This window comes from Chanos chanos, chromosome 7, assembly GCF_902362185.1.
Source record: "Chanos chanos chromosome 7, fChaCha1.1, whole genome shotgun sequence".
Classification (NCBI taxonomy): domain Eukaryota; kingdom Metazoa; phylum Chordata; class Actinopteri; order Gonorynchiformes; family Chanidae; genus Chanos; species Chanos chanos.
The window spans coordinates 10,735,427-10,807,515 of record NC_044501.1 but is presented as its reverse complement, the minus strand read 5'-3'; the positions used below and the strand labels follow the sequence as shown (position 1 = coordinate 10,807,515).

At 41.7% G+C, this 72,089-nt stretch overlaps 3 protein-coding genes across 6 annotated transcripts; all 3 read right to left on the bottom strand.

Moving 5' to 3' along the window:
* Positions 1-13,401: 13,401 nt before the first annotated feature.
* On the bottom strand, positions 13,402-37,117 carry LOC115816558 (glycogen synthase kinase-3 beta-like). 4 transcript variants are annotated; one of them, XM_030779527.1, is made up of 11 exons: positions 36,192-37,117; positions 24,079-24,272; positions 22,038-22,121; positions 18,881-18,991; positions 17,183-17,313; positions 16,583-16,689; positions 15,962-16,059; positions 15,353-15,460; positions 14,589-14,775; positions 13,950-14,048; positions 13,402-13,604 (listed from the first exon to the last, which is right to left on the bottom strand). In XM_030779527.1, exons 1-11 carry the CDS (start codon positions 36,277-36,279, stop codon positions 13,534-13,536), a joined length of 1,278 nt encoding a protein of 425 aa, XP_030635387.1. In that variant the 5' UTR covers positions 36,280-37,117; the 3' UTR covers positions 13,402-13,533. The 4 variants fall into 4 exon arrangements, with proteins under 4 accessions (XP_030635387.1, XP_030635386.1, XP_030635388.1 ...); XM_030779526.1 differs by having other exon boundaries at positions 14,589-14,806; positions 15,357-15,460; XM_030779528.1 differs by having other exon boundaries at positions 15,365-15,460.
* A 3,332-nt stretch (positions 37,118-40,449) lies between these two features.
* On the bottom strand, positions 40,450-44,922 carry lrrc58a (leucine rich repeat containing 58a). The gene is made up of 4 exons (XM_030779525.1): positions 44,123-44,922; positions 42,446-42,574; positions 42,016-42,293; positions 40,450-41,741 (listed from the first exon to the last, which is right to left on the bottom strand). The coding sequence occupies exons 1-4, from the start codon at positions 44,575-44,577 to the stop codon at positions 41,548-41,550; spliced, it is 1,056 nt and encodes a 351-aa protein (XP_030635385.1). The 5' UTR covers positions 44,578-44,922; the 3' UTR covers positions 40,450-41,547.
* A 1,737-nt stretch (positions 44,923-46,659) lies between these two features.
* Positions 46,660-68,255, bottom strand: fstl1a (follistatin-like 1a). The gene is made up of 11 exons (XM_030780646.1): positions 68,169-68,255; positions 67,981-68,049; positions 55,141-55,242; positions 54,727-54,856; positions 53,407-53,439; positions 53,041-53,171; positions 51,550-51,668; positions 48,703-48,815; positions 48,421-48,531; positions 47,851-47,951; positions 46,660-46,791 (listed from the first exon to the last, which is right to left on the bottom strand). Exons 1-11 carry the CDS (start codon positions 68,169-68,171, stop codon positions 46,750-46,752), a joined length of 954 nt encoding a protein of 317 aa, XP_030636506.1. The 5' UTR covers positions 68,172-68,255; the 3' UTR covers positions 46,660-46,749.
* Positions 68,256-72,089: the final 3,834 nt, after the last annotated feature.

Genomic DNA, 72,089 nt, shown 5'->3' with positions numbered 1-72,089 from the left:
GTTTTTATAAGCCAGACATCTCTCCATATTATCACAGTTCCTTAGAAACCAAAAACCTGTGGAAAACACAGAGGAAGATGCGTACATAAACTGTAGAGAATATTTAGCCTCCTTAAAAATATTTTACTTTAATTTTATTTAATTATTTATGTTACGTTGCATGATTTTGGGAGGATGTCCTGAATTTTTTTTTATCGCCCAGGACTACGTTAAAACTATATTAGTTTTAACGTAGTCCTGGGCGATAAAAAAAAATTCAATGGGGAATATCCACTAAAAGTGAAGGCGTCCATTACATGTTTTATTCATAGCACAGAGCTAACGGTTAATTATGTCCTAATCAGTATCAGCAACTAATTTACATACTCTATCTACATATTTCTGATGTATTTTTAAGTCTGTTACACGATCATTAATTTTGATTATATGCTAACAGTATGTTGAACCGTGTAGGCATACAAGTGATAAACTTACCGGTGCTAAACAACATTGCTTGTATACAACCGTCCTCGTCGCCCGAACAAGTCGTTACCGCCGGGTATCGGATACAGTATTCCATGACCTGAAGATTATGAGCCCCGCAGTAGTAGCACATGAGCATATCCCCTGCATGTAACATTTAAATCTTGCGTTCAGTTCTGTCGTTTTAAGTCGTTTAAGCTTCTACTGAATACTGATTATGGAGAAGGTAATGACAAATATTAAGTAGTTGACTGTCAAAAGATTTTTGCAGTTTGATCTATTTTCCGTAGTTAATTTTTTCGCATATGTAAAGTTTAGTTGGAAAAGAAATGATATACTAGCCTACACGTACCTAGCCTGGCAGAAAACAGGACAATAAGGGCACACGCAAAAATCTTCATTTCCTTAGGAGTTCCTAAAGATGACAGAACAAACTCTTTGAACCCACTTACATGAATGCAGCTTTAACAGTTCATTCCCAAGGATTTAAACATTATTAATCAAGTGAAACTGTTGTGATGTATGTGTGAAGGACTGTATATGGTTCACAGGAAGTGTGTGGCCGCTATGGCGCATCCAGTTAGAACGCATGACAAGATGTTTTAGTGGTTTTTATTAAATAGAAAATGGAAGGTACGGAGAATGTAAGTGTGTGTATACAATCACTGTGTATACAGAGCTGTATTTATTGGTGTGTAGTGCTTTGTGTGGTTCTGTAACAGATAACAGCACCAAATTAGATACACAGCCAAGTACATACATACACACAGCTACAGTCAAGACAGAAAACGAAGTATTACACTCAGGACGAATATACACATGCCTAGGGCAAAAACTAGCGTCTGCATAGCGAGTAACTGAACATACATTACTGCGAATACCGACAGACATAATATCCGCATTATTAAGCATGTATTACTCACAATACGCTACATTTACCGACATAAGACATACTACGTACAGAGACGACTGAACACACAGGAGCCATGCAGACAAACCAATACATGCCGCAATTATGAGAACAAAGTACCCTACAAACTTAACTACATAACGGCGGGCATGATCACCGAACGATCGGACACAAAGTAAACTCAAAGCGCGCATATTTTACCAGTGCAGAGTTTACTTACTGGTATCCGAACGCACACAAAGATTCTGATGAACACAGAATACAACAGTACTCCGTGACGAATGCCACAGCAGCAGTCTCTCCAAAAGTGTACAAACAATCGCAGTGTCCCCACAAGTCTTCTCCCTTTGAATTTCGCGCAGACAAACACGGCGGCTTTTGCGGCAGTATTTATGGAGACTCGTGCGGCTGTGATTGGCGCATCTGATGGAGAAGGACAACCAATAGCGAGTGACTGCTTGCGCTATTGGTTTCTGCTGGATTTCTCAGAAAAGTTGCTAAAACAGAGAGAATTAACACTCAACAAATATAGATGAGAAAATGCATGTTCACTGCAGAGCTTTTACAGAGATTTGCTACTTTATAGTGATTCAATTTGTAATTTTCACTGTGACTAACTCACCTTATATGCCATATTTTTGTCTGAGTCCATCATGCATGTGAACCATGCATGAGACCAACATTTTGCACTATCTGTGCACTACAGAAATGATCATAAAAAAACAGACTGAAAACAAATATAACAAACTAACCAATGAAATCTCCTTCAGTAAAGAATTTCAAAATGAGTGGAGGTGATGTATGATTTTGGATCTGTCTAAAAACTTGGCTTTGTTAATCAGTCCTACCAGATAATGAGTATTCACCAACTCTTGCCCTCTGCCAGCAGACAGAAATGAAAGTGACTCTGTAAAGTCGTTTTGCACCAGCCACATCCTGGTGTGGTGCTTTCGTTTTTGTCGCTGTATATACATATGCGCTGGTGAAACAAAAATCTTCTGACAAAACACAACAGTCTTTCATTCTTACTTTCTTTTTTTCTCTTTCTTTCTTTCTTTCTTTCGAACATCTTTCCAATAATTGACTGTTTGACATTGAACAGCTCCTTTGCTCATCAGAAAGAACTAAAAGTCATGTTGAAATGCTTTGTCTTTTTTTTACCCTCTGAAGCCAATGCCCTATAGCCACATCCGGGTGTAGTGTTTTCATTTTGGGCACTTCTTCAATCATGCGTGTGACTGGGAACAAGTGACGGGTTTCAGGTTCACTATAGAAAACTGACAAGCTCTGCCTCAGAAATCCTTAGCAGCTACCTGGTTTGATGTCTGTGATCATGGATGACTCCTTCTCACTTCATGAACTGACATAAGAAACACACAGAAATGTGTTCATAACACTAAAAGCAATAATTATATTAGTATTATGTTTTATTGTGTTCTGAGCTTTGTACAATAGTTTTTATTGGGAGTGTACTGCTCATTTGGACATGACATCAAAAAAGCGGTGACCACTGAAAGTATCTAACACTGAAACAGTATAAATCCAGAATTTCTGTGTTTGTATGATTAGGAAATGCATCTGTGTGTGTGTGTGTGTGTGTGTGTGTGATGATGATGCTGGATCTTCTTGCCTCCATTTACATAGGAAACTGGGAAACACCTTTGCATATGGGGAGTCCCACTGTCCCACTTGTAAGGCTCTGTCAGGAATCCTCAAATTTCAACTAAGCTTGTGGGAGAGATACATAATGCAGTTAAGCTGTCTCTCCATTTCATGGGTCAGCTTCAACTGGTTCCCTGTCTTTATACGTGTACATTAACTTTGAATAGATTCCACTCTGAGAGTCATGTCGTGTTGTGTGTTAAGATGCTTGTTGCCTTGACTTAACTTGTTAAATCACAAAATATTCCAACAAATTCTAGACCAGTTAAAGCAAAGTGTAAGACAATGATTGTCTGAGAACAGTTAAAAAAGGTAGATTTTCTCATTTTGCACCCTTTTGCAGTGACCGTACTTCAGTTTATGTTTTTCATTCACTCATTTAATTCAGGTAAAGAAGGCAACATTGTTATATCCATTTTCACTTGCCCTAGAGAAGAGTATCATTGTAATCATAGGTTTTAAGGCTAGTCATTAGGGTTTAGACACATTTGATTAATTTCACTTTAGCAAATAGAGAATAAAGAATCAGACATCCACAGGTAATAAAGAAAATCACAAATTCCACTGATAATTTGCAGATGAAGAAGTGTAAATTTTTTACGTCTGTATTCAGAACATTGTTACAAAGTATGACGATGATTTTCAAAACAACTTGTGCAAAGTTGCTACTAGATCAACTTTAAAAATGGCAGGATATAAAGATCTTAATTGATCAAGTCTTTCTGATAGTTGACATCATTTTGGGAAGAGCATTCAAGAAATTATCTGATATGGCAACCAATATCTTTGTTGAAACAAACAAAAAAAGACCATTGAAAATGGACTCCTTGTGGTTTCATTGACCATCACTTTAGCTTGAGGAGGGAAAAAAACAATTTATTCCATGTTTTTAACTGATTATTATCATCTAAAATTAGCCAGTTTAAATCAAAAGTACTCATAGTCGCTAGTTGGCTAGTTGGCCACTGCTTGTTGGTTAGCTGAACACTAGTTGCAGAGGTCAGTATTGCAGCAGGTAATATCCTGCCCCGTCCTGTTTTGATAAGCCAGACAGCTCTTCATATTAGTACAACCCCTTTCATACAAAACATCTGTGGAAAACACACAGAGAAATATGCTTACATAAATATCAATTTACAGAACAGAAAATATTAATTTAAAAACAATATCCTATTATTTTATTTAGTTAATTATTTTTGTTAAGCTGCATGATTTTGGGAGGATGTCCTGGATACAGTTTTAACCTAGTCCTAGGCTAAAAAAAATTCAATGGAAAATCTTCATTAGCAGTGAAAATGCATACATTACATGGTTTAATACTACAGAGCAAACAGTTAATTATGTCTTCATCAGCATCTACAAGAGTGCCTTGTTTAGGTAAGTATTTCCATATTTGTGATGTATTTTTAAGTCTGTTACACTGTCAGTACTTTTGATTATGACAGTATGTTGAATACCGTAGGGCCTATAGGTGTACAGGTGATAAACTTACCGCCATAATCTAATACTGCTTCTTCACAACCGTCCTCGTCGCCAGAACAAATCTCTGTCGCCGGGTAGAAGACACAGTACTTGACGGACTCAATGGTACTCCCCGTGCAGAAGTAGCACTTGAGCGTATCCCCTGCATGTACAATTTAAATCTTGCTTTCAGTTCTGTCTTTTTAAATCGTTTAAGCTTCTATTACCGAGCAGTTGATTGTAAAAAGCTTTTTGCAGTTTGATCTATTCTCTGTAGTTCATTTTTCGTGTATGTAAAGTTTGGTCGGAAAAGAAATGGTATTGTACACTTACCGAACTTACTGATACATAACAGGACAATAAGACCACACGCAAAAATCTTCATATCCGTAGGACTTCTTTAAGATGACATAAGAAACTATTTGAACCTAGCTACTTGAATGCAGCTTCATTGACAGTTTATTCCAACGAATTTTAGCATCATCAAACAAGTGAAACCTCTACAAATTACTCAATAAATCTTTTTGAATAATACAACATTGATGATAATAATTAGAGGTCAATCGTCAAAATCCTCAGAATACACATCAGTTGCACTTGTTTAATGCAAACAGATAACCTTACCAGGAAATGTCTGCTTTAAGTGAAGAGGGCTTGATCGTTGATTCTCTCAAGTGGAGTCTAGCTTAAGGAGGAGTGCAGCTAAACTGATCTTGCAGTTACTTATCAATGTGAGCGTTCTCGGTCACGTGCCAATCTTGTAAGGGACGGAGCAAGAACAGTTTACAAAAACTTCACCTAACGTTCTGTGGACAAATTATTCTAAATTATCACAGGTCAGCATTATTTGCTGAGAAATTAATTAATTATTTGAATACTGACAGTAATCATACTGAATGACCCAAAATAACATCATCATACAGGGAGAGAGATGGTGGCAAAGACAACCGTTTAAAAAATACAATGTACACGATATGGGCATTGACTACTGTTCCTCTCTACTCCTAAGTGTTATTGGCTTTTGTCTGTAGGACGACTGTTGTGCTTTGAAGGTGAACGTAGCAACCAAAAATTCTGTCTTCTGTTCTTCATATGGCTACATCGTTGGAAGAACAGATGAAACGGTACAATATATAATAACGGTAAATGTCAAAATGCAAATATTGATGCAGAGATGTAATATAGTCTTTTTGGTGGTTTGTAAATAAACTCAATGGCGTTATGTATAACCATATGAAGGAAGCCCAGCCAACCTTACAGGATAGTCTTAAAAAACAACTTAAATTTGCTGTGTAAGAACATGTTTATCTCACAAAGCCACATCCTCATTTAGTACTGATGACTGGGCACCTCTGTGCCGGTTTTGTCTGATTTATCAAGAGAACAAGAGAATATCTCACTTCAGCTTCAAATATTATTGTAGAAATTTTAGCTGTTTCTGCTCCAAATATGCGCCACAGCAAGTTTCTTTTTTCAATGTGATTCATGTAAGTTACAGTGTTATCTCATGACTAAATGTACGCATAAAGCATGAGAACACACAAGAACTGAAAGATGAATGAGACTATAAATTGTACCATTAGTAAAAGCAAAGTGTTGGGGACCAACACCTCTCCAGGTTTGGATACAAATCCCAGAAGCAAAGAACAAACAGAGAAGCCAGGTGCATATAAAATTAATAGGTGTTTTATTCCACAAAAATGCATTCACAATCACAGTCTGTTTAAATGCTTCTATGTGAAGCTGAGCTGAAGAAAGTCTAAAGGTCTTCGGATACCTACACAATGTACTGTTCAACAGAATAAAGCAGTAATAACCACTGATAACTGAACTGAATTAGACAGAACTGAAAATCACTGGGACAGTGCATTTTTGTTTTCAGGGCACTGTCACAAACTCCGTTGTGAAATCACAGTACATGGCCAAAATGCTAAACAGAAAGAAAGAAAGAGAGGAATACAGAAAGAAAGAAAGAAAGAAAGAAAGAAAGAAAGAAAGAAAGAAAAACTACTTGTTTGATAAATTGGCAAGCTTTTTTATGGTGTTTGTTGATTTTACATGCTTTAGTCTTACAGAATATGGAAATATGTAAATTCATTTCAAGTTATCAACATTGGTTAAGAAATTCAATTGAATTACATCAATGAGATTCTGGTAAACGTATCACGGATTTAATGACACTGATCACATCTGTTGAACCAACACTGTACAACTGAATTCAGCCAATATATATCTGGCAACTTGGCATGAGGATAAGGAGAACATGGTGAAAACACAGTAACAAAGAAAAATCTCAGTCTCGTGCTTCGTTCAAACCGAAAAAAAATTGTTGTGACTGCCCTGACCCCGTGTGGAGGAATTGCACTGTAGTCTCATCAGGAAGAGTTCCTTATCAGATCTTCATCTGCTTTTTCTGACTTGATTTGTGAGACGAAAAAAAGTATTTCTTTAATCCTCGTGTTGATGTCACCACGTTGCGCTACTTATTCAATCAGATCCCGAGGTAAGATCGGCTATCTGTCGCCCTCAATTTGTTTCCCTTGCAAGAATACCTGAAGTTATTTAAAATTTTACATGACCGTTTTTTTTTTTTAAAGTGCTTCAATAAATGTGATGTATATTTACATTTTTTATGCTGGCCTTGACAAAAACAGTGCCGGCTATGAGGCGATCAGTGTTCAATGATTTTATAGAGCCAAGTCTACAAATTACACTCACTCTCTTTTTAAAATTTATGTTCAGCTGGCAAATTTTGTATGGTCTTTTAACTGTTTCAAAGTTTGCAGTTATTTTTCTGACAAAATGAATAGCCTGAATGTGAGTCTGTGCTGATTTATAATCATTGTCACTAATTACCATCATATCTGAAATCTTACATTTATTTATTACATAGGACCTACTATAAAAAAAAGAGACACAACTGAAATGATAAATGACACGTTTAACTCATCTTAGTGGAGCTATTGTAATCCCAGTATTCTACTCTGCTGTCCTTATCCTAAATTTCTTTGGTTATGTATTAGTAATCACAATTGTTGGCGTGTGAGAAAATCTCAATTCCTTATATTCTCATCAGCCTGTGCCTAAAAACGAATTTATTATTATTAAAAAAAACACTTCTGATCAGGCTATAGATTAAAAAAAAAAAATATATATATATATATATGTAACTGATAATTGAAACTGAAAGTATTGGGTAGCTATTGAATTGTGTGGATTAGTTCATGCAATTCATTAATGAATGTTATTAATTTATTTCAGAATGAAAATTTTAAAAATGAACAAAGTGGATAGATTTTTTTTCCCCCAAGTCCTGTTAAGAAAATAATCCACTGAGCAAACATCTATCCAACATCTATTCTCCCAGAAGCCCCTCCCCCTCCGTGTGTCCATTGGTTGGTGATTGTGTGATGTTGGGTTGTTGATGGAGGTCATCTGACGGTTAGTTGCAGAGGTCAGTGCTGCAGCAGTAAGCAATCACACCTGGTGTCTGTATATAACCCTGACACACCGCCGCGTTCATGCATGACCGTATGGAATGCGAAGCTGCAGACAAACACAAACACAAACACACCTGAAACATGTAAAGACCCCAGCACAAAGACTTTCGACCTGACCCAAAACACTACTCAGTCAAGATAACCAAAGTGTACTTTTAGGCATGCTTAAGTTAAGATGGAATCGACTGTACCACTGTATCTTTCCAAAAAAAAAAAAAAAGAGTAGTTGTAGTAAAGATTGACTACCATTGCTACTGGAATTTAAAGAGATTTTGTTCAATTGTTCATTATTGAGATGTTAAAAGGTGAACTCACGCAGCGGCCCAGATGTAAAATAAACATTTGCACAGGTGTCCATCTTGTAAGGACAGCTCTGCACAGTTGGGGTACAGGGGTCATCCGGACCCCGGGAGATACAGTAATTACACTTCAAAGCTTCCCCTACAAAAAAGACAAAAAAAAGAAAGAAAGAAAGAAAGAAAAGTGATGATGGCACTATAGTTGATAAATGTTGGTAATTAATACTGCTGTCTACACAAACACAAATATTTTGATTAAACTTCCGTTTAATCAAAATGAATTAAACATTTTGGTCACATCTGCTCCGTTCAGGATCAGTCTGAGTCAGCAGTTGGTGATGATTATTAATTATTAATGTTACACTGATAGTTCATTATTAATTATGTGACCATTGCTTACATCCAAACAAACTGACGCATTAGCAAACTTACCACGGCCCAGAGCCAACAGGATGAGAAGAGCAAAAAAGAGTGTCTTCATTTCTGAGAGAATTCAGGGTCATAAAACAAGCCATTGTGACCACCCATATATGACAGTCAAACAATCTTTTTTCAACGGTTTGATGAAATGTCTTCCAAAAGATATATAAATGTATAAAACGTTTCTTCTTCTGTCTGATGTTGATAGTGGTGATACACCAGTATGACCGTATTGTTAACTGTCATAAACCCCTGCTGTTGCTCTTAATCACGTTTGAACTCTCTGAAATATTTTTAGTTTCACAGGTCTGCACTAATAAAAAACCACAGTTACACTGCCAACCCAGACATTGTACCAGTTCTCAATTCCACAGTGACAGCTCAAAGTATTGAAAGAGAACTGGAAAACATAAAATTTAGAAATAAAAATCTATTAAACACCGGTTTACCTGTAATTGTTATGTAGAAAAAAAATAAATGCATATTAATATTAACAATATTAACGAATATCACAGTCCTACCAATTAGACGCTTTTTTTCTCAGAGGGAACAAGGCTGCAGAGACATGAATTCTTTTGCTCTAACCCCTCGGTGGGTTGTTCCTGTTATATATACAACGGCCTGAAAAAAAAGTCATCATCTATCACATATTAGCGGCTGGACATTGTGCAAATCTGCAAATACCAGCAGGTTGTATTTCTCTTTTAAAAGAACTCACTTCTCCATTCAGATTTTTGTGCAACACACACTGTTTACCACGTATGAGCTGCTGCATGTTGTGCAAAGCTGTGTATTTCTGCAGGGTGCGATCCTCTTTCGTAAGAACACACTTGTACTTCACACGAGGAAGAAAATTCAGGATGTGAGAATTCTGTTGTGGTAAAAGGACATGTGTCTTTAGACTAATGATTGCATTGTCAGATTTTGAAATATTGCTGTGAATCTTTTTTTTTTTTTTAAACCACCTTTTCACTGACAATTTCATCAAAAACAAATAATTTTTTTTTTTTTCCAAGTTTGGTTGTGACACAAATCAACCGCTAATGGATCAAACAGATAGTGTGACAACACCACCATTAATTTGCATTGTAATCACAGACCATCAACTGCATAACTGGGACCTAGCACTTCATCAGCTGCTGTGACTTCATTTACATTAATCTACCTTCCCCATTCACTACAGACACAAGGTACACTAGAGAAACGCACTGAACATAAACTGCATAACTGGCCATGCATCTTACGAACCGCGGACGCCACAAATAATGTTTTCCTGTTTATTAGATTAAGAAGATCAACGAAGCTGAAAATTCCAAGTACCAACAGGTGTAGCTGTTATTCCTTTCAATTAGAAACTTAGTATGGGATTAGACTGCTTATATACGGGAGAAGAACCTGTAAATAGCGTCATGAGAGAGTTCAAGACCAGTCAAGAACCAGAAAATATTAAAAGGGATTACAAAAAACAGACATTTCTGAAATAATGAATTGAAGCTGAGGTTGTTAGCCACACCGGGGGAGTTTGTGCCACAAACATGTCACGTGTCCCGTGTCCCAAATAGCGTCCAGTCCAAAGACAAACGTTTTACTGTCACGAGCATTTCCTGTTTCTCCATGACTGTCCTGTGTGAAATCACGTTTTCACAATAACGCATTGCGTCGGCTCCTCGACGACTTTCAGCGGATCTGAAAAAAAATGTCAGTTCACGTACTCAGAGAGAGAGAAGAAAAGACAAAGACACCAGGAACCTTTTGGTTTCCAAGCTAACCTACCTTTATTTAATGCAAATTACAGTACCGGGTAACTATTTCTCTGAACCATGTCACACAAAGGAACAGGTTGGACATACAGTATTTACAGAGAGAGACATCTCGTATACCTTCACAAAAAAAAAAAAAAAAAAAGTTGGATTTTCAAACAAAACAAAAATTTCAGTCACCTCCAGATGCATTCAAGTAGTAGCAATGTTATTGTTTTTTTTTTTTGTTGTTTTTTTTTTCTTCCTGTTGTAAATTATCTTATAACTGAAAGATTTATTAACAAGGGTATGCTATAATCGGTTTACGTGTATCCAAGTCCTTTTTTTGTTAATGTTTATGAAAACATCCTTTTTTTTTTGTTTTTTAACTTTGTGTCTGTACATATTATATTTATGTTAAGTCACAAGCTGTGATCATTTTCTCTCAGTTTACAGGCCAAGAGGACATTCAACAAAGCCGGATTTTCTTTTCTTTTCTTTTTTTTTTCTTTCACTAAACTGGATTACTTGAGTCAAAAGTCCAGACTATCCAATGAGAATGCGCCTTCTCATAACAGAGATGTTCTCCTATTGGATGGTTTTGATTCTTGGTACAGCTATGAAACTGTGAAATCCTGCTGTGTGGAATAATCCCCAAGGTGACTGAATAGCCACATATATTTTGGATGCAGATATTACAAGCAAGTACATATGTATGCCTTTAAAAAAAAAATTAACAATAAAAAAAAAACAATTGGGGGATGGGGGGGGGGGGGGGGGGTTGGGTTGGTGCTACATGACATCGTTCCCACTGTGTGCTGTCAATAGTGTGAGTTACAGTTGAGGACAGAACAGAAGTCCAGTGATGTTTTTTTTTATTGCCATAGTTGATTACATAATACTGATTACCAGGCGACTGCACCTCTTGCACAACGGTTAGCAGGGTTTAAAATGAAAAAAAAAAAAAAAAAAGAAAGAATAAAACAACAACTTTTAAAAACCCAGACGCACATTACACCCCTAAAATGGAGACACGATTAAAAGAACAAACAAAGACCCTCGAAGGAGAGGATCGAAAAGGTAAACTCTCCGTAAAAAGTCATCTTCTCTTTTACTCTTTTCTTCTTTTTTTTTTTTCATTTCTTCGGCTTAAAGTACAAAGGGGAATGGGTATGAGGTGACAGAAGCCCCATCATAACCCCCCCGCCCCCCACCTCCCAAAAACCTCCTCCTTTCCTTGTCTCCTCTCCTTTAAGAGCTAAAATCTAAAAAAAAAAAAAATGGCTTTTAACAGGCAAAAGCTAAAAACTGTGGCAAATTTGACAACTTCTATTGACCTTGCGGACAAGGTGAAGTAGGACAGGTGGCTAGGCTAGCGTGGCACTCTGTGAGTGAATGGGTGAACAGAGGGACAAAATGGGAGAGGGGAAGGTGGGGCCATTCGACAGCACTCAGAGTGTTGCATGCTGGGAGGGGGAGGTGAGTCAGGTCCCTTATGGGAGGCAGGAAGCAAAAGGCACTCCAAACTCTACATACACCATACATCACACACCACCACGGTGTCTCCTGTTTCTTTACCCTAAACAACCACTGGTACCAACCGGCCTCCGTTCTCAAACTCTACGACTGGAGACAAGGGTTCCTTACAGTTTAAACTGACATTTCTCTACACCCTGATAGTCTACCATCTTCACACTCCCCCCCCTCCTCGAAATCTTTGTTTTCGCTCTTCAACAACTCACAGGTTGGCATATTTACACAGAGTACAAACATCCACACACACACACACGCACTCACTCACTCACTCACTCACTCACTCACTCACTCACTCACTCACTCACTCACTCACTCACTCACTCACTCACTCACTCACTCACTCACTCACTCACTCACTCTCACACATGTGCATTCGTACACAGAATGAGCCAGGATTTGGTGCCAAGCAACTATATATATGTACACGTTTATGTGTATAGTTCCATTCGTTGTTTAGTGGACTGTACAAAAAGCAAAAAGGGGGAAGACTTTTGTGGTATATATGTGAGGGGGGGGGGGGGGGGGGGGGGGGATGTGAAAACCGATTCAGAAGTGGTTTAGAAAACGGGGGGTGGGTGGGTGGTTCTGTACTTTCTGTAATTTGTTCTCTTTCTGACCAATGTATCCCACTGTTAGCCCTACACTGAAGAAGAGAGAACAACTGCTTCACACATGTACAAAACACAACGGCACCCCCTCCAAAAAAAACACACACGCACACACAAAAGAAAAACCAAACAAACAAAAAACACGGTCAGCACCAACAACACAAGCCTTGGTGTCAACTGAAGCCTGTTCTTTTTCTCCAGCCAACCAACACTTTTTTATCTGCCCAGAATCAAAACCTGCACAAACACGACGAGAGGTCTGCCACAAAAAGGCCATTTTTACACAGAAATGACGACAGCCCCCCCCCCCCACACAAACGTGTCGGGGAAAGTGATGAGATGCCCATTTTTAGTAATTCTGAGACATGGGTCAAAGGGCAGCCCCTCAGCCTACAGGAACTCTCACCACTGGTCAGAATTCTGCAGTAGCTATGGCGACCAGGAGGATAGCGACAGGAGTAAGATTCAGTTAACCGTTCAACCACAACAACAACGACAACAGAAAAAAAAAAAAAAAAGATTGTCAAAAAGAGGAACAGGTGAAGTTGAACACTATTAAATGTCTATATACCTATTTCTATATATATATATTTATATATGTAAATATATATAACTATAGTCATATATTAATGTCAAATGCCCCCCACAGTACAACACTCTCCTCCTTGAGCAAAGAACTGAAGAGCAGCTTTTGAGACATCATCGTTGTCCTTTAGTACAAATAAATAAAAAAATAATAATAATAATAATAATAATAATAACAACAATAACCATAGACACAATGAGGAAAGTTTGGGGGGGGGGAAATGGGACTTTTGGAAGTCTGATCGGTGTGTTCGTCCTGTTATGAGTTCTTATTTAAGCCCTGCCCCTTGTCTCCAGGGAATGGGCGTGGTCAGCGAGCAGCAGCATGTGACTGGCCCACGACGAGGGGGCTCAAGTGGAGGAGTTGGAGGCGGAGGCGGAGGCAGCGTTAGTGGTCTGACCACGCTCGCCGCTGTTGGCATCTAAAAGGGGAAGACAATGAAGAAGCGGATAGGGTCAGGAAGGGGACGAGGGTAAGAGGGTGTTTGTGTGTGAGTGTGTGTGTGTGTGTGAGTGTGTGTGTGTGTGAGAGTGTGTGTGTGTGTGTGTGTGTGAGAGAGAGAGTATGTGTGTGCGAGTGTGTGTGTGCGAGTGTGTATGTGTGTGTGTGTGTGTGGAGCGTGTGTGTGTGTGGAGCGTGTGTGTGTGTGTGTGTGTGTGAGTGTGTGAGAGAGTGTGTGTGTGCGAGTGTGTATGTGTGTGTGAGTGTGTGTGTGTGAGTGTGTGTGTGTGTGTGTGTGTGTGAGAGAGAGAGTGTGGGGACTGACCTGTAGTAGCAGAGGCATTAGTAGGTGGAGAAGCCCCTGCCTGGTTGCGGGCATGAGCAGGGATGAGTATGGAGGCTAGAGAGGGGTTACTGGACAACTCTGTCAATCAAACAAACAACAGGCATTTTGATCAGAAATACCACCTGCACTGAGCGTGTGTGGCTTGCCAGAGACAATTCATTACCAGTAACAGAAGTTAAAAACAATCTTGTAAATGAAGGAACACATCGCTACACAAAGATGACTAGAGGATTCATTGTTAAGTTTCTTATCAAGATCCACTGTGCCTGGGAGAGAGAGAGAGAGAGAGAGAGAGAGAGAGAGAGAAAGAGAGAGAGACCTCTATCTCTCTCTCTCAATGCTAGTAACATGACTTTATACAATATCTCATTTTATTTTCATCACATAACTCAGAAATAACACAATACGTTAAATGTACAATTGCCAGAACTTTCACAGTGATGAAATGCACTGACTGCAGCACGACACGACATATACTTCACTCATCTTGGCTTTTAAAATCAGTATTATGTGTGGGGTGAGACAGCAGATATTACATGGTTACGATAAAGACAGGACGTGTATGGGGCTATACTCTTGGTCATTGGGGAAGAAAACGGGATGTATGCGGGACTGTACCCTGAGTGGTGAAGTTGAAGAGTGGAGGTTTGTCGCGGCCGTTGGGGAGTTTGAGGGTAGGCTCGCGAAGCTCGTCAAAGAAGGTGTGAGCGCATGCCTCCAGGGGGGTCAGTCGTGCAGTGGGCGTGTACTCCAGCAGGCGAGAACACAGGGCGATGGCTTCGGGTGGTGTCCTTGGCCGGAACACCTGGAACACGGAGCGCATGCAAGAGACATGACTCGGATATGAACTCAGCATTGTATTAACTCAGATCACACGCCATCCAATCATGTTTGTGCAGTTTATATAACACCAATACAATACACTGATGTGTGTGATGCTGATGATCCGGGCCTGTGCCTTTGACAAACAATACATTATCAGAAATACACAGATTAAAGACAAATGCAAACCATCACAGAAAAGTGTATGCTTCTGAAATTTTGACAAACTGTTAAAAATCATCATTAAATCTCATATCCACTCATCATAACATGTGTATGGTTAACCTGTCAAGTATGTTCTCCTGAAAATCATTTAAGGAGACTGCAGTAGTACTAATGGACCACTAGGGGGTGTCACGGCACCACTAATGGAGTCGGAAATGTAAAACTGTGACTGTGACCTCTTAGTCACTGTCTGTGGTCGCTGTCAGGCATAAGGAATGACATTCGCCATGCGGCAGCTATTAAACGCCGCTGTGAAGAGGCACAGAGTATTACGCCATTTGCTTCAAAACACAGCAGAAGGAGAGAAAGAGAGAGGAGAGAATCATTTCCTGTACCTGCTGACTCACCTTAGTCCATGGGTGTGCCTTGATCTGTGGGAACTTGAACTCAGTGTAATTCGGATTCATTTCACGGATCTGCTCCCTGGTAGGAGTGCCTAAGACCTGGAGCAGTCAATAAAAATGGTTGTTCCTATAGCCTGACTGCATACATTATTCACACACACACACACACACACACACACACACACGCGCGCGCGCGCGCGTATTTCCCCCCACTGCTGATTAATATCAAACCACATGCATATTATAACTATGACTGTAGTATACTGTTGTGATATTATATTTTATTTCAGTGACGAACATCTGATTCATGTTAAATTATATCGTTTTTAATAACTAGAATAATGACTGTGTATGGGCAGAACAAGTATTTAAGGTGGTTGTGTAAATCCACTGCAAAGTTACAGCACAAGCAAATCATATGTCCTTAATATTCACGCACAGAAAATGCAGCTCTCATTAACAGTAAGGTAAACCCTACAGAGTAGATCCATTTTGACAGCAGTTCTACAGATACAAACACGCACGCACACACACACACACACACACACACACACACAGCAAGTGCCGGTTGCAAGAATACACACACACACATATTTTTACCTTGATAATCTCCACAAGTTGATCTACGCCACTGTCACCGGGAAAAATCGGTTGCCCTAGCAACAACTCCGCCAGAACACAGCCAGCGGACCAAACGTCTGCGCAAGGGAGATAAACAGACTAATCAGGAAAAACTCGCTACAAACCGCTACAAACACATGCCGCTACACAAAAGCACATAAATCACTCTTAATTCTACATTTACACACAAAGAGTAATCCTTATTTGAAATAACCTTTAGTTGAGTAACCTTTATGTGAAGAGGGTGTAGACATTCATACTCAAGGTTTTGATGTGGCCTATATGAACATGTTTAGCATACAACTGCCAAGTGTTGACCGCGTAAACAGCACTATCACACCTATGTGCCTACGACCGTAGCGTTGTCTTTAGCAAGGTCAACATAAATATCGCTGAACTGATATATCTGTGAATACAACACGTGACTTTATCCTACAGCTGTTGTATTTGTGAGAATATAAACCTGTCTGTCCTAAAAATGCTGGGTCTAGTTTTTGGGAATGTGGTTAGCATAGCTACACTAGCTATGTACTTGCGACTAGAATTAGCATACCAATGCAACGGTTTTCAAGATAGCGGCTGTGAACAGAGCTGGCTTACCTATACTAGAGGTGTAGTCTGTGGCACCAAAGATTAGTTCAGGGGCTCTGTAGTAGCGCGAACAGATGTAGGACACATTAGGCTCCCCACGCACCAGCTGCTTAGCACTGCGGGTGAGACATAAACACAGTCAGAGAAGCAAGCCTTCGAACTCCATCATCATCATCATCATCATCATCATCATGAGACTGTTTAACGTTATCATCATGAACCTGGGCATAAGAGTCAGTGCAACTAAAATGGTCTTCAAGGAAACTATTGGGAAAATGTGTCCACGCAGCAAGAGCACATTAAGATACTTTTTCCCTTTTGCGGACTTCTGGAGCTCGCCGTCGCTTGTTCCACATGCTACAATCTACTACCAACTGGTTTGCCAACTGGCATTTTTATCCAGTCATTAAGGTTCAAAAGTTTGGGCCCAATGCCATATCAGGCAAGGACAATAAGACTTTATGAAGGACTTCAACAGTACACAAAACTCCCTCATCGCGTGCTCTCCTGAGGAGTTTTAAACAAAAAACAAACAAACAAACAAAAAAAAAACGCCGCCAACGTTAGCTTTTCCCTGTACACCCTCAAAACAACTGCAGAGGCCCTCACCTCCCAAAGTCACAGAGTTTGAGTACGGCTGTTTCGGGATCCAGCAGCAGGTTCTGAGGCTTGATGTCGCGATGGCAGATCCCGAAGGAGTGGATGTATGCCAGGCTCCGGAAAAGCTGGTACATGTACAACTGGAAAGACAAACAGGAGAGCTCACTCTTACAAAAGGCCGAAAAAAACTTCGGACATAAACACCCCGTCAACGCCACTCTATAACCTGTGTTCGATATATATCAAGCATGTGAAGTCATCTATAAAAAAAATCTACAAAGGTCTGTCTGATGGATGATTCGAGTTTTTGGAGGTTGAAAACATATCAGTCTTTAGCCCCTTTCACACATGCACTGCAACCCTAAAATAATTGGGATTCTAACCGGAGGGGCTGCATGTGTGAACAAAAATGTCCGAATCAGTCGACTCGGATTCTAAACGAACTTTATTCTACCAGCCCCCCAGTACAAACTCTGTTTTCTCTTCGTTTGGGTCCATGTGTGAATAGAGCGGATTATAGTGCAGAGTATGCACAGCGAGCAAGTGGGCGTGTTAATGCCGTCTCTAACATGCGACTGGCGGCGAAACCGGAAGAATACAAACGTCCGAGGGTGAAGAAGAAGGGTCATTTACATGAAGAGGCCAACGAAAATGTCTAACTGGAGAGACGACGAGAATCGGGAACTTCTGTCGGTGAGGGCCGACGCCGAAATCGTCAGACGAAAGTTGGTAGCCTTGTCTGCTTTTTTCGATTTGTTGTAAACAAAACACTGCGATTTTCGCAGAGTACTTTTTGCGTCATGTCCTGCCTCCTGCACGCTCTACCCAGGCGCCACACCCCGCCTAAACCAAACGGAGCATTTCGAGTATGTGTGAAAGCGTCTTGACTTGGACTATCTGCTGCTATGTGCTACGTGTGTGAAAGGGCAACTTATGCGAACCTGATTCTGCGGTTGTAGTCCGTAGTGCATGTGTGAAAACGGCTTTTGCCAGACTTTCCATAATTTCCTGCAGATTAAAAAGTCAGCATGACATAACATGAATCTGCCGTCAACCTAACTTGGCCAGAGGACCATGTAAAAAAATACATCAGAGGTGTAGGTGGTATGCCCATGTAGCACCCGTCTTTGCTAATGTGATTTCCTGCAGCAGGAAGAAGGAGAGACTGATCCGTAATAAGACTTCTGACGCCACAGAGAGCCCCCCTCACATTCTGGCCTAAAGGTGATGATTGAAAGGTATGTGTCCAGGGTAGTAGAGCACAGTGAACAACTGATTCAACCAGAGCTCTCAAAACTGCTGCAACAGTGCCAACGTAGCATTTGGAAGACGTTCACAATCTTCCTCTGACTTACAGACATGGAGAGTGTGTGTGTGTGTGACACTGTAACCATGACAACAGAGAAGAACAGCTTAAATGTAGCTACATGCCACCCCTCAGGTCATCCCAAAATATTCCTGAAGAAACCCTAACCATTTCACTTGTTCCCTCTTTCCACTAACAAACATTCTTACAACCTATTGGGGACTTGACGGTCAGTCTCCAACCAGAATTGTTTTTGCATTTAAAAAAAAAAAAAGTATGCACGTCAAACGTCCAGAGCTACCAAAGGAATGAGTTAGGAAATAGCACCACTGATCTCACACTGAAACTGAACTCCATAAATACATTGTGTTGTGTGGTGTTCAAGCATAAGACCACCGTACCTTCACATAGACCATGGGCAGAGTTTGCTTGGCTCGACTATAATGTCTGGCGACTCTATAGACCGTCTCAGGCACATAGTCCAGAACCAAGTTCAGGTAGACTTCATCCTTCTGCAAGACAAACAAAAAAGAAAGGGAAAAAAAAAAAGAAGTTTCATTATGAGGATAAACCCAGCGAGGAACATTAAGTAAGGTAGCATTGATTTAGATGCACTTAGAAATGGCTTACGCTTGCACAGATAGATGCCAGTGTGCCTGATTATCAGTGAGACACACTGTTGCTACCCAGCCAGACATAAAGAAATTAGCTTGGTGGCGGCAAAAAAGAAAAAAAAAAAAAAAAACAACAACTGGCAAGTCAAAATGGCTTGGCATTCAGGCAAAACTAAGGTACGACATGTCAAACGAATGTTCGACTCGCCATCTCCCGCTGGCATGGGCACACAAACCCACACACACACACACACACACACACACACACACACAAACCTACACAGAGAAGTTCAGAGCAGTGTAAAAAAGAGCTGGATTAGAGAAGACTTGGCATGTGCGGGCACAGTCAGGGTGACACACACCCACTGACTAATGCTAATTAGGCAGGAGATCACACTCTTGTTCAATGAACTGGGCTTTCCCCCTCAGACATTAATAATGAAGTAGAACAACCAGAAGCTCCGATTAAAATATCATTTCCAGTGCCAGACCCAAGGGAAATGACGCATGTAAGAGTGTGAAATGAAACTCTCTCTCTCTCTCTCTCTCTCTCTACAAAAATGGCCTGCCAATGGGCAAGACAGAGGGGGTTTTAGCATCTCAATGACAATCTTCAAATTTTCCTTCAGATTGCTTGCTCTCTCGTTTGCGCATTCTCTGGAGTTCCTCCTGATATAGCCCTCGGAAAGAAACCCAGCAAAGATGATGACTCACTTTCTGCCTCACAACAGCAACAGCAGCCCCAACATTATCCACCATTGGCTGGCGGTTTTCGAAGACGATGGGTGATTGGTCGCCTCTTAGTATATGCTACAGACTGGTGGCTTTTGATTAGCTGTCAATCCACAGGTGTTTGGTGACCTCACACCTCACTGGGGTGACTAACAAGTTTTTTCCTCAGAGAGATACCATTGTGAACCAGCTTGCGTGTGTGTGTGTGTGTGTGTGTGTGTGTGTGTGAGGAACTGAAAATGTGATATGTACACACTGAACATACAGCAGTCTGACACTGCTGCATTTTTCAAGGGCCATGAATGAAGGCCTAACTTACTTCCCATGGACGAGAGTCAAATTAAATCTTATCATCTACTACAGGGAGACAGCCTCAGAGGTAAGGCAATAACAGGTAAATAAGATGCGTTTTAAGTAATTAAACGACAGGTAAACCTGACCACGGCGCTACTGAACGTCCGTCATAAACCCCTGCTTCCGATGAACTTGAACTTGTCTGAACCAGTGTGGAGCAAGCAGTCCTGTGCTTATGTAAGTGTCTGTGGTTTAAGGGGTCAAAGGGCAAACATGAGGCCAAGTCAGTCTGTGTTAAATAACCTTGCTGACTCCCAGGCTCTGACCTGGCAGACTGGTCTAGGCATACTATATAACAGTCAGACATGATTTCACCGTTGTGTGACTGGGCATCATTTCCCTCTGTGGGTTCGCGATCATGTTTCGCTGGCACAATGCCAATGTGCCAATACTACTAATGTACCCACTATAAGCATGCCAGGCTCCAAAATTAGACCTGGACGAGAGGAGTGTCTGGGCAGACTTCATATATAAGCCATTAAAATACCCTGTGTGTGTGTGTGTGTGTGTGTGTGTGTTTGTGCATGTGGAAGTGTGTGTAAAAGCTGTCCCTGTTTGATTATTGAAGAAAAACTCTCTCACCTCACAGAGAAACCCAATACTCTGACAGCCCACGCTAGCACATGCCTTCCTGCCCTGGTAAAGCCTTCCTGCTGGGAGGATGATGTCATAGCTCAGGTCTGCCAGGAAAAGCTGGGACTGGTCTGATGAGTCTGGTGCAGTATCACTACAGTCTAACCGACTATACCAGTTACCACAGCATAGGCTTCACTGCTCTCAAGTACAAAAAAAAAATGCCAAACGGCTGAACGCATGGAATCCCAGCTATGGAATGTGGGTGTGCGCACTGATCTGACGTGAATGACTACCCAGTTTTTCTTTCTTTATCACGTGTGAGGCTATTTGTTCATTCATTCATTCATTCATTTTTTTTTTCTGTCGTTCGTCAGGGGTTAAAAAGGTTTGAAATAAAGAGCTGACATATCCCAAAGTCAGTGCAGGTTAGAGCATATACAGTGTATAATCAGTGATATGACCACTGATTGAACTCATTATTACAGCACACTTCCCCCCCCCCCCCCCAAAGAAGTCAGCCTGACCTTGGGGTAGGAGGTGCCATACCCTACGCGTGTGAGCTATAGGCCAGAACCAATAGCCTTAGAGAGGCTTAGCCACGGCACTGCCTGCGACGGGCTAACCTTCGGTATGTTTTAAATACGGACCACCGTCACCGCTGTCCACACACACACACACACACACACACACACACAGAAAGCGTTCTGTCCTTGCTGACAGCCACACAGTAGCCAAAGTCAGCGTTAGTACACGGCGGCCCCGATAAAAATATGTTCCGCTGTCGGCCGGCACGTCAGTCATCCATCACCCGCTGGGCGGCGGCTCGTCCGCGCCAAAGCTAACAGCTGAGTGACAGCCCGTCCACAGGCCGCTGTCAACACTAGATTACGGGAAAGTCCTCTTAGGGTCACTGCGGCCAAGCGAGAGACCCCCGGAGTTAACCGTCACAGTGACAGAGGAACCGACTGCACAGGACAAAGGTGAGGGTTCACAGAGTTTCCCTTCCGACAACGTGAATAAAGCTGAAGGTCCCGACCAAGAGTTACAGCAGCGGCTGCGTTAAAACTCGCGTTGTCGAGAAAAGCGTCTAGATTTTCCTCGGGTGCTGGTGGTTTGGGGTTAAGGAACAAACGAGTTCCAGGAAATGATGCACAGTAAATTTCTTGTCCCCGACGGAGGCCACTTGCCAGGGCCCTGTATAGAGGACTGTTGCTAGGACAACTGGAGGGAGGAAAGAAGAGGACAGAACAAAGGGAGAGAATTTGAAGGCAGAGCGACTCACCTTATCTCCACTGGAGTAGAAGAAGTAGCGCAGACGTACAATGTTGCAGTGGTCTAGTTTCCTCATGATCTGAAGCTCACGGTTCTGAGAGAGAGAGAAAGAGAGGGAGAGAGACAGAGAGAGAGGGAGAGAGATAGAGAGAGAGAGAGAGAGAGAGATTTAATCTACAATGGCATAAATATAACACAGGATAACCAAATAAATCAGAAAATAATGCATATTAACTGGAAGTCTAAGTATATTTCTCAAGAAAGAGACCAATGCTTATCGCAATAGATGTGCTATATACGGACGGCATATTTCTGTCTGTGCCATCAGCAAATTATTTCTACGCCGGTGAAGTCATTTTTGAGGAAATTTTAGGGGAAGCCTACTGCTCAAAATGCCTTCACCATAAAGATCATCACTTCCCATTTCCAATTCCTGAAAGACTGTTCACTGCCTTTACCATAAAAGTGAGGTCATGTCCACCTACAGGTTTTTTTTTCCACCAGTGAGATGGAAGATTAGTGTTCTCTCTCCCTCACACAACCGGCTGAACCAAGTTTACAACGCAAACACTGAAACTATGACAGAATGCATCTCAACACCACAGCGTGGCTCTTCTGTCTAATGTGAAGTGTTTCAGGAAGCAGTTCAAAGACTTTGTCACAGTCTGATGTACAAGCCCATCCTTTGAGCATTTCCTGAGTTGATTTCTCAGCTCTTTCGGAATGCGGTCTCATCAATGTCTGAGCCGAAGTCCAAACAATAGACCAGTGACCTCACAAGACATTCACATCAATCCCAGAGCGCGTGCCGTTCGGCCGGCCAGGATGATTCATCAAACGCCTATCTCTGCTTGACATCACATTTAGGTCACTGGTGACAAGGCACTCTTGCAGTGCTAGAGGGTGGTCGCTCTCAAGCTGAATCAAACTGGCAAGTTAAGGCGTGTGCTTACCATGGTTTTATATCCCCAAGCCAGAGATCTGGTTCTTATATCAATGCAGGAATGAACAGAGCTATTGCCATGGTGGTGTCTGTACTACAGCTAAAGCTAATAAAGCAGCTGTACTCATTCTTAAAGTCACTAAAATATGCACATAATATGTATGAAAAATTAAGTAAGCCAAAGCAGTTTGCTTTTTACTGACACATCTACTTGTTGTGGTTAAAACTGCAATATCACGGTTTTCATCCTAAAAACGGGTTTTGACTGTCCAATAAGTACTTCAGGATAAATAGTGTTCATATTTTTGCAATTCTGGGCATATCTGCAGCAGTACCACCACCTATACCTCAAACACAAAAACATTAAAGATTATTGTGTGAATGCGAATTGACTTTTATTATTTTTTATTTTTTTATCTGCGATCGCTGTGCGAAAAGCCTTGAATGAGAAGGCAGTGATTACATGAATAATAGGAACAGTCTAAGTGGTGTCTGGACATAGTCTCATTTAGATAATCACCCTACTGCTGCAATGCAATTAGAGAGGTGAGCGGAAGCCGCATTTTTAGATAGCGCTAAAAGGAGAGGGAGAGAGAGAGAGAGAGAGAGGGGGAGGAGTGTCGTATGATACAGATACAGAAGGTATTCAGATTTAATGAACATGCAAAGAGCTTATTGGATTTGTACGACGTGTTAGAACTCCAAGCGAAGGTCACGCTGGACTTGGGCAAGGTCACGTTCACGTTCAAAATATGGCGCAACTGACCGGAACTCCTCTTCGATTCTTGTCTCTTTGGCACATGCTGTGACTACGGGAGAATTTTGGGACATACCGCATATTACAGGATTACCTTAAGATTAATGGAATGGAATGGAATCCTGCAAAAGGCACCACCTTATAAAATGTTGAAACGCGCGTATCCATGAGGCGTTTAAACACACGAATGGCAGGAAATAAAGACCGCGTGTTTCAAACCTGTGTATTTGAGTTAGCAGGTGAAATGCTTAGGAGCACACCTAAGTTGAGTCCAGTTCAGTATTCAATAATATTTAACCTTATGCGCCTGACACACATGGAGTTTGATGACTCACTGAGTTGTTACCTTACCTTAAATCTCTTGTCCTGCAGGACTTTCTTAATGGCCACCAGCTCTCCAGAGTCACACAGCTTGGCCTGGTACACCACGCCGAAGGAGCCATTGCCGATGACTTTGGTGTCGGTGTAGCTGACCTCCTGTGGCCGGTCTGGGCCTTGACCGGGTGTGGCCACCACCGTAGTCACCTTACTCCCATCCTTATCTCCTAGAAAAAAGAGAGGGGGGAGAGAGAGAAAGAGAGAGAGAAAGTGATTAGTGGAATCTTGAAGCGTTTGCTTCACTGAGAAAACAGTTAGCCCACAGATGGTCTGAGTCTTTTAGTATCCTAGATTATCTACCTAACAAGACCCTAGTGTCAGCATGAGTGAGCGCTTGTTTAATCAGCTGTGATTTAACACCGTCTTTCTCTTCAGATTTCGCTGATGCAACGTGTAAAATACAGCTACCACTTCAGAAACTATGATTTGACAAGCTGCAAAAAAAAAGAACAGTTGGGAGGGGTGGAATTCTGAAAAGATTATTAGACGTGTTCACACTCAACACGCAACGCTCTTCAAACTTCTCACTGCTTGTCCAGTGTCAACAGAGAAGGAGACTTATCTTCTGCCACACAAAACAAAGTGACTCATAGAATAGACCAATTTCTTCTGGTTGCTAAACATGAACAAAAGACATAAAGTTTTGACAAAAACCATCATTGATCAAAGACGACGGCACATCTAACTTCGCTCTTTTTCCACAAGCATTTAAAGTAATTACACGCAACATGTCAAACTTGAATGAAAGGGAGGGAAAAAGCCCCATTTTCAACTGACGGTTCATATTCTCTGGATCATAGCGGCCACTCAAGAACACACGGCTTTGCACTCCGTCCTCGAGTGACCGCAAAGCTAATGCTGCATAAATCAAGCAGAGGTTACATTATTACCAAACCTTTCTACAGTCCCGGTCACAAGAGGATTACACGCAGCCCAGTTAAATATCAATTACTTGTATGCTGTGCGCAGCAGGGAGAGAGGAGGAGGAGGAAGGCGGAGATGGAAAAAAAAAAAAAAAAAAGAAAAAAGAAAAAAGAGAGAGAAAAGGAACCCACTTCATCTAGTTAATTTACCTTCACTGGTTTGAAGAGAAATGATTTGTGCTCTGCGCAGGTTATGAATAGGCGTGATACCATATCTGATCCACAGCTAACCACATTCGAAGTTATTGGCCTTGGATTGTTTCGTGTGGAGCACTGGATGGAGTAAACTGCTCCACAGTTACAGGGAAAGCACTAGCCTAAAACAGGCTAACACTTAAGCTAACAACTTACTGAGAGAAATCTGCTTAGACTTTATTTCACACTGCCTTAAACCATACAATACAACTGGACTACGTTCCTTGTGAATCCTCTCTCTCTCTCTTCGTGTGTGTGTGTGTGTGTGTGTGTGTGAGAGAGCGAGAGAGATAGAGAGAGAAAACAAAGAGGAAAAACAGAGAGAGATAAAGATCTAAGAGAAGAAAGGCGTCACACTGGGCCGTGTAAAACAGTAAAGCAGCGGGAGCACAGGGCCGCGCGGAGGGCTGGAACAGCGCTCGTCACGGACGCGACAGTCTCCCAGGCCTCGGGAGTTCCCTCAGTTACAACATCTCATTCCCTAAAGGCCTTACGCTCCCGAAAGACCCACACCATTCAGCGCGTATTCCACATTCTGCATTCTCCTGTTCCCTTCCTTAGGACAAGACCTCATCTTCATTCAGTTTTTTTTTTTTTCTCAGTTGCTGTATTTAAGCCGAGGACTGGATGACAATCTCACACACTCGGGTACCAACACGTCAAGGAGACTGTGTTAAGAGAGAAGCTTGTTAGTGACGGGCTACAAAGGAGAGTCCGTAACAGAGGGAAACCCTGATGTTGGCAACGCAGCTCAATTAGCAAACGGGCAGCCTCATGCCATGTAGGTCAGTTTGTGCGTCGGGTGTAGAGTGCCACTGACCATTACTGGTGGGTGATGTAAACGATTAGTCATCTTCCATCACTTACTGGATGTTTGCGCAATGAGATCTGACTCTCAGATCATTTATATAAGTGAATGAGTGAGTGAGTGAAACACAGAGAGAGAGAGAGAGAGAGAGAGAGAGAGAGATTCCTGACACGTAGGTCAGTCTGTCTCATTATATATCATTACTGCACTACAAACACAGCCCAGTTATGCTGTGGCCAAGTGCCCTTATGGGGAGAGGAAAAACAGGACTGGACCTTAGTGGAAACATCAGTGTCTCTGTATAGACTGTCCCTTTTCTGTCTGTGCCCCAAGGTAACAGCTGTCCAGGGACATTAGAACTAGCATCAAAATCTCATTTCTTAAACCCCGTAAATATTGGACCTAGAACGAATAATACCTAATGTGTTTAATTCCACAGACACAGGAACTTAAATCAATTTCTGACACTCCATGAACACTGGTGCAGGTATCAATAACCTCGAAAGCATATCCTGTTTTTCTATCTTTTTGCGGGGGGGAGAAATGGTCTTGTACCCAAACTGTCTAAGTACTTCCCTGAACTTCTGATCACTAACCGTAGTTCTGCTCACATCACTTTTTGGTTCTTTTTGTTCTCCACAGACATCATATGAAACCTTAAAAGGCGTTTTTCTTTTCCTGTATTTTTTTTTTTGTTTTTTTAAGCAAACGTGGGAGTTCAATGTTTGCTAGTCTCAAAACCCAAATAAAGGGCCTGTTCTGTATTTAATGTTCTAACGATTTGTCTACTCTCTCCAGCGTCAAGAATATTCATTGTTTCATCCGATTCACATGCAGGCGCTCTGAGCTTTAATCTAGTGATCAAAGGGATCTGAAAGCCAATTAAACTCTGAGTGAAATGTGCCGCTACATTCAGATCAGCGCAGGGACTTTGGGTAAGATGCCAACCAGCTGGAGGGGTGGCATTCTGCTCCATTTTAGAGTGGTTTGACCCTCAGGAGCCATGGTGAAGTTAGCCAACCAAAGTCCATTAACTCATCTAAACAGTTAGATTAGATTAGGTTAAATAAGAGATCTTAATACCAGGGCATAAACGTTTATAATGAAAGCATTGGAGGACTGCTATACACAAAAGGACCTTGTCTTACCAAATAAAGCTGCGGAGGCGCTGAACCGAGTTTCATACTGTGGAACGGGTCGAGGCTGGCAGAGTGACTAAACTATCTACACAAGCCGACCACAAAGGAGAAGAAACGCTATATGTGGTTCTCCTTTTGGCAGAAATTTCGTAACGGTTCGGGGCACTTGTGGGTAGAGGAGAACGACCAACCTCGCTCTGTGTGACCTCGGCTGTGGTCTTTGGTTTTGGTTTTGGGGTCGGCATGATATGTGGGTTAGCGGTTCTCTAGCCCTGACTATTAACATCTTCCAGACCTTGTCGTCGTATGGGACTAAAATCTCTCTTTCCTCACACTGCTCCGTGACGTCATTCCGTGTCAAATCAAACGCGGGTGTTGAGGCGTCGTCTTCAGCTGAAGCCTGCCATAACTGAAGTTGATTTGTGAAATATCACATCCTTTACAGTAGATTTTCACTTGACCTAGCCTTGTAGAGAACTTTAAGCATTACAAAACAAAAGTTGCATTTGGAGAGCATTTTCATGGGCTAAATGAATTTACCATCTTGAGTGTCCCATCTTCTGTGATACCTTATTCGAGCTGTTTTGTTTTTTTTTTTAACTGGCGTCTAGTTAAAGGTAGTTTCTTCCAACCTCTTGCCCACGCAGATGACTAATCCATTGACTTGAACTTGCTGTCTACGTACTCTGCTTAATTGCTGACCTAGGTTATACATACCATTAACCTGATGTCACATGATTTCTTAATGTCAGACGTGTTACAGCTTGACTCTCCTGACAAGCCCTGGGTTTGGTCCCGATCACATAATAACTGCCGCCTCCAACCACAAAAAACAGGAACGATGCAGATAACAATGTCACAGCTGTAGCGAAGGATAAAAATAAGTTTGGCGTACAAAGTTATGAACTAAATCTGAGATCGCGTAACAACCAGTTCTGGGAAACGCCGTCTGACTTGACACGGTATAAGCCTTATGACAAATCAACTGTTTGTAGACACTTCAAAGGAAGAAGTTAGAAGAATAAAACTGTTTTTTTTTTTATTAAGTCTCCATTTACACTAAGTAAACACGCCAAAAGAAACTGTTCCACATGTCAAATAATCTCAGACTGTTCTCAGGTGGTTTGACTAACCATAGTTTTACTTTTCTGTCTAGACTACGTGCTCAGACCAGAGCTACAGTAATGGGAACTCATAACGAAATTAGAAAGTGTTACCTAGATGAATCTGCATGTCAGTTCCACTATGAGTGTGTGAGACCGGAGTTACTGGCTGATTATTGGTTGAGGGTGGTGATGTCAAAGGGATACCCAGCCACCGAAAGCTGGGCTGCCTCTTACAGGAAACCTGTGTGTGGTTGCAGACTCAGACCAGCCCTTGGGTAAAGACAAGTTCAGGGAAGTGCCAAGTGAGCCCTTGCACGCACACACACACGTGCACGTACACACACACACACACAGCTTGAGTTCTCCTCCAAGTCTCTAAAGCCTAACCAGTGAAGGTCAAGGGTACAGCATGCCCACGGCGCACAGTTAATCTTAATGATACAAGTCCAGATCCAGCACTTGGGAGATCCATTTGGATGAAGGTGTGGTTGAGATGTCCGCCCTCTGGGCTCGAAGAAGGAACATACACTGAGGGGAACCAGGATTTTGGACTAGACACAAAACACAAAGGCCACACAAGTCAATTCACCAAAAGGACGGGGGGGGGGGATCTCGATCTCAAGCCAGTGCAAACACGTAGCAGCAACTGTCATCGATCATGCAGTTCGTCGCCAACAGTCACATGTTTGGGGAAAAAAAAAATTGTCATGCAAAAATCAACATGCACCTTAATGATATTCCAAGAATCGAAAAAACACGTTCTTTAAAAAAAAAAAAAAAAAAGGAAGGAAGAATAATCCAATTACAGCAAACAGACAGCGATCATCTCCTTCGAGGATCCCCTTAACAGATGACGCTAAAGACTCTGCTTAAGGATGGAAGATTCATCCACAACACTGGGAGGAGTACCCTGTCAGTCACACACAGATAGCCAACATTCCGCCGCCTGCCATAATATGACTAACGGATTCCATAACTCAGATCCCCCTCCGTTGGTCTTCCCATGCAGAGACTACGAGGCATGAGCCACCTTCATCTTTCAAGCGGTTCGAGACAGCTTGGCTTCTCTGCCCCCTTCGCTCTCTCGCTCTCACTCTTAAGACAGTATTCATACAGGAAATGACCCCCACCACACAGGAAGTCCATTCCTGGAAAGCTCCCGACAGGGCACTGGAAAAGTGGAAGAGGAAGGTGGGGGTAGAAGCAGAAAATGTTTACCGATTCCCGCGTGTACGTACGGCTGTTTTCCTGTTTGGTTATAACAGGGTTTTTTTTTCCCCCGAATGGTAGCAGATGCAAGAACAATTCCGTAGAATGATTAAAGCTAAGCTTTTCACCTACTGCTCTTGATATCAGATGTTCTTTTAAGCAGGCAGAGTCCCGGGAGAGCCACAACTTTCCTCTGGTTGAGTATCTTTTCATCAGAGACCTGTAATTCTTCCAGGGAATTAAAATATTTCCAAGAAAAAGACAGAGAAAAACACACACAAAAAAAAAAAACAGCACTACACTCATAAACAAGATGATGCCAGAAGTGCTCAAAACGACTGTGTATAAATGGAATCCTCAGAACTGGCCCAAAAGATGCCGCAACACCCTTACCAGGTAAATGTGTGTGTATGTGTGTGTGTGTGTGTGTGTGTGTGTGTGTGTGTACAGGGGTTAGGTTTGGTTGGAGAAACACTCAGGTGTGCTCACAGAAAACTGGACTGGCAGGGGAGCAGTTTCCCTTTTTCTCAGAGGTCAGAGGATATGCCCACTCCTCCATCTAGGGTCTCACCAGAGTCCTCTTCCTTTTCTTATGTATGAGTAATTCAGAACCGCAGCGTACCTGTACACCGTCATCACAACCAGAGCAGAACAGTCTCTCAGCACGCACACGTTCAGCTGGCATTTCAGACACCCCCCCCCCCCCCCCCCCCCCCCAAAAGACTTAGTCTTTGAAGTGGCTAAGGCTACCTAAAAAGTGCACGTGCATTACCGTAAATAAGTGCCCATGCACGAACGCGCATAAGTTCCGTCTCTAACACGGGGCTGTATGGGAAGAGCCCACAGAGGCAGTGGGGAAGTTCAGATGACTGACTCACAGGAACCAATCGACTGTCCGCTCTTTCTGCTCTACCTAATTACTCATGACTCAACTCCTGATGTTTTCTTCCTTCTCTCCAACAACACGCACTTCAAACGGCGCCGTCGTTTGCTCTCGGTTACTCTTAAAGCCATCAGAAAACCCAGGGTAGGCCGCGTTTTAAATGCTAAACAGAAGGCTCTTTGTCCTTGGCTTGCTGCCTTTGACATGGACTGTTTTGAACGGGGGGGCGGGGGGGGTCAAAGATACAGAAACAGTGAGAGTCACACTTTGTTCTGTCTTCCAGCTGGAGCAGGGTGCTGGTAATGGCAGGTTCTCAGATCCAGAGCCAACCCCACTACTCAAACACGTCTGTGTGTGTGTGTGTGTGTGTGTGCGTGTGTGTGTACGCGCATCAGGGCAGACAGACGTATGGAGTTAAGATGGAGGAGCGTTTCCAAGGCTGGGACGCAGCTGGTCCACAGCGTTGGAGTCAGCTGGCTTAGTGAGGTCTGTCTACAAAGCTCTGACATGCCAGTGAGGGAATACCTCCCAGAGAGAGAGACGGGGTGAGTCCGTTACAACTAGCGCACACCTCCACTCATTTACGCACAGGGGGATGGACCAAATCATTCAATCCTGGTAGCAGGATCTCCGCTAAACACATAATCCTGGAAGAATTATCGTGTTCTGTCCGAACGAGAGCGTCTGGTTCGCTTCGCCGGCGTTCGGCGCGATCCGAAGGCCTGTCTGTTTTCTTTTAGCTCCTCCGCTGGCGTCGCTGATTCGGTTTGACTGATCTACGTCCTCTTTCCCATCAGACACAGAGGACTCAGCCTGAACTCTGACTTGAGGAACCCAAAGGTAGCCAACCAACTTATTAATAGCTCTTATACGAGACAGCTGTCTACACAGACAATACACCGCAGCAAACATTCTCAGGGATTTATGGCAGAGAAGAAAAGAAAAGAAAAGAGAAGAAAAGAAAAGAAAAGAAAAGAAAAGAAAAGAAAAGAAAAGAAAAGAAAAGAAAGAGGGTTAAGCAGTGTTTTAAGAGTTTGTGCTTTTTGTTACTGTGGCACTTACACGTTTGCCTATAATAATCAGTAATGTGAGCAGAAGCAGAAATGTGTTATGTAACACTGTCAGACTGTCAGCTGTGTGACTTTGCACTGCGAGAGCTTACAGTGGGAAGACGGGCGAGCACTGAACTGACCAGGTGATGAGTCAACACACAAAACAGACACACACACACCAACACACACACACACACACACAAAACACCACGTGTGCACCGACGCGCGCACACACCTGACAACATGCACGCCGAGTGTCGGCAGAGAGGAATTTCACCTTTCAGTGACGTAGCAAGGAATGTCTAATGAGTCATTGACAGTTTCACATGACAAACCGGCTGTCGTCTCTCTCTCTCTATCTCGCTCTCTGTTTCTCTCAATGTCTCTCTCTCTCTCTCTCTCTGTCTGTCTGTCTTGTCTCTCTCTCTCTCTCTCGTACTACAATACCAGAACAGCCCACTGAGCTTAGAGCGTCATCACCTTTCAGTTTCATGTCACATTCATCCTGAATCAAATGAGAACTTCTCTCGTGCGTCGCCTAATCCTCCTTCAGAGGAACACGCAGAGGAGTGTACCACAAAGCCTTACAGGAAGAACAGCACACGTCACTTCTCCACACTACATTAAAAATCAATCCCAAACAGCACATCTGACAAATGTACGCTGTAACATTTACACACAATACGAAATAAAACAAACACGTAACGTTCCAGATGTAATAGGCTGTAGTCTCGTAGGTCAACGGAGTTTGTCGACCAAAGGTTACGTTTCATTTGACAGGCAAAGAAATTATTTTTACTGGGATCATTGTGATATCCATTTTATGACAATTATGTTCTCATATACTGGAAAAAAAAAAGAAGAAAAAATTAACAACAGAGAACAAGACAGAAAAGAAGCAAGAAAGACGTCGAGTAGGTCCATACATTTTGCCCTGTACGAGAAGGTCAAAGCCAGTCTCGGGAGACAGAGAGGTTAACAATATCTCTCTACTGTTAAAAAACAAACAAACAAACAAAACCAGGACATTTTCAGATAAAGAACACAGCTGTCGACTGTACATTTATTATGATAATTTTTCAACCGTTGTAATACCTTGGGGATTCAGTACCATGTCAGTGAGCGAGGTGTGTCTGGCTTGTGTTTAGAGATCTGTACGGTGTAAAATCGAATTGGGTTTTCCAGCATACCTCACTGGACTACCCAAACAGGTCCCTGATCCCTACTGCTAACAGCCTACAACATTGAAATATGCAGATAGCTCTTTTCTAAAAACTCCACCAAATTTTGTTTGTTTGGTTCTTTCTTGTCAAAAAAAAAAAGAGGTTTAGACTTTTGACTTGTACAATTCAACAGCGTTAAAAAGAACAGTACAGGAGAACCAGAAAGGGTCCAGTTCACACACACCAAAATTTCACACAAGAGTAAAAAGCACAAAAAGCATAGGCAATAAAGCCAAGACTATTTCCCACTGACCAGAGTTAGCAATGTGCCTTACCTCTGTAGGAGACCTTTACTGTCTGAGGGGTTAACATAGACCACTGATGTCCTGCTCTTTGCCACACTGATCCCAATACGTTCCCCAAAGACACAAGACTAATTCACTGTCAGACCGGGAGCACGTTTTCTCCACACTCACACAATGTGATGTGAGCATGTCTCGACACATCAGCTGCAAGCCTCCCAAACGCAAACACACACACACACACACGCCCAGGGTTTGGCCGTTGCCTTGGCACCAATTTGAACAAGCTAAACGCCTGGTCTTATAAGTCAAGTTGTTCCGGCACATTAGCGCAAGGTGTGTGCGCGACCAAGCGTGAGCCACTAACCCAGAAACTATTTTTGTAGGTGATTCACCATAAGGTCTCCAGTGTCACTCAGAGACGTGCCCAGTGCAGTGAACAAAGCCATGTTTAAGCTACAACAATAACCAGCTCCGACGGAAAAGGCGATCTTTTGACTCCCTATCCACGCGTCACGGTGATTATTCTGACAGTCACTATCTTCCACGAAATTAGAGGGTTACAGTGAGGCTAGATTTCTTTTATCACTTTAAAACGTGTAATGTTGGTGTCTAAAACGCACTTTAGTTGGACGTCTGAAAAAGTCTTCTGGAAGGGGGGGGGGGGCGGTTTAACAAAAGGTTCTCTTAATGCTCTTGATTTAAGGTCTTTTGTTTAAAAAAAAAAACAAAAAACAGATTTTTAAAGCAGCGGTCAGGTAATTTCATCTCTGAAAAAGCTAGGGAGGCCCACATTACTTCTTGATGTGCTCTCTCTTAAAACATATTAAAAAGGAGCTTTTGCATTCGCCATAACTCTTCCTGGAGGCTAAAATGTATCCAGCAGGGTTCTGCAAGTCTTGGCAAAAGCAATGCTTCTCCTTTTTTTTTCTCTCCCTCTCTCAGAATCTCCTGTGGCAGGCGTTAGTCATGGCATCACGAAAATCAAAAACCTAAAGAGCAAATATGTGCAGAGACACCAAAAATAAGCCGAAGGAGGGGAAAAAAAAAACAGAAAAAACAAAACAGACGATCAGCCTTGAAGTGGTACTTTATGTGTTTACGTGTTGACAGTGCAGAAATAGTATATTCTAGTTTTTCTACCAAACGAAATAGACCAGTACAGACAAATGCCTACGGGCGATGCCAGAACACACCACTATTAGCATCTTCTAAGCTACTCTTGTCCTGGTGCCAGCGGTTGGGTTTTTTTTTGGGGTTGTTTTTTTTTTTAAATGCCGCTCCACAGGAATCACTTCAATCCATACTGCATAATGACGGATTGTTTTTTACAAGCAACTTGGACCTGTTATCCAGACACATTTTCCCCGCTGCCACATGAGAGAGACATTATTTTGTTCTTTCTTTTTTTTTTTTTTTTTTAACAATTGCATCTGTGAGGTTAAAGACGCCGTGACTTCAACTGTCATAAAAAGGGCTATTTTTTGAAATACCAGACGCTATCTAAATGCCAAACCATATATGAAATGCATGGGTTATTTGTTGGGTTATTTTAAAACAGGCTGCGTAACCCACTTAATTTTTTTCGACACACGTGGTAATCATCAAAAAAATCAGAAGTGAATGAGTCCCTGTGTCAGCGTGGTAAGGGCATCCGAACTAGTCAAATCCTTTATATTTGGAAAACGAACTTCCTGAATTTGAATCTGGTTTTATTTAGTACGTCATCAAAATCATTTTGGACTAATTTCTCTCTATTGACATACCTCACAAATGAACAGCCAAATAAATGAATAAATATCTCTGAGGATACCAACTCAGTTCTGCTGACTGCGTAAACACTGCTGAGTGAGACGGAGCTGGTCCAACTTTATACACCACATTCTGGATGCATTGGTGTCTCCCCATTACAAAGACATAACCCCCCCCCCCCTCTCTCTTTTGAGTGATGGGTATCAAGACCCAGTCCACTGCTCTGTATCACTGATCTGGTACTAGTCTCTGCCAGATCTCAGAACTATGAAGGACCAAAGAAGTTGAGGTCAGAGGGAAGACATCGAGCGTCGCGGAGATCAATGCGGTGATCTGCGTTAAGTAAATCAGGGCCCCCGATGCAGACTGCAGAACGAACTGGAGCAGAACTCTCACTTCTCAGAAAGCCTTGACTTACCACATTAAACCCCCAGAGATTAACCGTGCAACACTTTGCATGGAGCACTCAGAACAAAGAAACCATATTCAAACAGGCTTTTCTTTGAACGAGTATCAAAGGACTCAAAAGGACTCCACCGATTTCCATGAGTCGCCATTAGCGTTGTATTTTACATACATAAACATACATAGGGAACTAGGAAGAAATTAAGGAGTTCAACGGAGTGGCTCGTTGACCATAGATGATTCAGACAGCTCTGTGATCAGCCCTTCCTGAGGAGAGCAATGGCCTGATTGTAATCATTAGTGGAGGAAATGACTGATTCGCAAGCTGAGTCCCAGGAGGGGCACCTGTCAATCAAAACTATGGGCTAAGAGATGAAAGGCATAGGGAAGCCGGACTAACTGCTATGTACACATCCAAGAGACTCATTAGATCTAGCTTACACCCACAGAGGAACAAAGCCTGATACACAGACTAGCAGTCATAACAGTGATATACTTGGTGGTAAGCGTAATTTTAAAGCATTTCAAGGTCCCCATCGCACACCTGCCACTATGGGAAACTCTGTGCGTGTTAATGTTTAAAGGGCGATGTAAGTTTGTCTGTCTTTCACATACGAGCAGCTACTGATGTACAGTGCAGTGAGTGCATCACTGACTGGCTTGTCTCCATTCTCACAGAGCAGCTGGGTACATGCCACCTGCTGGAGAATCCACCGAGCTTTCCGATTGGAGTGGACCTGCATCTGTCTGGTCTTTCAGGCACTTAACGTTAAAATACGATGACAGGACCTGCCTGTTTGCTGCACGTATGTTACCTAACAATTTGCGAAAAGCATCTTGAGATCAGGTAATTGACTATCAGTTCAGTAGCCCCACGTCTACTTAAATGTCAATATGATAAGACCACCTACATGGGAGGGGCTTATTCGATATTGCTGCATCCAATTTTATTTGCATTAGATACTCCAAGTGTCATTTCTTCATTTTTCTTAGATATTCAAATTTGCTTTACATTTTTGAGACTAAATGAAGTAGCTGTCCGTTAAAAATCTAACGCCATGGGTTATACAAGCAGAGGTTATTTTCAGACTCATGAACTGGGCGTAATCACATTTGGCACAGATACCGGGTAAAAAAAATGATACTTACTGCTCACTTTCATGTTTCCAAAGGCTGAGGGCTGCGGCACGGTCTTGCAGCTCTCTGCAAAGGAGGTGGTTCTTGGCCGACCCGACATATCCCAAATATCTCTTTCTTCTGCCACGGTCGTTCGTGAAACAGCAACGTCTGATATTTTCCCAACAATATTCTTTTTAATCTTCTGAATCAATGCCGAACCCCCACGGTCAGGGTCCTTCCAACGGAAAAATAAACTAATACACGTTTCGTTACTGTAAATTGCGAGATGGTCCGCTAAATGCTCCTGTTCTTGTTCGCTAACGTTAGAGTGATCTCTCACTCATCGTTCTCGTAAATGGTCAGAAACGGGAAATTACTATAGTCAAATAATTACCCGTAAGCCCATATATTCTTGGTAAAATAAAATCATATGTCATATGTGTCCCATGAAATATTTCTTCGACTAATTTACCAAGAAATATAACTACACAAAATAGAAAATGCCAGTGACTAGCCTAGCTAGCTAGGACAAGCTAATTAGCGACAGCTAGCTAACGTTAGCTATACGCTTTATCTAACGAACCTGAAAGACTATGCTAACGAGAGGCCAGCAATTTCGGGTAGTCACTGTTTTAGTTAAGCTTCAGTGCCCAACAAAATTTGTCTCAATCAGTACAGTTTTTAAATAATCTAGCTAGTTTAGCTAGTAGATTCTAAGACTACATGCCTCAACAGCACCACTGCCATGGCGGCTCCCTTGCTCAAACCAAGCAACATTCAAAGTGGATAAAATATGAAAAATCCCTGCTTTTAAACCAGAGGCTTCGCACAGATATCCTGGTTCCCTCGACCCCATAAACACGGAACGACTGTTAATAAGCGAATCCTTCTATAGTCCCAGAGTGTGCCCCCAAACTATCCTCGATGCCCTCTCTCTAAAGGCAGTCCTCCTCTCGCTCTTCGGATAGTATGGAAATTCCTTTTCTGATTCCTTCCTTCTCCTCCTGTCTCTACTGATCGTTCTCTTTGTCGTTCCGAAGTATATAACGTAATATGCGTAAAAGTAAGGATTTACCATTAGCATTACTCATTTTACGCAATTGTAGTAGTATGAGAATCGGGATTTGTGAACGCGCTCGGATACGTGCGACCGTTGTGCTCACCAATCCAACACGATTAGGAAATGGGTGGGAACAGTAGAAGCCAATGAGGTTTCAACATTTTCAAGAAATGACTAACTGCTGCCTCTGCTGGTTGAAGGAAAAAAAGATTAGAAAACGAGAAATCAAATAGCGTTCTTTCGAAATCTTGAGGTTCAACCACACCGTATCCCAATTAGACCACACAGCATAATCTAATGGAAGCGCAGTTGCTGGATTTGCATAAACAAACCAGCATCTCGGAACTGCAACGAATCCTTTTGTGCTTTACTCCCTAGTTGTTAGTGTGTTCATGAATACACTGAGGTTTGCTGCAATGTAGTTCATAAAACACACAAGTTCAGAGCACATTAACAATATTAACAAAAATAATACTGGCATTTGTCCCATCTACGTAACAGCAAACGGTTGAGGCTCTCAGGGCTTATACTTCAGATAAAAGGAGAGATTTGAAAAAAGAAAAAAAAAATCCTGATGGCAGTGGTAGCGCTGGAGCAGAAATAATGACCACAACACTTCCCCCAGCAAAAAGATGTTGCCGTCAATGCTTTTGACGAAAGCAACATGTACAGAAGAGGGCAGAAAAAAAACAGACTCTTTCAACCAGCTCTGTACTTTACCCTCTTTCATTGAAACCCAATGAAAAGTTGTGGTCTAATAGGATGGCACTGTGAATGCTTTAGTTGTGGACTAAAAGTGTTGTGTTCCCTGGAGCCTGCAGGCCTACACAAACAGTATTATATAGAGGTAAAAAGGTCCCACTGAGAATTATATGAGGGACTGAAAATGGGTTCCTTTTGTGTTCTAAAACAACATGAATAAGAGGCCAAACATGTAAGGGAGTAAAAAAAAGAACACATACAAACTTTCTTCGGTGCGTTTTTTTTATAAGAAACTAAAATGGATGAAGTTTTTTTTTTAAATGCAGCGATTTTATAATAAAAGATCAATCACCAGTCACGTATCGAACAAAATGGATTTTCAGTGAACAATGTTTTTGACAGGTAAATGATACTGGAAAGGAAACACCTGCTGAATTTTTCCGTTTATTTACGAACGGTGAATAGAGTGGACGGCTGAGAGGCACGTGGTATTAAAGACAGGCCACTTTAAGACGGTGATGCAGATCAGGGAAGATGCTCGCGATAACCCACCATAACTCATTTTCAGTACTGCTCTCAGTGGATAATTTAACAGGAATTCCGCTGAGTCAAGACAGGGGAGCCAATACAGTTGCATGTGCAATCAATCATACTGCCACCCCACGGATAGACATTATCTCAGCGCCCGAGAAAAAAATCACATTAATCAGTGCTTTACCAACAGATGTGAGGGGGCTAGTATATTTAATGTGAAATAAGGTGGACTTCTAACCGGGAAAATACAACTTTATAGAAACGATTTTAATCATAATTCTAGTTTCCGTTTCGTTAAGGGAAAGAGATATCTCAGAGATATTTTTCTCTCTTTATTATGTACGTTTTGTAATGTCAGAACGGTACATAGAAGGGGAAAGCGAACAGTTTTTTGTGACATGACCACCAAAGCTAATCACGTCTCACAAGGATGAATGCCCGGCGTTTTCTTCCACTGCATGTGCTGGTCATCACAAGTAGTCTGCCGTTTTTTGATGACAGAGGGACTGGCATCTGTTCCTGCGGGAAATGCAATAAATTGGAAATACACTCCAGAAGTAGCACTGTATTCAGCACTGGTGAAAAACGCCCTATGCTGCCGGGAAAATCAGTGCAGCCTCTCTGTTTTAATCCGTTAGCATACGCAGTTTACAAACGGATTTGCCTAATAAATCAACAATGTTGTTAAACCTACCATGGACGCATCGCCTATACCATTAAGATGGAGAATATGTTTTAAAGCAGAAACACAATCATAGCAAGTTTTGGCCGACTTGCTGATTCAATTCTGCTGGTCCGGAGTTTGCACTGGGCGAGTATGGTTGACCGCAGTTGTCTTATTCACTTCTGCGTGTCTCAGCTTGCAATACATAATGAAACATTTACATTTCATTTTGTATTCACTCAGTCTCAAGACATTATGTTTTCTGTGTTACATATATGTAAAGGTACTTTTAATGCAAGAGATGGAATTTCTTAGACGCACTGACTAAAACAGAGGACATTGTAAATATTTTTACTTTTATATTGCTCACTAACTGATTTCGGTAACAGCATGCCAGTAATAGATACAATTAGCCAGACCTGCCCAGCGCAGATTCCAAATAGCAGAGTTCAGTCGGAGAGGTGTGTTTGTCCTCTGGAATCAAAAAGTCATTTTCCCCCTCTTTACCACAAGGTGGCAGTCAGATGCATGTTATCAATACGGAAAAGTGTTTGTGTTTCAGTATCTTTTTTCAGTTGATCCAGCTGTCTGGAATGCTAGTCGAGAGAGATGAAAGCACTTGTTCTTTGACTGTCTTTACAGCTTTAAAGCATCCAAGAGCCCTCAGTTTAAGGAGATGAACGCAGATGTATTTCTGTAATTCTGACTTACTCATGTCACAATGAATGTTCATAAAGTGGTTTTTAAAATAAATAGGCTAATTCTTCCGTTTTGTGGGGTTTTTTTTCGGTCACATACAAATACCTTCTTGCCACGTTACAAGGGATGTAGAACTGCATACCTTTCTGTTTTGCGGCAATCTTTCTTACATCCTTTTTTGGGGGATCCACTAGAGATTATAACAAACTTGAATTCAGGTACTTTTTCTAGCACTACAAGAGCAAGGAGCTCTATAATGATGACACTATCATTTCTGGACAGCATGTGGCAGTATTGTACCACTAAGCTATGAAGAGATCAGACTCTTTATGACATGGATCATACAGTTTAAAGGGAACTACCTAAGAAAATAAATCAACTCCCTATTTTGAAACTTCACAAACTGAATTAACACAGTTGCTCCGCATGAACATCATGGTTGCAACACATATTTTACTTCCAAACCCTCGTGTGCTGATATGAATTCAAATGGTTTTTCGTCAGCACGTTTGCAAGCAGACATCCAAGAGTTATTGAACTACTAGTCTTCATTGTACTGTTATCAATGCACAGTCCTTCACGTGAATGAGGTGTGACTGCTGGTATTTGACCTTTACTGTGTCAAGAAATCAGTTACGAATTTTTATGATTTATTGGTTAACTGCCAAAATGGCAATATTACTTAAACATTTACAATGCAGAGATTATTTATGTGTCAGTACCAGTCTGAACTGTTCTTTCTTTCTTTCTTTCTTTCTTTCTTTCTTTCTTTCAATTTAATCCAAGTTATTACACCAAAAGGCATGCTTACAATAACCATAATCTATTAAAAAATATAATCAGAATTACTAGAGTCTGTCGTAGTGACTAGTTATCTAAACATTCACATCTAGTCTGAGTAATTTACTAAAATCAACAAATTATTGAACATTTTAGCTGCCTTAATAAAAAAAACTCATGTGATGTTCTTTTAGTACATTGTCTTCATTCCACCGCATTCATTTTTTCCTTCCTTTCTTGCACAGTCTCTTATAGTCTAGTAAACATAACATGACACGAAGTCGCACTAAAACGCAGTAAAGTAGTACTAAAAACAGCTAATGACAAAGCCAATGGGAAACTGTTGCCGATAACAAGATTTTGCAGCAAAACTCTGTTCTATCATGTGCCTATACATGAGATACTAACTTCGTTCATTATCTGGGGTTGTCTTTCCCAGAGTGAAACAACGTAAGATAATGTTCTGCACTTTGTTGAAAACAGGAGTTGTAAGCCAGGAGACATTCACTTGTTTGCCCAGTTAAGAAGATATGGGACTCTTGCACAGTGATGTTCAGGTAGCAGTCAATACAGCAGCAGAAGGAGTCGATACATAAAAGAAATGACAGGGTAACTCATTTTAACTATTCACAAAAAAACCCTCTTCACAGCATTTCTGGATACACAACAAACCTTTTTTTTCTCTCGGTAAGACCAGTCAGTTGCCTAAAATAACACAAAACATTGACTGACTCATGATGACATATGACATTAACCTGTATATGTTCACAGTTCAAGGCCACTGATAACAGTTTTAACAGAAGATGGTTTAAGTAGTTCACAGTGTTTGAAGAGTTCACAGTCTGGGTCCTCGACCTGACGGCTTCTAAAGAGTTCGTCTAGTCATCACCACTGGATTTGAAAATGTAGGACGTTTCACGTCGTGACTGGAACGTTCAAAAATTCATTTATCCCAGTAGCACCTTCTGCAACCTGTCAACAGGAACATTGTTCTCTTCCTCTGACTCAGTATCACTTTGGGAGCTTGAACTACAAGGAGAGGTGCATTCTGGGGAGCACAGATAGTGCATAAGCGGGAGCCGGTACTTTCCACAGAAGTCCACAAACTTGATGTGCCGCACACAAGAATCAAAGTAGACTCCTAAAGAGAGAGGAGAATAGCAAAAAAAAAAAAAAAAAAAAAAAAAAAAGCAAAACCGTAAAGGATTGAAGAACAAGACCTTATTCATCTATGAATGATGCTTATTCCCATATACTGAAACACAACAAAGTCGTTATGGTTTAACCCTTTCATGAACAATCCCATTATCTCATGAGACGAAAAAAAAAAAAAATGCCCTGCAGCTACCATAAAAACTGAGGGTTTTTTTTTTTTAAGCTTTTTGTATTCAACTGAAACATATTAGCTGTCTTACCTGCACATTTTGGGTTGGGGCACTTGCTTGCCAGATTCAGGTAATGGTGTAGGTGATCGGGCAGGTCGCTGTGGCGGTAAGGGATGTTTCGTGACTTGACGGTGCGCCCGGCGAGTTCCAGCAGCGAGGGCGGGTCGTAAGTCATGTCCTTGATGAAACGCACCACTAAGGGGTTTCCACGGAGACTCAGCTCCTGAAGGTGCACCAGGTTGAGGATCTCACGCGGAAGGAATGTCAGCAGGTTGTTGTGGAGACTCAGAGATATCAGGGAATTCAGCCTGTCGGGGGAGGGGGTAAAAATATCATTAAGGACATTCTTATGCGCACATACCTGAAATATGTCAAATGGCTTTTTCTATATAACATCACATGGATGGTGTCCAAATGCTCGGTCTTGCATGCTAATGATTTAGTCATATTATAGACTGACCTGCTGAGCTGGGGTGGAATGCTTTGAATGCGGTTGTCACACAACGCAAGATACTTGAGGCGGGGCAGGTTAGCCAGCTCTGGAGGAATGGTGGAGATGAGGTTTCCCCCCAGATATAGAGTCTCAAGACTGCAGTCAATCAGGTCAGGAGAAAAAAAAATCAGTGTTCATTTAGTGACTTTTATTTGACCAGTTTTTTTTTTTTTCAAAAAAGAATTTTTACACCCCCTTCTCCCCCCCCCCAAACAAAATATTAATTACATTACAAGGACCTTGAAATAGACTAGTGTGAGTTAGAAAGGTTTCGCTACTGACATAAACCTACGAAACTGACTTCATGAACTGCTAATGAATGGAATATGCTTTCACAAAACTTATTCAGTTCCACTGAACCTGTCATCTTTTTTGGTTAATGAAAAAGAAGGATTGTTTACTCTCCCGGCCTCTTTTTAAACATAACTGTTAGAGAAAGTTGACAAAGAGGGGGAAAAGTTCAAAGTACATGTCTCCTGAAAAATGAGACGTGTCTAAATTCAGCAGGGGTGTGTTGAAATTTCGAAAGGTTTAATTTTAGCCCAGGCCAAGGCTTGAGAAAAAGGTAAATACTTTAGAAAGAGGTAAACAGTTGGGAAAGCGGTAAACGTGGCTGTCCCTCAGCATGCTGAAAGAATTTGCAGAATTATTATAAGTTATTGTCAAATGAATTATTACAAATGAGAAATGGAATGGAAAAATAAGAATAGATATTGTACAAGTTGTTACGGTAGATAAATATCACAGCTACTGGTATCTCAGATAACGCCACTCCAATTCGGGCAATTGTAACGGAACAAAACCAGCTGGCGATGTCCCCAAACACCATAATAAAAGTGACTGGGAAGGATGCCACTGGGTTCACAAACTGCCTGACATTCGAGTGGACTCTATACTTATTAAATCATTCAGCAAGCCCTAAAACCCCCATTGTCTTTCCATGCTTTACTGTGCCCTCGCTAACCCCTCTCATAAAGACAGTCACTGATTTTCAGGCCAACAGTGCAATGATCCTCTGGTTTTTGTAACATAGGATAAAGCCAGATAGAACACACAGTTGTGCAGAGATTCTACCAGCAGAACTGCCACAGCTGCACAATGTCTTATCAGCAACAGCTATAGATATTAAGTTGCAAGACTATGGTATGGTAAATAGTTAAGTAAATAGTATAGTGTAGTATGATCATCAGTTGCTCCTTCTGTTCATATGCCTAAAACAAAATGTCTCAAAACCTTTAGGAGAGGGGTCTGAAAGCAGATCCCTGTTGACTAAACCGAGTTACTTTCGAAAAGTTATTTTCCTTTTAGAACCCATGAGCACAGATTCATACGCCCTGCTATACCAGAAAACCAGGCGCAGTTCTAAGTGGAAACGTGTGGTTCGAATCGGTCATTTGAGGACGCACATGGACTGGAATGTGGAAACTGCCTCATGACTCTTCGCTTTACAGTAATCCATGTGGTTCGAAAGCTGTGTGTTGAAATGACAGAGTTCTGTAAACTCACTCTCAATTTTGGGTATTTACTATGCACAAAGCCACGCTAAATATGCACATCTTATGGACTCACGATTTACAATACATACTGTCTACGTAACAGACGGCCTTGCCATTTACAGTACGTTCTGAGAGAGGGTCACCATACCTGATCAAGTTTTCGATCTCTGTAGGAATGTTTTTCAGCCTGTTTCCTCCTACTGACAAAGACTGTATTCGTTTCAGTTCTAAAAACTGTGCTGGAATTTCTTTCATCCTGTTCCCACTAAGGTTCAGGGTCTCAATTTGCAACGACCCAAACTCCTTAGGAAATGACGATTCGTCTAACTGATTATTCCTTGCAATGAAAGTTCTGAGTTTCATTAACTTTGTAATGTCCTCGCATATAAATGCGAGCGCATTGTTGCTGATGTCCACGACTTCGAGGTTGTAGAGCAAACTTATCGAGTCGGGAAGAATCGTCAGGCGGTTGAATGTTAAACAGAGTTGTCGTATATCTTTCTTTCGTGAATCTTCGACATTATCCAAATTCAGATTGTCCAGCTGTAGACGTGACCAGTTTAAAACAGCGTCCAGTTCACTGACTCTGTTGAAGAACTCCATCTCTTCGCATTAAACGATGGCGCTGACTCCTGACAGCTGTTGTAAAATAGTCGATGACTTACACCAATCGACGTTATAGCTAATCTGAAACTTTTACACAGTTTCTAAAGTTAGAACCATTTGAAAACATCATTTAAGTCAGGCCAAAGTTACTGCACTGTCGTTCAAGTACAGGGTTGGTCACATCCCCACGCTTCAATTAACCCGAGTTCAATGGCTGACCAACAACGTGGACGAATAGCCTATATCGACGATTCAGAGTTTACGGCAACATATCGACGGCTTTATATGGAAGCTGAGATCAAGTTTTTACTGGTCTTTCGCAGTGGGAGTCTGTGTCAGTCAAGCCAAACCTCTTGAAGAGAATATAAAGCCAGCCAGTTGCAACGCTTGCTTCTCTCCTAAAGCGGTTACGCAACGCAATGTGTAAGTTACACAAGTCACTGGGAAAAAAACGTCCAGTGTAGCCTTGTACTATAAACTATCCCCCAAATCGCTGTTACACAATGAAGACACTCAGGGTTCGTTCCAGTGAAACAAACTTAAAATAATGGTAGTGACAATATAAACTGGGACAAATTTATGGAAATTTGAGCCATATAGTTTCTCTGGCTCTTAACATCTGACAAATTACTGGAGACATGGTTTGTGGTACAGTACTCAGTTTATTGGCAGGAGCATGCCAGGTGTGCCTATAGGACAAGAACAGCAGTTATTACTTGTGGGTAAATGTGGTAACAGTTGTCAAATAAAATGTTTTTTTTTCTTCTTCTGTCATAGGCAACAAAATTGTCTGCCATAAAATAAGATGACGATAGAGGAAGAAAAGAGGACTTCCTTGATGCAACACCTGTTCCGAATTCCGACACTTAAAAATTGGAAAAATTGAACAAATTTTATATCATGAAAGATATAAAATGGCACGAGGCACAACGTTTACAAAATCAATAAGATGCGAGATCATATTTGAGCTTTGGTTCAGTTTTCTGCACACTCGCGCACACATAAAGTAGCCAATATCACATTCACTATCGTTCGCCAGTTGATTGTTAAAAAAAAAAGTTGTTTATATTGTACAACGTGCTGTCGTTCAGATAACTGGATATTTTCCCATACACCTGATCAAATATATAAAAAAAAAATCTTCACTCACCATTTCCTCAGAGCAGCATTCATACTGTTATCTCAGAACATGTTCACATTTCAGCAACACAGCGTAACCATAACAGTGTGAATTGCTTATCTCGTGATGGCATACCACAACACACATGAACCCTCTGAACCCGTGGTGCGTGCTGTATTCCACAGTCAACTTTATAAGGTTCAACATGACTAAATATATGATTTAGTCATGTCCAAACTAAAACTGTGACAAGTTTATTATTTATGACTTGTTGAAAACAGATAACAGTGTGCTTGCATTGCCATATTGATTATTATAAGCATCTGTCAGCTAATAATTAAGAATCCTAATGAATGCTTTCTTTAATACTGAATTCAGTGCTTGGCTACATCTGGAATGAGAGTTTGAACGGTGTTGTGTGATTTACAGTTGTGGACATCAAGTGATTGGTGTTAACATTCGGACAGGTTTAACGCAACCATGCTAGTTTCTAATGCACAAACGTGGTCTTGGTCTCTATTGATACTAGCTGTTCGGTTGCTACGAGAGAAATGAGCTGACACGGCGGTTTTTATGTTTTGATAACCTGATTCGATTATTTCTGTCTGATTTAACTGATGTCTATTCAATGTTCCATTCCATATCCCACTGGTCCTTTGGCCAAATCTTTTAGAAATGTTTCTAAAATAGTATTCTGTTCCTTTCCACACCACAAGAACAAGTGTGTACAAAACCAGTCAGAAAAAAAAACAGTTTACAGTAATGTAATATAATAACATCAAATGCAGATATTACTACATTATCTGCAGTTAAAATTATAATAATAAAACAATATGACAGTACACAACATTGTAACAATGCAATAAAATAATATCAAAGACAAGTTAAAAAAAAAAAAAGTCACCCATTTTTTTTTTCTAGAACAGTACAAATACTGACATTTCAGTTTAATAGCGAGTTGAACAACAGAGAGAGAGAGAGAGAGAGTGAGTTTCTGTGTCTCTCAATACAGGAACCACATCTTGTAACTCTTCTACTCTCTCATCTCCTCATACTTCCTTCGTATTCACTTTCATCTTCTCCACGGTTTCCTACAAGAGATGGAAAATTACTCAATTAAAGAGCGTTGTTATAAACTCAAGATTTCAATTTACGCAAGGTGACATCTTCTCTGACTAAATCAAACCACTAGCTGCGATGAAATAGGTTTAGTCTGAACTTGTTTTTAAAAACCTATTTTAATCACATAGAGCAAACAGAACATTTGCTCCCATCAATATCTATAAAGTAATTTATAGGTATCAGTGGGAATGAAATTAAGCAGGTCGGTTTAGCTGGATATGAGAATTTGAGTTGCTCAGTAGACCTGATGGAAAGCACATGTCAAATACACATATAAAAATATCAAATTATTTGGTGTACCTCAGAAAGTTCATTCTCTTTTAAATCAGTTTTGACATGTAAGCATGTACTACATCCTCATTTTACTGATAATACTGTAAGGGTAATGTTTTGTGTGCTTTCATGTATTCCACTAGTCTAAAAAACATTACATTTGCTTCAAAAAAAGACCTGTCTGGACTGGAACTCAGATTCATCAGGAACACCGTTCCAAACAACTTTTGACAATCTACGACAAAAATTTGATTCAGATTAACATTCTTGTTTATGTCAGGATGAATGTTTCCCAGAAAACCAGAAAATGATTTACTTACTCTGCAGAAACTGAACACTAGCGTTAGTCGGTTTAAGTACCACCTGACAGAGCAACACCTGGTAAATGTTTCACCTTTCCTAGTTATCTTTACGAAAAAGTCCGAAAAGAAATATACTCCTTTCATTCAGCACCCTTTAAACAGTTGCTGAAATAGTTTAAATAACTAAAGGCCTTTAAGAAAAAAAATTAGAGGCACATTCAGGTACAATTTGCTATGAATGTAGACATCTGAGGTGCAGCTTCATTATCTGTGTATCGTAATAAAGCGGTTTAGTTTATTATAGTCATGTTATTGAGGGCAAATAAATACCGCGTTTGCTTTTTTTTTTATTTAGACCAGGTGAGATCCAGATTAAGAGTGATAACACCACATGGTGACATCACATCAAGGTTAATAAGTACATTTAAGAGTTAACTGAAAACCACGGGTAACCTGATGTTTGTTGAGCTCTGCCACTCTTTGAGACCACTCTTCCTCAGTCATCTCCTTATCATCATCCTCCTCTGCCTCGAAGCCAGGCAGCTTCTCAGACCCTGCAGAGACACGGCGAGAAAAAGAGAGAGAGAGAGAGAGAGAGAGAGAGAAAGAGAACAGAGAATAAGAAAATGCCCCATTTATTCTCTGCACCGTGTAAAAAAAAAAGCAGGTCGGTCAAACTTAGAATTTAACAGGAAGTTCACTTTAAGGAAGTTCACTTTAATGCATTTTACAGTTTACTGATTCTCTGGGTAAGACCTCCCTTGTTAAGAGAACTTCTCTCTTTTTCAAGAGAATTTTAAGATCACAAATAAGAACAGGAAACTCACAGAAAAGGGTATGCGAGTGAGGTAAATTAAAATTCAATTCTGAACTTTTTTTTTTTTAACTACATCTATATTAACCTAGATATCTGAGTTTACCGTGACATTGCGATAACATATCGCACGGGCGATAAGTGCGGGGTTATCGCCGAAGACAACGGCTCAGTCAACATGCGTGAGCAGCAGCAACATTCTGACCTACCGTCACAGGTCACAGCCGTGCACACCCAGTTACCGCAAGCGCACACACAGCGGTTACACTCCACCTGTGTCTCCGCTCCATCCTCATACGTCTCGTCCTCCAGGGCACACTCTGACCACGGGAGTGAGAGGTGTCTTAGTGACAAAATCATAACTGAAATCACTCAAACAGCGCTCTTTGATTCAAAAGTTTTCGCCGCAGGCTTAAGATTGATGATGAAAGAGATGATTCAGGGGTGTAAATGGATAATCTCTTGTGTGTTTTATCGGAGAATGGTCTTACTTTTCTCTGGAGGGTTGAAACCAGGCTTCAGGCAGTTGAGAAACTCGTCAAAGCTCAATTTCCAATCAGCATTCTCATCAGAGAGTTCAATCAGGGCATCTACACAGAGGCTCCTAAACACACACACACACACACAGACATACACACACACACACACCACACACATACATACACACACACACACCCAGCCATGCACATGCACACACAGGCATGCATGTTCATGTACACACGTTCATACATACAAATACACACATGCACACATACATGCATGCACACACACGCACGCACGCATGTATGCACACACACACACACAGACACACACACACACACACACACACACACACACACTTTTGTAAATAAAAAGTAAACAATGATGTGGAGCATAACAAAAAGATTGTTTGTGTTCCCAGCTTTGAAGAGAAAAGCAACAAGTCAAGAAAAAAGAGTTACTGATGGAAAAAAAGTTAAATAATTGCTTGCGTCACAGTCAACTGACTTTAAAGCTGACTGTTCAATGTGACCTCTGGAATTCAAAAAGGTGAGAAGTTGCACGAATCGACTCAGACCCCGTGTCTTTAACGAGAGTTCATGTTCCTTCACAAAGGGTAAAGTGTCACAGGACAGAGCGAGGTAGAACTTTGGTCTGGTAGTCACCTTATCTGCCCTCATCCAACACACACAGACACACATCGCACACGTTCAGTACACAGCCATGCAGAAGAAATCCAACCCCAGCACTTTTATCCCGTTTCACTTCTTCTGTATGCCCTTCGTTTTCTTTTCATTAGAGTAATGAACCACGAAATGTAATACCCTCCATCACCTCTTTTACCTTCAGCTGTTCACTGAATACATTAGGATGTGCCCTTCACAACAGTGAGAAAAAAAAATGACCTACGTCGTTATAGCATATATCCCAATCAAACGTCATTCAAATACAGAGTATGACAGAAATGACTCTCACAAACGAATGAAAAAATGGTAAAAGTGACAGTTGGTCATGTTTGTTAGGAGATGACTTGAATCACAAGGAATGACAGATGGTGTGATTTACTCTCTCTCTCTCTCTCTCTCTTATCAGCGACCTCTTTATCTGTGACGAGATAAAAGAGCAGACTAAGAGATGACAAGCACTATTCTAAAGCCTGACTCACTGCTGACTCTTAATACAAACGCACTGATTCACTCTCCTAACAGTCCTCCTGTTTCAAATTCCTTTCACGTCCTACTGAAACAGTACCAAAATGTTGATTCATCTTTTTTATTCATAACGTAATGCAAGGCAAAAACAAAAAAAAGCCGTTTTTCAGCGTGAAATAGAGAAGGAGGGAAGGAGTTAGCAGAGGAGGCCATATAGTTATGATAAGGTCAATACACCAAACTGCCGAGTCATGATACTAAGTATTTTTTCCAAGGATGATATAACCAGCAGTGTGTGGGGGAAAAAAAGAAGAGGTCTTATTGACTAGCATGATTTAGCAGCAAATTTCCTTACTGCAGGAGAAACCAAATGCGCATGGGAAGCAAATGATATACGAAATCTTTCTTATCAGGTCATTTCATGTGTGAGGAAATTATAATTTAAAATCTAATTAAAATTTTGAAGGATGAGGGCGTAATTACTTGGGATACCGAGTTAATTCTTCACATGCGGAATAAAAAAAAGACACAAGTATCACAGACGTGTATCGTAGGAAATGAATCAATTGAACGGCGCTTTGCGTAATGAACCGGACGAAATTACTCACAAGGCAGTAAGTTAAACGCGTAATTCATATGGTTTTATGGAGGCAAATTAAAAACTCGTGCTGAAGGTAGTGAAATTAAAACTGATCTGATATGCCCAGGAAATGAAATGAAAAAGGAGCACCACTTAAGAGTTAATGCTTCAACAGTTCACTGAAACGGGAGAACTCACTAAGAAACTGTTTGGTTTAAGGGGAGAAACTCACTAAATACCTGCTCAGTCTGAAGGGGAGAAGTCTAAAGGGGAGAACTCACTGAGAAACTGTTTGGTTTAAGGGGAGAAACTCACTAAATACCTGCTCAGTCTGAAGGGGAGAAGTCTAAAGGGGAGAACTCACTGAGAAACTGTTTGGTTTAAGAGGAGAAACTCACTCAATACCTGTTCAGTCTAAAGGGGAGAAGTCTAAAAGGGAGAACTCACTGAGAAACTGTTTGGTTTAAGGGGAGAAACTCACTCAATAACTGCTCAGTCTAAAGGGGAAGAACTCACTAAGAAACTGTTTGGTTTAAGGGGAGAAACTCACTCAGTAACTGTTCAGTCTAAAGGGGAGAAGTCTAAGGAGGAGAACTCACTCAGAAACTGTTTGGTTTAAGGGAAGAAACTCATTCAATAACTCTTCAGTTAAAGGAGAGAAACTCACTCAGTAACTAAGTAAGCATGAATGGTCTATCCTCACAGTAGTATAAACATTCTAATGTGAATACTTTCTATTTCAACCTCATATCTTGAATACATGGTTTAATAATGATATGATAACCCTCACTCCTACATGTGTTTATTTAAGGGTCATATTCTATTCTATTCTATTCTATTCTATTCTATTCTATTCTATTCTATTCTGTTCTAGTACTAAAGCTTTTAAATTTGGCACTTAAAAGGGTATAAAAAAGGTGTAAAACAGACAATACACATAGCAGGTCTTCCTCCTGACTGCTTTTTGACACTGTTTAGTATCTCGTCTGTCTGTCTGTCTGTCTGTCTGTCTCTCTCTAACTCTGTCTTCTCATTCTGTCTCCCCACCCCCTCTCTCTTTCTAACTCTCTATCTCTCTCTTTCTCTCACACACACACACACTCACACACACACACACACACACTCACCGAAGCAGGCGGTTGTTCTCTTCATTGGTGTAGGATGTGATGTTAATGGCACTCTCATTGTGCTGAATGAATTTCAGAAACTCACTGGAATCAAGCTGGGCATCACCATTGTCAAAGTTCTTCAGGGGTGGACAGAAATACAGCAATACGTCAAATTCATTTCATTATGTTTTTAACCCAAAAATGTGTCATTTAACCTCCACAAATGAAAATAAAAAGTTTGCACATAAACAATGTGTTTCAAAGCTGACATACAACCCTAATTGCTTCTGGTCGTTTTTAGCATCTGCAGTAACAGTCTGCGTTCTGGGTAAGGCAGTTTGCATGCAAATTAAGGACAAAAAAAAAAAATTCAAATAAAACTGTCTGGCTTCCTAATTCACAACCACCAATGAAAACCGCCTCACAGTAATCCCATTCAAATCTGTGAAGTGCACAAGACAGATTTTAGTCTGGGGTTTTTTTTTTTTAGTTCACCAGGTCAGTTTCCATTAGAGTCACTGCATGGCTCTAGTTTCAATGGAATCGATGCCACTTCGGTTAGTTTTGTGTGGGAGGAGAGGAGAAGGCTTTGGCAGCCGACCAGACAAAGTGTAAGAGGTTACATAAGCATTACTGCATAATCAAGCACCGGGCAGAATATTAAACAGCCGGAGAAGAGAGCCCAATTCACAGAGAGAGAGAGAGAGAGAGAGAGAGAATGCTGAGTACCAAAAGTCGATGTGGGGTGGACATTAACTTGGCAGACTTTATTTTGTATGAAAGGGAATGTAAACTGAACTTCAGTATACGCTGCCTGGCCAAAAAAAAAAAAAAAGTCGTCCGTTCCACTATTTCGTCGGACCACCTTTAGCTTTGACTACAGCGCGCGTTCACTGTGGAATCGTTTCGAAAACCTTATGCAACGTCACAGCGTTTATTTCCGTCCAGAGCTGCATTCGTTTTTGGCCAAGATCTTGTTGACGACAGGAGAGTCGAACCGCTCCGTAAAGTCTTCTCCAGCACATCCCAAAAGACCTTCAGTGGGGTTAAGGTCAGGACTCTTTCACTATCTGAGCCCGATGAATCTCAGCTTTGCCGTTCTGGAATATGCCATCAGGGAAGAAAAAATCCACTGATGGAATAACCTGGTCATTTGGTACATTCAGGTACTCGACTGACTTCATTTTATTGCCACATAACGTTGCTGAGCCTAGACCTGACCAAGTGAACCAAGCCCAGATCATAACACTGCCTCCAGAGGCTCCAGATCCAAACGGCGACTTTTTTTGTTTGGCCAGGCAGTGTATATACAGCGGTTCTCTGAACCCAAGAGGAAAATGAACTAGAGTGCAAATGTACTGATCAGATCAAGGCTATGAACCACATTGTTTAATGTTTCTCTCTCTGCTTCCCTCTCGCTCTCTCTCTCTCACACATACACACACACACACACACATACGCACAGATACACACACACACACACACACACACACACACAAACAAACACACCTGAAAGTATTTGAAGAGGATATCAGTGAAGTTGGAGCCCGTGGAGAACCAGCCGTCTGGAACCACCTCTGTCTGCAGCCACTCAATGACCCTGTTTCTCAGCTCGTTACGGTCAGCAAGATAACACACAACTACACACACACACACAACACACAAACAGTAAACAGGTAAACACAAACAATAATACAACACAGCACTGACTGTTTGACTTTACAGGAACCGAGACTTTAAAACATACTTCAGACGAGAGAAGTAAAGATAACTCTGTTAAAAACATGTAGAAAACTGACTGAGAGACATCATATTTTGATTGGAAAATTAGAGGTACAGTTGTATCTACAACACACAGCATGTTTGTTTGCTTACTTGGGCTAGCAGCAGCTTTCTCTGACTTTTTCTCTGTAACAGAAAGAGAGGAAAAACGGTCAGTGAGTTCACTGCAGTGGCGAGAGTGTGTCCTCAGCTTTCCTTTCATAGACTGGTCCTAGATTTTCCTAGAATCAGATCATAAAAGCATGACTGGTGGAGTTTGCTGCTAGTTTCCATTCTAGCGTCTGCCGCTCTTGGCTTAAGACATTTCATTTGGCATCAGGCCATAATATTCTTAACAGAAGAACAGGGCTGAAGTCATCCCTGGCTCTAATACGGTTATGAAATCAGAGCAAAGTCAGTGCAAATATTACATGCAAAGTCATACCCTGAGTATATTTTAACTAGGTATATTCTTCAGGGAAGCGAGAACTCAGACAAGACGATTTGTGGAAAGTCTAAGAAGGGGACATTTTCACTCCTACTTGCGTCGTGTCAGAGGTTAAAAAAAACAAAAAAAAACACACGCTCCGTAAAGTGCTGGCGTTTAAATAAAGACTGTTATTAATGTCCCCCTTACCGTTCTCAGGGCTGTTCGTCTGAGCAAATGACATTTACCTACGTCTGGATGTTTGTTTGTATGCATGTATATGTGGGCAAAAAAAAAAAAAAATAGTGTTTGTGAACTTGGAAAAAGAGGCGAATCAGGAGCCGTGTAAACAATTCTCCTAGACCAGTTTCCATCTATTCCACTAACCTCTCAGTCATTCTACTTTTCTCAATATATCCCTTGACCTTGGCAAACTTCTGTCAATATATCCTTTGACTTTGCCAAACTTTCATCTTTGCCAAACTCTCATCTTTGACCTTTGAGTTTGGCCCAGGGTGTGCGCTCAGAGACAGTGCAGTGGCTAATTAACCGAAAATGTCAGTAAAAGTAAAACACGGAAACTAGAGTAAAAGTAATGGAAAGTAGTCCAAGGAGTGATCATAATTACTGACACATGTAAAAACTAAAATACAATCAGCCCTATGGGTCTGTGACATGTATGTAGATCTGTAAATATTGGCACGGTCCTGATTTTGAGATCCATAAAAATGAACTGTTCGTGGGCCAGATGGAGGGCTCATTATATGGTTTTTACAACAATACGTCAAAGTCACGTAAACCATAATGTCAAACGGCACAATGATATGTCACAATTTAACATCTGTGTAATATATCCATTCTTTTTAACTGATACCTGAGATATCAAAACTATGTTTACAGAGACTGTAACCCAAAAATAATACCAAGTTTTGGACAAACGGATTACATTTTTGAACTGAACATGCGCGCGCACACACACACACACACACACACACACACAGACACACCTTTGCAGTGTCCGTCGTAGGCCACCTGAATCTTGAGGCCGGTCAGGCATGCGTCTCTGTGGAGCTCACAGTGGTTGCGATAGGTCTTCCCATTACTGCCACACACCGTACGCTTGTGCGGTTTACATTGCTGAGAAGGACAAGTGTCACACCTGTCATCTGTCTATGTATATTTAACATCTCGGTGTTACGGTGGAGTTTTACTGTGTGTGTATGAGTATCGTGTATCGTGTGGGATGACTGGGTGTGTTGGCAGTGTGTGTGTGTGTGCGTGCGTGTGTGGGATGACTGGGTGTGTTGGCAGTGTGAGTGTGTGTGTGTGTGCATGTGTGTGTGTGTGTGTGTGTGTATGTGTGTGTGTGTGTGTGTGTGTGTGTGTGTGTGTGTATGTTTTGCTGTATCATTCTGACTCACCTCAATGCAAAGGCAGGTTGGCTCTCCTTTCTCTGTCACTGCACACTCTCTTCCTGCTCCGCAAAACACGTTGGCACACACCTTTGACTTACTCTTTACCTCCTATAGGAAAGCAGGACAAACAAACAAACGAACTCATTAAAACAATGCGATAAGAACTTACAAACATGCACTCTCAGATACAAAATACTGTTTGTCTGTTTGTTTGGGTTTTTTTTACAGGAAACCTAGACAAATAGGAATTTTTCACAGTAATATAGTGTTACATTTGAGGCGTGTGAACTCAGAAAAGATCACTGGTGCCATCTAGTGGTGATAAGGAGAGTTGAACTAAAGGGTAAGAATCCAGTTTGATTTCACAAGCATACCTCTGGAATTTTTCTGATTACTCATTTTATAAAGAGCTGATGGTGGAGTCATTTCACACTCTGGAGAATCACCTGGCTCAAGGGTGAGACAGTTGAAAATTCAAGGTCTAATCATACGAATGGCCACTAGACAGGGCTATAAGCTTAAAGTCTGTAGAACTAGGCCAGTTTTAGGTCAAATTTTCTCCATGTCTGTCTTCTCTCTCTCGCTCTCTCTCTCTCTCTCTCTCGCTCAAACAAAACTCACACATTCACAGCCCCCCCCCCCCCCCCACCACAAACACACACACACACACACTTGAACACACACTTGAACACACACATAGGGCAGAAGTGTGTCTTGGTATTTTTCCTTTGCCTCATGTCTGCATGCTCCAGACTGATTTCTGGTGTTTCTTTCATTGAATGTCAGATGGGGGGGTGGGGGGGTTAGATCTGAGGACCTCTGACCTTTAATAAAGATTGGGGTTCACCTCCAGCTACTGGGTCTTTACATGACAAAACCTCAAACACAGAAATACACACTCCTATGTCAAAAAAAAAAAAAAAAAAAGAAAAACAAACCACAAAGACAACCACGCTTCCATTGGACAGATGGCTCACTCAATGCCGCTTTGGACTGCTTTGAAAAAAAAAAGAGGATTCTGCTCACACTAATGACTAACTGAGACGGTCGCAGACAAGACACCAAACAATGTTCGAGTTGTCATGTCTAACAAAGCCTAGAAGGAACCGATCTAAAACTAGATCACTAACATGACCAGATTGTTTGCATGTGTTGCCCAAACCACAGGAAATATCACCTAGTTAGAAATGTGGTGCTCTATCGCACTTACACAGCTACAAGTGCGTAAGTTCATTTCTCTTCAAAATATCTTTCTAAAGCTGATTTCGTCGGACAAGCGGGTCAGTGAAAATGGTGCCTCTGTGTTCCCCCCCAAAAAACCTCAGCTGGACACATTTGAAGCCCTTAAGGACTAAAGCTAAAACTGGAAATTAAGCAAAAGCTCCATCTTGCTGCTTTTTACTGTCCTGAAACTAAGCCGTAGGGTTCCCATGGAAACTACAGATAGCATAGTGCAGCACCCCTGCAAATGGGACTTGATTCAGTTTGTGTGTTCTCACATATGGGGAAATATATGGGTTTTATACAATTTAAAAAAAAAAAGTGACTGGTCATTTGCAGGTTAACTGAAATATCCAATGAAGGCATTGATGATCCAATGAAGGCATTTCGTACAAGATCGGGCAAGCGTAGACTACTGCCTGAGGACACACAGAGAGGCAGAGAGCATGTGAGAAGACCATCTGTCTATGCCAACTGACCCCTCAACTCTGACCCCTGACCTCTGTTAGAATTTGCCTGTGAGAATTTCAGGAAATATAAGAATTAATGTGCCACAGCTCTAAACAGATGCTACACACACACACACACACACACACACACACACACACACAAAAGTATGCACACAGACACCACACACATACACACCCACACACATACACACACACGCATGCACACACATGCACAAATACAGACACACATTCTCCGAATCTGTGTCTAACGTTTTTTTTTGTTGTTGTTGTGGTTTTTTTGGTACCCACATGGTGTTAAAAAATGAGCATAAAAAAAAAAAACGTGAGAAACAGACAGAGGAAACAAGAGAGCAAATATTCCGCCCCCTGAGCGATACAGAGGAATGCAGAGGAACATCCAGCCCGTGACTCTCTGTGCACGTTCCAGAGAACTCATCAGTCTAACGGCCCTTCCAAAGTCAGCAGCATACCAGTCCCATTACTAACCGCTGCTGTTGCGTTAAGAGGAGTTGTTTTGGCACGGCACTGAATTCTGCATGTCTCCCCCGCTGTCTCAAACAGAATAGATGAGTTGACAAAAAAAAAAAAAAAAACTGAACTCTTCTGATTTATGAGAAAATAAACCTCTAATCATCTCTGCAGCTCCAGAGGTCCACCAACCAATAAATCAAAGAAAGTATGCTCTCTCTCTCTGTGTGTGTGTGTGTGTGTGTGTGTGTGTGTCTGTATGCTTGTGTATGTTGTACTGAATTCAAATGACCATCATGAATCTGATGCAGAATCCCTTGAGTGCCATTTGAAGTGTTTGACAGGCATGTGTGCACGTGTTCTCGATTTCTCACCGATCCTGTCAGAAGTTGAAAGAGAGAGAGAGAGAGAGAGAGAGAGAGAATGTCTCTGCGCTTGTTTATGTGTGTGTGTGTGTCTCTGTGTGTGTGTCTCTGTGTGAGTATGTGTGTGTTTGTATTGGCGCATGTGCACGTGACTGTGTGCGTGTGACTGCAATTACTTCAGCAGAAAGACATCTCAACGGGCACCAGGGATAAAAACAGGCAAAAAAACCCCCCAAAAAAACCACCGGTCGCAAACTTGGAGACAGATGACAACACTGAGTCTGTATGGATGTCAAACGGAATCTCAACGACTCAACAGACAGGTCACGGTAACTCAATCTTTTCATCAACTCAAACTCAGACAAACAAACGCTGTGTTTGTTTTGACTTTTTCAGTCCAAATCAAATATGTATGAGAACTCAGAGCCATGTCCTCTGCAACAAAAGAGCCTCTTTTTTTTTTTTCCTGCACAGTTTCCTCTCATTCAAACATAGGAAATTTCACTTCAACAGATCTGTTTGACCCGAGCTGTTTATCACACTCTCCTCATGAGCTTGAACTGCGACGCAGTTTGACTGTTCCTCTGCTGTATCTTGACAAACGTGTTAACCAAATGACAGACCCTGCCACAACAAACAAACAAACAAACAAACAAACATTTTCACGTATTTCACGTTCGTATACATATACATGTTCATTTAGCTTCTCTACACACCGGTCTGAACGATTCGTTGATTTGCGCTACGCAAACCAAGCTCAGGCCATAACTGCAGGCATCATTTCTGCGCTGGTACGAATGAATTACAAGGTGCCGTCTTTTTTTTCTTTCCCTTTAATATTAGCTGTTCTTCAGGGCGTTCCGTTCAGAGACGGTCCCGGAGAAACTGCTGGGAGTGATTAGAGTCCGTGACAGCTTTTAACAGCCTGTAGTTTGCGACAGTCTTTCATTCTCATAATTAGAACTCATAAGCTCCATCGGGGATCGTGTTTGCTCAAGACGACTCTGATTCAGTCTGTGTGCTTTAGCCCCAGCCTGTGTGTGTGTGTGTGTGTGTTAGCTCCGACCAGACAGAAACAGACAGGGAGAAATGACGCCAGCACATTTAATGGTGTTGTTTTATGCTGGATCATTCTTCAGAGGAATTACGGTTCAAAAAAAAAAAAAATTCTTTTCTAAAAAGGGAAAAAAAAAAGTTTTTTTGTTTCAGAGAGCCAAAAGAAGAAGAAGTAAAGATAAAAGAGAGGAACTAACTGAGTGAACGAGAGCATATGTGTCGAGGGTTTTTTTTACGCCGAAACCAAAAACCGTGAAGCTAAGAACATCATACTCTAGGTCAAACGTTTTTGCGACGCGTTGAGGGGGTAACAGTCACAGACGCATGCTCAGATACACCGCCCATAACCAAAACATGCCCCTGAAAACTGTCACACAAAAAATAGTAAAAAAAAAAAAAAGAAAAAGGCCTGCAAACTGGGACAGCGTAAGACACCTTTGTGGAGCCAGCTGAATGTGTAGTGTGGCAGTATAATCAAGGCTGAGGGTCTATGGCTCTTTGTGTTGGCTCATTGCTGATGCGAGTTGTCTGCAGGGCTATCCGAGGGCTCGGGGGAAAAGGGGTGAAGACATCTGGCCCTGTAAACTGCTCTATAAAACGGAAGACAATGGAGAAGGCAGGACGGAGGGGGCCTCGTCTCAGCGGGGTGAGCACGGACCCAAACACAACCTGTCTGGACCTCCCCGTGCAACCCGAGACAGGCCACAGAGTCCAGCTGCGCTGACTGCGCCCACACTGGGCTTACTGGTTTAAAGGAAATCACTAATATGTTTAACAGGAAAAAATAAGGTTATGTAAAAAAAAAATAAAAAAACCCTAATAAGGACTCTAGTTAAAATGAAGGTGAGATCTGGAGACAGATAAAGCTATATATATATATATATTAAAAAAAAGAAAAAGAAACAGCTAATAACTCTAGTTAATATGACGACGAGGTTTACTTAAGTTACCAAAACAGTTTTCTCAGCCACTCATTGAAATGCAACATATAAGTTATTGCACATAGTCCTACATGGCAGTTTAAAATGTCTAAAGGTTTATATTATGTTGTTCTAAGAGCAATGCGCAAACACACACACACACACACACACACACAGACAACACATACACATGCCTGCCAGCGCACATGCGCAAGTTGAGTCGTGACTGAAAAGGAGAGAGCAGGCAGCACATTCCTCACATTCCTGCCCAGGGTCAGTGCAGTGTGTCTGGGTGACTGATCTCTGCAGGAGTCCCCGGACAGAGGGTCTCTGGAGACCAGACAACTCAACCATACAGCTGACCTCTCCACACAGCATCACAGAGCTGTGCTAGCAAAATGGTTCAGATGTGTCCACATACACACACACACACACACACACACACACACACAGAGTACACAACCACAAACTTGTGGTGATGATGCTATACGCTCATTCGTGTCTCACATTACTTCACCACTATAATGGTGATTCAACTGTGTGTGTGTGTGTGTGTGCGTGTGTGTGTGTGTGTGTGTGTGTGCGTTTGTGCATACATAGTTTGGTGATTCCACCATACAGCAGAAAGTCACAAGCTGGTCTCTTTTCATGCAGGCAGTTCTGAAATGGGAGAGGTGGTCGCTGATTTCCATCTGTTCTACAGACTCCTCCACAACTTTAAAGAAAGACCTGGAGTCTCATCTCTTCAGCAAAAACATCTTACCACCAGCAACCCACTCCCATACACTCAACCCCTTACCTACTCACCGACAGCTCACATGACCTGCCTTCTAGTGCACTGCCTTTTTTTTTTTTATGATGTATATTATCTAACGCTCCCTCGTAAAAACTCTCTGCCACTGTTTGTGCTGACCTGTCTCCATTTACTTTTCATGGCGGAGATTTCATGGTCTCTCTGGTAGGTATTACTCAGCGTTTACTTTTGATACACTCAATTTCAAATGGTACATTATAAGTTTACGTTACGGATCAGTAGGCCCGGTCTGTTGTTGGTACGGCAGTATAGCTGTTCTGTTGATTTTTGTTCACAGAATCCCGACTGTTAGCATTGCTTTGGGCAATAACCTCATCTCTTGCACTTTTGTAGCTCCCTGTTCATGAACACAGTTTCAACATTATATGTCTGTAGTTGACTCTGTTACTTCCCTCATCTTTTCTTGGACTTTCTGGTTAACCACTGAACTTAGCATGTAAACCACAGTTAGTTCCTTAACGACGTCATGCTTGGACTGTATTTTAACACTCTTGAATATAAGCTTCTGCTTAGTGAGTAAATGTAAACTGTATTTTAGAGAGAGAGAGAGTGTGTGTGTGTGCGTGCATGTGTGTCCGTGTATGTGCGTGTGTGTCTGTGTTTGTGCGTGTGTGTGTGTGTGGGAGCGCGCGCGTGTGTGTGTGCATATGCTTGTGTGTGTGTGTCCGTGTGTGTGTGTGTGCGTGTGTGTGTGGGGGTGTGTGTGTGTGTGTGTGTTTCCGTGTATGTGCGTGTGTGTGTGTATGACAGACAGTCTAAGCTGTCAGCTGCAGCAGATGGAGGCACAGAAGTACGTGAAAGGGAAGAGTCACACACACACACACATTCACACACACACACACACACACACACACACATTCACACACACACACACACACACAGGGTGGGTCAGCCCACCCTGACCAAAAAGAGGGGTGACCTTGCGTGTCCCCAGCCCGTCTGCAGTGGGCCAGCTGGCTCAGACAGGGCTGTGGAAACCAGTACGGGGCGGGGGAGCTGTCAATTCCCCACACACTCAAGGACCCGAGTCGGTCTTTCTACACTTGTTACATTTGAGGTCTGAGCTATTTTTAAAAGAGACAAGAAATACACGGATAACGTAAGGATGACTTAAATGCCCAAAGGGCTGCATTTTTTAAGAGAAAACTTCTCTTACTATTGAAATTCATGAGTGAGCACAAGCCCCCCCCCCCCCCCCCCCACACACACACACACACACACAACCCCCACCCCCACCACCATCCTCTCTATATTTGCTGCAGTGTTTCCACATTCCATTTGCTTTACCTCACCAGTTTCACATCTCAAAACAAAACCTACATGGTACCTGTTTTACATTCATCTGCATAAGAGCTTAGGGTAAAACAAAAGCGGAGAATCTCTCAGGCTTAGCAATAATGCCCACTAACTTTTCCAAAGTCATTCTTTTTTTCCTGTTTCATATTTCCTCAAAAAGTTGAGCTTTTTAATATCATAGTCTGTCTGTTCCTTGGTTCTCTCCTCTGTACATATCCCGAACACTGACAGTTACTGTGGCTGGGTTTAAAAAATGTAAAGACACTGTGAATTGAAAATTCAGCTAGAGATGTCACATGTTTTCACACAAACTAACTCTCACATCTCAGGCCCAGCCCCCCCACACACACTTCATTCTCTCTCTCTCTCTCTCTCTCTCTCTCTCTCTCTCTTGCTCTCTCTCTCTCTGAAACACAGCTTTGTCTCCTGGTTTTTGCTTTTGTTTTTATCAAGCTCCATCGTGTCATTAACGTCCAGGAAAGCTTGCAGTGCCGTGAACTCCCCTGGCCCTCTCCTCCCTTGGTCTGGTGCACACATGTGTTACACATTAAGTTTACAAAGAAAGAAAAGAGAACATCGAACTGTGTCAGAGACATAACACACACAAACGCACACACACACACACACACACACACACACATCACATCCATCCAAAGATAAAAGAAGTCCACAGATAAATACCTGCCCATTCCAAGTATTTGTTCCACTCTATAATTTGTTCCTAACTATAATCTTAAACTGCTAGAAAAAAAGCACACTCTCATAAAAACTAAAGCCTACTAAATTCTCTCTCTCTCTCTCTCTCTCTCTCTTTCCCAGTTCAACCAGTCCCTGTCAGCGCAGGACTCTGACATGAATGTAATCTGATGGTGAATGGATTTGGGAGAATCTGCCATGCGCTGCATTGGGGCGCAGATACCAGATGTCTGGAGACAGAGAGCTGTGGTTACCATAAACAGGCATTACTCAGTCCTCCTGCATGCTCAGAACTGTCTCTCCCTCTGTCTCTCTCTCTCTCTGTGTCTCTCTCTCTGTCTTTCTCTGTCTCTATCTCTCATTTCAAAAGCCCTCTTTTAGCTCTCAGCCTATCTGTAATTCAGAAAAACTAAATGAAAACATATCGCCTAAAGAGAAAAAAAATTCCTTACTCTCTGTACAATACAGGATTTACATATTCAAAAAGCTCTCTGGGGGGGAAAAAAAAAAAAGAATGATATGGTTAGAATATCTCTGCTTCATGCTTTCTGGTCTAATTTTCTCTTTTTAATGGTCTGTGAATGGGATGTCAGTGCAGTAAAGCATAGTATCATTCACTGTTTAAGCCCATCACTGTTCACACGGCTCTTTAGGCCTGTTTCCAGTGCGTCGAGGCTCCGGAGCTTAACGTGAATAAGGAGGATAATGAATAATGGGGAGAAGCGAGAACGGACGGATGAAGAATGAAAACTGAGAGATGCACTGGAGAGAGGACCACCGGCTGGCTGTAGTCACGCAGATAGCGCTGGAGAACTAGCGATTTTTGCCCCCCCCATTCATTTCATCCTTTTACCTTACTTTTAAGGCTTCCTTTTGATCTCACTCTCCAATGGTTATTTGTGCCATTTATGAACATTTTATTTCTCATCTGAATCTGATTAGAGCACCCCCCCACCCCTCCACCCCCCTCCCTCACTATCTCAAGCTTCCTCAGACATTCTCTTTTGCTCTCGCTGTCTCTCTATTTCTCTCTATTAATCTCTCTCTCTCACACACACACACATTACGTTTTTCAGTTATGGAGGGTGAGACATTTGTCGAACATAATAAAACCTGCATGATAAGATCTTAAGTGATTTCTATAGGGATTTTTTTTTGTTTTGCTCTCCTTTGCGCATGAGACAACGTCTGCATTCAGATGATACGGAAATAATAAAATAAAGGCTTCTGGTCTGGCTCTATAATTCAGTTTCCCCTTCTCTCTTCCTCTCTCTCTCTCTTCTTCTCTCTCTCTCTTTCTCTGTCTGTCTGCTCTCTCTCTCTCTCTTCCTCTCTCCCTTTCTCTGTCTGCCTGCTCTCTCTCTCTCTCTTCCTCTCTCTCTTTCTCTGTCTGACTGCTCTCTCTCTTTCTCTGTCTGCCTGCTCTCTCTCTCTCTCTCTCTCTCTCTCTCTCTTGCTCTCTCTCTCTTTCTCACTCTCGTTCTGTGTGTGAGTGCTGCAGACTGAGGTAATGACAGACAGATGTTTGGGGGTGGAGGCAATGTGAGTAACAGGATATGCATTCTTTAACACGGGTTTGCCTCGCATGAGCCTCAGAACACAGCCATGCTGTTTAAAACACCTTTCTCTAACAAAGAGTAAGCCTCACAGTACATTTCAGAGGAGACTTGTGTTGTGTTCTGAAAGAGTGTTTGGTGGTTTACAATCCCGGTAAACCACAGAGAAAGGAAAGCCATTGTGCATGAAGGATGGTTTCACAATTAGACTGCAGTGATCAAACAGTCTAGGGGAGTGAATATAATGTAGTTCACACTCTTGTACTGATGTGTCAGCCTTAACTTTATTCTCTCTCTCTCTGTCTCTCTCTGTCTCTCTCTCTCTCCCTCTCTCTCTCTCTCTTTCTCCCTCTCTCTCTCTCCTCTATTTTTCAGCCAACAGGTAATTAATCAAATATCTCCTAACAATTAGTCCACGACCCAATCCTTTGTTCCTCTCTCACTCTCTCTCTCTCTGAAAAAGAAATCAGTGAGTCCCTGGGTGACTGTTAACTCAAGTCCAGGAAACATGCCGGATAGGGGTGGGCAAGTGAGAACTGTGTAAACATACAAGAGCAGTCAAAAAGAGGGCAGACGAGACAGAACGCGCACGTGAGAGAAAAAGAACGTGAAACACATCGTGGACGAGAATTAGCCTCACAATTAAAAGCGTCTTTACTTGCGAGCACTCTCTCACCTTCTCAAAGCAGTACTTTAGCAATCATATGGACGGCATCAGCCAAAACGACTTCACCGACTGTAACATACAGTCATTAGGTCTATGACCATTCCAAACATACATACTCATTCTTCCAAGAAAGTGACCAGTAGTGGGAAAGAACGAAAGCCCGAAAGAAAGAGAGAAAGAAAAAGAGTAAGAGAGAAAGAAAAGGGGGGGGGAGCAGCTGCATCTTTCCATGATGTCATACTGGTGATTCCAACGAACAAAAACACCAGTTCCCCACCTCCCCGTCCGGCTAACTCCGACGAACCCCGTCCAAACCCACGCTGACAAACGCTGACCCCGCCGTGTGTCAGACCGTTTGCCTTTCCGTACGTCATCACCCAGAGGGCACAGGAGACAGCACTTCCCTCTCTGACCTCTACAGAGCACTCGCTTCCACCCTCACACAACTCCATCATAATCATAATACTATATGTGAGATGAAAAAAAAAAAATTAAACCATACAGAGCAAAACTTACTTATGTGCTTCAGCACTTTTTTGACAACAATGTGTGTGTGTGTGTGTGTCTGTGGGGTGGGGGCAGGGGGTGGGGGGGTAGGGGAGTGGGGGGGGCAGGGGGGGTAGGGGGTTGCATGTTGTCACTGTTCTTCTAGATTCTCTGCCAGACTCATTTGTTTGCCAGCATAAGTTTGTTTTTTGATCAAAAAAAAACAACCAAAAACATCCTGATCCATCCTGATCAAAACTCACCGCTTTTTTAATTAGTTACGCTAATTTTTTTTTGCGTTCAGTATTCATCCAAAATCTCATATTCTAACTACGGTTTATCCTATTAACACAAGCACAGATTGGGGATTTATATTCACATGAATTATTTAATGGGCCAAAAATGAGTGTTTAGACAGAATATGAATCTTTATATTTTATTAATGATTTTTTTTATCATACCGATAAAAAAATCATGTTGTTCTCAAAGTGTATATATTTGCTTCGGAAATAGGTCACTCGGTTTCTCATGACTAAACCAAATGCAACTGCCTCTTCAACATATATATATTTTTTCTTATCAAATTTTCATTCGTCTGTTGCGCTTAGCGAGTCTGACTCTAAGCGGTTTCTGCACACGCAACACTTTTCCCCCATTTCATGAATTTTACATGCTCTCATGTTTTTAATAAGACCGCGGCAGTCTTCTCATGTCCAAGTTTTTTTTAAATAATTCAGCAACTGTTGACATCGCTCGAGAGTTGAACCCCCGCCCCCAGAAGGCGGAGATCTAAAACTGTCAATCAGGCACAGCTGGATCCCTCATGACTGACCATCACTCAACAACTCCCATAATTCACCCTCTAGCTTTCCCCAAGGGTGCGTGACATTTTTCAAGGTCAAGATCCAAGATCACCCTCTGGCCACGGTAAATATGCCTTTAGACAGCATCTCCAAGCCCGATTAAAGCTGCAGACTAAAGGGGGGGGGGTGAGGGGGAGTCCATCTCATATGATCCTGTAATATTCCTTTGGACTATGCAAACAGCTTGTCTGAGGCATTTTGACTGAGAATTGGCACTAAACCATAAGATACGATTTGAGACTCTTTTCTGACAAGCAGCTTTTGTTAGGGATTTTAAAAAAAAACAAAAAACAAACAAACAAGATTATCTCAAAAGAAAAAAGAAAAAGAAACACGAAATAACAAAGATTTTACTCCATCCCCAAAAAGAGAAAGAGTTTAAAGTCTGATCAGAGACCAATGATGCAGTAAAGTAGTGCTGGGGAAAGCAAATAGCTTTTTGTCACCTTTAAGACATTCTATAGAACAAGGCCAAAAAAAAAACCAAACAAACAAACCCAGAAACAGTTTGGGCATGTCTCTAGAGGTTTTGTCTCTGTTGCTGGTTCTCTAATGAACGGGAATGAGGTATTGCTCCAAACGTGACAGAGCCATTTTACCATCCACATGAAAAGGCAAGCACATCTGTCAGTACCCATTACGTTTAGTTAACACCTGAATGCTGACACAGGGACAGCCAGCTGAGCGTTTACCACCGGCTGTTTAAATGGTAAAGAAGAGAACACACACATACGTGCGCACACACACACACACACACCTGGACCACATCATTACAGGGTATTAAGAATGAGAGAGAGAGAGAGAGAGAGAGAGAGGGAGAGAGGGAGAGAGAGAGAGGGGGAGAGAGAGAAAGAGAGAGAGGGAGAGAGAGAGAGAGAGAGAGAGAGAGAGAGAAAGAGAGAGAGAGAGAGAGAGAGAGAGAGAGAGAAAGAGAGAAAGAGAGAGGGAGAGAGAGAGAGAGAGGTGCAGAACTGTGAAATAACACATCCTCTTGTTTACCTGTCATGAAAATGCCACCTGAGAGGCAGTGTCTCTAGTTGTTTTGATTGCCTGGCTAGAACTGCTTTGTAATTACACTGTCACTGACTATTTCAACAAACACCAGATGCTTAAGTGCTTATTGGGGCCCCAGCAGAACTCCACACAGCAACTGTCCTGCATCTTATTGACTTTCACAGCTATCTGCTGTACTGGGTTCATTTGCTCCCAAGGCCAGTCACACCAAACTGACCATGTCTGTGGCCACACAACCACTTAATTAACAAGATAAACATCATAAACTTGGCCACCATCTTTCAGAGCACTGATACCACACTGGGGGTGAATGACCTCTGTGGTTGGTCCCAGAACTCACCCAAAGCCTTGATAAATTACTTAATCTGGCTCTGAACTGTGTGTGATGTTTTTCTGTATGTAGCTGTGAGAAACGGTTTATCTGAAATCTTTGAGGTCTAGATACAGGTGATTATGGAGTGAAAATGTAAACTTTAGAGAGAAATATTCTATGACTTTGAGATTAATCAACCAGCTGATGTACTAATAAGAATTTCAACTCTAACGTTACTGAGGGAACGACTAAAACCTAACCTAACCGAGGCTAAACCCTGCAACTAATTATAGTTCTGTTCCAAACTCTAACTCTGATGCTGGTTCTAGTCATTGTTCAATCTCAAACATGTCTTCAGGTATACAGGTACTTGCTTACTGCTGGGTCTTAAGTGCACATAAAAAGTTCTACAAGCTCTGGTGCGAACGAGACGAAACCCAAAAGTTCAGCAGAACACTATTCTAATAGCCTATTGTACACTACGTAGCAGCTCACCTTACTTCATTTAATGTTGTTATAAAGTGGGGGAAAACAACGCCAAGCGATGTTGTTTGGTGGGAATACACGTTTCTTTATCTTCTTTTTTTTTAATGAAATTCAAAGATAAGATTCTGAGTAATAGTCTTGAAAAATTCACTCACCTCCGCATGACAGCAAACGACAACTAACAGGACAAGTAGAGGGACACCTCGAATCATCTGCGGGAAAACCTGCAAAACACCGAAGATAACTTTGGTAGCAAAGAAATTCAGTCTAAAACATAAGACTAAAGCAATATTTACAAGACACAACAACAAACCAATGTTTAATTAGCATTTTCAAGTCTTACCATTGTTGAAGACGGTGTCTCCTCTTGCGCTGGGGGAAGGACGGGACCGTGCGCTCCGTAAGTGACAGAGAGAGGATGGGAATGAGGAATTTGGAAGCTAAACGGAGAGCAGGATTAATTTCACCCCTCTCTCCCCCTCACTGTGACGTCGCTGCGGAGCGTGCTACGGGCCGAGAAACGACCGAGCTGTTGGTAATTGTTGCACCTCCCAGTTTGCCACGGGTCTGCAAAGCCTTTGCGGGGTTTTTTTTGTTTGGTTGTTTGGATAATATTTTCGTTATGTCAGCACATACAAGTGTCCCACATCTTAAACTTATACATCTCATCGGACATGTTGTTACATTAGGGTTGTGAAAGAGGCAACCCGAAGCTGTCCTAACGTAAAGAAATGAGTGAGATGGAAAACTGAACAAAGAAGACAATAAGTTTATTTAAGTTCTCACAGCAGCTTTCAAAACAACAGCACAGGCTGTGGCATAGTTCGACCTTGTCCCCCGCACCCCCAAAATAAGCGGTCTGTTCGTTGCTCTAAGTACGTCCTCTGCTGGTGGACTGTAGGAAATGCGTATAATCAGGGACAAAGAGCCTCTTACGGGAAAAAAAAAAATCATTCATTTATTTATTTTTTTTTATAATAGAAATCTCTGCTTGACGAAATATTAACAAAAATGGACAAATATTGTTACACATAATGTTTTCTGCTGAGGTCTCCTCTTGTTCAGTAACCAGGTATCCATTCACAGTAGACAGAATTTACTTTCTCTTTGTAACTTTTACGGTTTCGTTTGGATTTCCTGGACGTTGCATTTTGGTTTTCACAGACCTAAAAAATACACATTGTAAATTTACAGTCTATTTACTCATTACTTTAATTCATATTTGTCTCTTATTTAAAAGTAGCATGGGAATATTTGGTCTTAAACTGCATGGGAATAATTAGCATGGGAATATTTGGTCTTAAACCGCACATACACATGCAAACACACACACACACACACACACACACACAGACAGTTATGTACTTTTTGGGTAAGCAGCACACACACACGTAGTCTACTACTCTATAGCTTTCTTCTTGTGTTTTAAAAGGAGTACCTCTGCGTAACTGGTGGCGTAACTGTTTGGAATATCCACCTGTGAGTTTTCCCTGTAAGATCAAAATCAAGCGCCATGAATCACACTTTTGTTCACTTATTAATCAGCATCTAAACATATCAAAGCACACCTGTAAGTCAGGGGACAAACCATCTCTTTTTCTCTGTGTACAGGAAGATGACAGCCATAAACGCCAGAACAAGGCAGAAAGAAAACCCCATGAAAATGATCACCAGTCTCAGAATATCTTCTTTGGATAATCCTGGGTAAGCAAAATAAAATAATTCAGATATAAAAGACCGCAGGGGTGCCAGGACAAGCCCTGCAATAACACTGATCACAAATCATAACCTCTCTCCCTTGACAAGACTGTGTCATTGTGTTCTACTGAATCAGTATGAATTTGGCCTCAGAGGTACATTATAAGTAAATAAATCAGACATGGATTCTATTCTCCAGATTATGTTTTAACTACAGCACTGTCTCTAAGTCAGTTCACAGCAGCCGTCTAAAGAAGCATCTATAGAAAAAAAAAATACACAATGATATAATCTCAAATTCTCTCACACTCACTCGAAGGCATGGGTAGGGTGCCGTTTGCGCTGGTAGTGCCATTACTCGCGCTGCTGCCACCTGGATAAGATAAATGAAGATATGGCGTCAGGCGTCAAGAAAACATTTAGTCAGAATGACAAAGCAACCTGTACTTATTCACTGCCGACTGCTTGCTGGAGTCAGTTATTCTGGCCGTTTTGAATAGATTAAAAAAGGAGATCGTTTACCTCCGAGTGTTGTGAGAATCAACAGCCAAAAGAGTTCCACTTTGTCAGCCATCATAGCACTTGACAAATGCAATAACACTTCAGATGGCCACAGAGGAAGTCTGTCTCATTCAGTGCCACACCAAAGGAAACTCTGCCCCCCCCCCCCCCCCCCTCCTTCTCACAACAACATACGTGTTCACATTTCTGTATGTATGTGTGTGTGTGTGTGTGTGTGTGTGTTGTGTGTGTGTGTGTGTTTGTGTTTGTGTGTGTGTGTGTGTGTTTTCCCTGTAAGATAAAAATGAGCTCTGTTACCCCCTCCTCACAGCAACATACATGTTCATGTGTTGTGTGTGTGTGTCTGTGAGGAAGTCTCAAACACCCTGCACCATACCAGAGGAAATGCTTTTTTCTTCTTCCCCACACTAATGTACTTGTTCAGTCCCGTGTGTGTGTGTCCCTGTGTGTGTGTGTGTGTGTGTGTCTATGTCAGTGTGTCTGTGTGTGTGTGTGTCTATTTCCGTGTGTCCCTGTGTGTGTCTTTGTGTGTGTGTGTGTGTGTGTGTGTGTGTGTGTGTGTGTGTGTGTCTATGTCCGTGTGTCCATGTGTGTGTGTGTCTATTTCCGTGTGTCCCTGTGTGTGTTTGTGTGTGTGTGTGTGTGTGTGTCTATTTCCGTGTGTCCCTGTGTGTGTGTGTGTGTGTGTGTGTGTGTGTGTGTGTCTATGTCCGTGTGTCCATGAGTGTGTGTGTTTGTGTGTGTGAGTGTGTGTGTTTGTGTGTGTGTCTATGTCCGTGTGTCCATGAGTGTGTGTGTTTGTGTGTGTGTGTGTGTGTGTGTGTGTCTATGTCCGTGTGTCCGTGTCTATTTCTGTGTGTCCCTGTGTGTGTTTGTGTGTGTGTGTGTGTGTGTGTGTGTGTGTCTATTTCCGTGTGTCCCTGTGTGTGTGTGTGTGTGTGTGTCTATGTCCGTGTGTCCATATGTGTGTGTGTGTGGGGGGGGCACTAGGAAGTAAATATTGGATTTGTTTGCATGTTTATTTGTTGTACTTTTTCTATGTTTATGTTTATATTTTGCATGTTTATCTTTTTTGTTATTCTCTCCAAGTATACCTTACGTTCTCTACACCAACCACATTATCTTAAAGACATGTATAGTTTATCCTGAGTTTACTTGTTTCAGAGTTTTTTTTGCCAAACACTCAGTTTTAACAGACTCAGATGGAATCTTGGAGTGAGCACATTGCTTCCAGTTTCACATTAACTGTTCTGACACCAGTAAAGAGATCTCAACCTCCAGCATCAAAGCTTGAAATGCCTTAGATTACAACTGTGAAATGCTGGGGACGGTACTGCTTTGTGTCCCACAGGGGGCGGTAGAAATTGCACTTGGTTGCTGGTTAATGTTGTGTCAGAAAATGAAGTTGAGACCTCCCGAACAAGTCAAACTATAATTACTTTCTAATGTGTCATTTTGTTTGCTAATCACTTTTTTTTTTTTGTCTGTGCTTGGGTACCATGGTAAATACAAAGGAGAGAGATAATTGGAGGAAGAAAATGCTAGTGTGTCTGTGTGTGTGTGTGTGTGTGTGTGTGTGTGTGTGTGTGTGTGTGTGTGTGTGTGTGTGTGTGTGAGTAAAAATGAAAAAGCTTCAGACATCATCTCACTGACCACACCGGACTGTTTTATTGGCTTTGTTCACAGTTTTCAAAATGATGATACTTGCATGCAACTATAAGCAAAATGGACTACAAGTTAGTAGAACGTGTTTTTTTTTAATTCTAAGAAACAGAAACAGAGTTTAGAATAAAAAAAAGAAAGAACTGAAAGTAGATATATTTTTAAGAGAGTAAAAACAAAACAAAACAAAAAAAGCAACACAAAACTGCATGAAGTGGGTTGGTATACTGCAAAGTTCCCCTTGTATTTAAATTACGTTGGAAAATGCTGCTTGAAGGTTGTACATTAAGTTGGAAAATGCATTTTCCATTATGTTGGAAAATGCTGCTTGAAGGTTGTACATTAAATACATGCTGTTTGTATCTGGCATCCATGCATTCAA

Coding starts and splice junctions, on each gene's coding strand:
- LOC115816558 (XM_030779526.1), bottom strand. CDS start 36,279: ATGTCGGGTCGGCCAAGAACCACCTCCTTTGCAGAGAGCTGCAAGACC. Junction 18,992..22,037: donor TCTACTCCAGTGGAGATAAG/GTGAGTCGCTCT, acceptor TTTGTCTTGCAG/AAGGATGAAGTCTACCTGAA. Junction 14,049..14,588: donor CTTCAACTTCACCACTCAGG/GTACAGTCCCGC, acceptor TTTGATTGACAG/AGTTGTCCAGTAACCCCTCT.
- lrrc58a (XM_030779525.1), bottom strand. CDS start 44,577: ATGGAGTTCTTCAACAGAGTCAGTGAACTGGACGCTGTTTTAAACTGG. Junction 42,294..42,445: donor ATTCCACCCCAGCTCAGCAG/GTCAGTCTATAA, acceptor CTCCCCCGACAG/GCTGAATTCCCTGATATCTC. Junction 41,742..42,015: donor CCCCAACCCAAAATGTGCAG/GTAAGACAGCTA, acceptor CTCTCTCTTTAG/GAGTCTACTTTGATTCTTGT.
- fstl1a (XM_030780646.1), bottom strand. Junction 51,669..53,040: donor TCCTCTTCAAATACTTTCAG/GTGTGTTTGTTT, acceptor CCACCCCTGAAG/AACTTTGACAATGGTGATGC. Junction 46,792..47,850: donor CAGAGCTCAACAAACATCAG/GTTACCCGTGGT, acceptor CATCTCTTGTAG/GAAACCGTGGAGAAGATGAA.